The sequence below is a fragment of the Nicotiana tomentosiformis genome, chromosome 6 (genome assembly GCF_000390325.3).
Source record: "Nicotiana tomentosiformis chromosome 6, ASM39032v3, whole genome shotgun sequence".
NCBI lineage: Eukaryota > Viridiplantae > Streptophyta > Magnoliopsida > Solanales > Solanaceae > Nicotiana > Nicotiana tomentosiformis.
This window is the reverse complement of record NC_090817.1, coordinates 99186160-99258248: the sequence shown is the minus strand read 5'-3', so window position 1 is coordinate 99258248 and position 72089 is coordinate 99186160. Positions and strand designations below refer to the sequence as shown.

At 38.2% G+C, this 72089-nt stretch overlaps 2 protein-coding genes across 2 annotated transcripts; one reads left to right on the top strand and one right to left on the bottom strand.

Annotated features, from left to right (window-relative positions):
* Positions 1-28448: 28448 nt before the first annotated feature.
* LOC104096698 (uncharacterized) lies at positions 28449-54013 on the bottom strand. The gene is made up of 8 exons (XM_009603113.4): positions 53524-54013; positions 53268-53363; positions 52644-52727; positions 51224-51384; positions 32946-33063; positions 32378-32513; positions 29604-29782; positions 28449-28975 (listed from the first exon to the last, which is right to left on the bottom strand). The coding sequence occupies exons 1-8, from the start codon at positions 53755-53757 to the stop codon at positions 28736-28738; spliced, it is 1248 nt and encodes a 415-aa protein (XP_009601408.1). The 5' UTR covers positions 53758-54013; the 3' UTR covers positions 28449-28735.
* Positions 54014-54121: 108 nt separating this feature from the next.
* On the top strand, positions 54122-59632 carry LOC104096678 (malate dehydrogenase-like). Its single transcript, XM_009603086.4, has 7 exons — positions 54122-54419; positions 57034-57192; positions 57327-57502; positions 57704-57981; positions 58088-58223; positions 58315-58426; positions 59286-59632. The coding sequence occupies exons 1-7, from the start codon at positions 54377-54379 to the stop codon at positions 59378-59380; spliced, it is 999 nt and encodes a 332-aa protein (XP_009601381.1). The 5' UTR covers positions 54122-54376; the 3' UTR covers positions 59381-59632.
* The last annotated feature ends 12457 nt before the right edge of the window (positions 59633-72089 follow it).

The window sequence follows — 72089 nt, the reverse complement described above, 5'->3', positions numbered from 1 at the left end:
CTCTAGACACTGCAGCAGACTGTATTCTGATTTAGACGCTCATGTACTCTGTGACACCCTGGTTTTGGGATGGATTGTATCGTATTTTGGATATTTATATTTTCAAAAAGGCTTTCCTAAATTATTAAATTGCTTACGTCTTTATGCTTAAAGATTTTTTCTGGGTTGAGATGTTGAGTTGTGGCTTGCCTAGTTCCACGATAGGCGCCATCACGACGGTTAGATTTTGGGTCGTGACATTCATTGAGGGGCTCAGTCATGGTATTCGATTCATCATAGCTCTGGAGTTTGATACGGTTGTTCCATTCTAACAAATGGTAGATATTGCTCACAAATTAGAGGGAATGTGAGATTATGAGGGATAGGTTAGGAGGCTAAGAGGCCTCGTAGGCCAGGAGGACCTACTGGTCCCTATTTTAGAGGCAGGGTACAACATGGTCGAGGTTTTGTGGGTCAGCTAGTTTAGTTTGCACTTCAGGCTTCGCACGGTGTTTCAGATTCCCATGGGTCTCATAGTACCCGCACCAGACAACATCCACAGCCACACTAGCAGAGGGGTTGTTTTGAGTGTGGAGATACCAGCCACATGGTGACAGATTGTCCACACTCCGTACATATGTGTCACATCGGGGTATTCAGGCTATGGGTTCCGCTCTAGTTGCTGCTATCCCTGCACTGCCAGCTAGGGGTATAGGTCAGGCGGTTAGAGGGTGCTTAAGAGGGGGAGGCCCGATCCATTGACATGCTTTTTATAGTAGGGCCGAGACCACTGCACCAGATGATGTTGTTACAGGTATGGTTTTGATTTGTTATAGAGGAACATCATTCTAATTTTGATATGGTTCTGCTTATCAGGGCGAGTCCTCTTATCTTGCTTCACATATGGGTGATTTTCGTGATTTTGTACTCCGCTTATGTGTTTACTCCTGCTGGGGGATTCTATAGTGGTAGCCCGTGTCTATCATATCATTTTGTTCGTTATTGAGAGCTATGAGACTAGAAGCGACTTTCCGTTAATCATTACGGTAGGTAATTTTGATGTGATTTGTGGATGGTTTGGTTACAATTTGTGATTTTGATGCTCTACCTTTATGGGGGCTTCGTTACGTGTTGTGATTTTGTTTTGCGCATTTGAATTAATGGAAGGTTTCGAATGGTATGAGGTGTATTCTACTTGTGATTCAGAGCTGAGGATAGGATCCTCACATTTTCATGTGGGTTGATATGATTGAACCGGGCTATGTGCCACGATGGAGTTATATTAGAATGAGATCCTTATGATTAGTTCATATGTTTTGATTCTCCCTTGTGGAATTGATTCGTAGTATGGTACTGATAGGGAGTTGTGCCTGTCGGGCTTGTATGATAGTTCTCTCATGTGTTTTTCTTTGCATATTCAGTCATATTCGCGTCGCACTTGTTGGGTTTAGGTTGCGTGGTATGTGTCCAGGTGGCGTTGGGTGTGACTTGTTTATTTAAGTGAATAGTTATGAGGTATTCTTGTTTTTTGCGTTGTTATCAGCGCTGTAAAGGTTTGGGACAAGGTTTTAGTTGTTATGAGGTTATTTACCGGTGCTGGATTTGATTATGGACATCTGTGGTGGTCAAAGATGTTATTATGGGCATATGTGTGATGTGTTACGTCGTGTGGTTGTACCTTGTGGATGTAGGCATGAGTTGTTGCAGCTGGTTGAGGCTGATACCGTGTGATGATATGGGAATCAGATCTTTGGGAAATGATTGGATAGTGAAACTTTGGTTCTAAGGCTTACTAGTGTGGGTTGGAGGAGTAATTTTCCATTGAGATGGTGTTGTGAGGCCTATATGGATTGGGGTGATGTGAGATCACCCACAAATATATGTATGGTAAGTTCATTCGGTGATTTGATGATTTTGGAACAGTTCTTGGCACGTTCGAGGACGAATATTTGTTTTAGAGGGGAAGGATGTAACGACCCGACCGTTCGTTTTGAGAATTAGCATTACGTTCTGTGGCGTAAGGTCTCAAGAAGCTTCGTATTGTGTATCATGACTTGCATGTGTGGCCGGGTTCGGTTTTCGGATAATTTAGAATTGATTTGGAAGAATGATTCTTGTTTTAGAAGCTTAAGTGATAAGAGTTGATCGGAGTTTGACTTTGTGTAGATGACTTCAGAATGGTTTTTTGATAGTTCCAATAGCTTCGTATGGTATTTTGGACCTAGGCGTATGTCCGGATTTAGATTTGGAGGTCCGTAGGTTGATTTGATACATTTTGGCGAAAGTTGGAAAATTGAAGGTTTGAAAGATTCAGGAGGTTTGACCGGGAGTTCACTTTGTTGATATCGTGTTCGAATTTCGATTTCGGGAGTGGGTATAGCTCCGTTGAGTCATTTGGGACTTGCATGCAAAATTTGACGTCATTCCAAGTTGATTTGATATGATTCAACGCGAGTTGTAGAAGTTGAAAGTTCATAAGTTCATTAAGTTCGTGTTGAGGTGCAATTTGTAGTTTAAGTTGTTTGATATGATTTTAGGCCTCGAGTAGGTACGCGTTATGTTTTGGGACTTATTGGTATGTTCGGATGGGGTCCTGAGGGGCTCGGGTGAGTTTAGATAGGTTTGGGTTGTGTTGCGCTCGTTTTTTATGTTTCAACGTCGTTTCTTCAAGCATAAATGGTACCACATTAAGAAAATGAGTTCCAATTTCTATTTTTATTGAAGCATTAGATCTGTATCGTAATTACGGAGAAATAGAAAAAATAATCGTCGAATTTGGACATCGTATGAGGAAATTAAGCTCATTTTAGAGTCGGAGAAGAGAGCTGGTGCTGGTGCTTCGCAAATGCGAAGTTGGGTTCGCATCTGCGACCCCGCCGGTGCAAAAAATGGTCCGCAAATGCGGAAATTATAGCTGGCAGACCGCAGGTGCGGAGTTTTGGGCGCATAAGCGAAATTCCCTGTGTATTAAAAAAATCAGATTGTGTTTATTTAGTATTTTGACCATATCTTGTGTTCTATAGCTCAGATTGAGATGATATTCGTGGAGGTTTTCTCGTATTTCATGGGGATTTGAGCAGTTCGGAGGGTGTTTCACACAAGGAGGTTATTGTTGTTATGCCAATTCCCTTAATTATTGCCTCCACTCTAATTGCCTTGATTGTTGTTGTTATTCCAATTGCTTTGATTGTTTACACCACTCCAATTACCTTGATTGTGAGAATTCCAATTTCCTTGATTGTTTTGAGGTCTCCATTGTTATTGGCTTGGGCCTTGGAAGTTGTTTCTTTTCCCTTGTAAGTTGTTTACATATTGGACCTCTTCTTCTTGGTCATTGTAGGAATCCTCTTGCTCAAACCCACTATCTTCTTGCACAAACTTTTTCACTTTTTGTTGCACTTGCGGACCCTTTGTTCTTCATTTGTTCACCATCATGTTTACTCCCTCTATTGCACCGACTTGCCTCGGGTTTTGCACTTGTTGAAGTTGAGTGTCATCACCCAAAATCTCATAAGTCGTGATGGTGCCTATCTCAATCTTAGGCAAGCCGACAATCTCAATAAACCACCATATCTTTTAAATTTGAAAACCTAATAATTAAATTCAACGAATGAAATCTCACAAATACAAATATAAACATTCCCAAAACCCGGTGTCACTGAGTTCATGAGCATCTAATATGAATATAAAGTTTGATTAATAAAACACTGTCTGAAAGTATAGAACAATACAATAACTGGAAGAAAGAGAGTCAAGGTCAGCGGACTCCAGGCAGCTACCTTGATAGTCTCCAACTGATAGCACTCTGAGATTTAACGGTCGCCGTGTCCGAAAGCACCTGGATCTGCACACGAGGTGCAGAGTGTAGTATGAGTATAACCAACTCAATAAGTAACAAGACTAACTACTAGGCTGGAAGTAGTGATGAGCTCTGCAGGTACAGTCCAGTACATAAATAATGGTACAGAAATGTAGACATGATTTCAAGTTTAACAGTTAAACTCAGTACAAGCAAAAAGTAGATCTATACTGCATGATATGAGGAATATGACATCTCAGAGGAAAGACCTCATGTACTACTGTCACAAATCATTCGGTTACTCGGTACTGTTTATGGCCAATCCAGCCCAGGAATATTCCATCCCGTATATATATACACATTGACTGACAGTCAGTCACTCAGTACCGTATAAGGCCAATCCAGCCCTAGGAAATTTATCCCCAAATGCAAATGATACGGACAAGATCCATGTCTAGGGAAATGCATCACAATATAAATAAGTAAGGCCAGTCCATGCCCTGGGAAGTCTATCCCGAATATATAATCATCTACGTTCACTTGGGGTGTGTACAAACTCCAGAGGGGCTCCATCAGCCCAAGCGTGATATAAAGCAGATATGGCATGCTGTAGGTGGGCAGCAACGATCTATATAATGATAAAACCTATAAGGCATGCTGTAGGCGGGCAACCCCGTTCCATCTAATCATGATCTTTAATCGAGTCTCAGCTCAATTTCCTAACATGTGGAGAATGTACGAATAATAACACGATTCTTAAATTTTACAACTTCACAGGATTTATTCAAGTCACAATTTCTATGGTGCATGTCCACACGCTCGTCACCTATCGTGTGCGTCACCTACAAACAATTTATATAATACCATATTTGGGGATTCATACCCTTAGAGCCAAGTTTAGAAGTGTTACTTACCTCGAACAAGACAAATCCAATGCCGAGCAAGCTAAACAATACTCCAAAAAATCCATTCTGTGCGTATCAACTTCTGAACGCCTTCATATCTCCTCAATTCCACGCCAAATGATTCGAAACTAGTGAACCAACGTGCAAATTAATCAAAATATACTCCAATGCTTGCAATTTAACAATTTATAAAAATTCCTAACTCCGCTCGAAAAATCGACAGTGGGGCCCATGTCTTGGAATCCGACAAAACTCACAAAATCCGACAACCCATCCAATTATGAGTTCAACCATACAAATTTCACTCAAATCCGACTCTGAATCGGTATTCAAAACTCAAAAATTCGTTTTATGAAATTATAGAAATTTCCTTTGATTTCTCTTGAAGATTCGATAATCATACACCAAAAATGAAGATTAATTCATTAAATATAATCACAAGGGAGTCAACAACACTTACCCCAAGTTGTGTGGAAAAATTCCTCTCCAAAGTCGCCCAAATCGAGCTCCAAAATCCTAAAATGGATAAAAATGTTGAACCCTCGAATATAAGGCATTCTGTCCAGCGTTTCCGCATTTGCGGACACTAGATCGCATCTGCGACCATCGCTTCTGTGTAACAAGCTCGCATCTGTGAGACAGCCTTGGCTAGCAGTGATCGGTTCTTCGATGTCCAGGACCGCTTCTGCGGTCGCGCTTCTACGCAGGTTCCTTCGCATTTGCGGTTCCTTCCGTTTCTGCGATTAGTGTCACCGCTTCTGCGGTCGCGCTTCTACACGTTAAATTTCGCATTTGCGGCTCCTGCCCAGCAGTGCCCAGTCCACTTCTGCAAAGGGCTGCTTGCTTCTGCGGGCCGCACCTGCGGTTCCTCATGCGCAGGTGCGAAGACACCAGCAACAGAAATATTCCAGCATTTTCTTAAGTCCGAATTTGATCCATTAATCATCCGAAACTCACCCGAGACCCTCGGGACCTCAACCAATTTCACCACCAAGTCCTAAAACATCATACGGACTTAGTCAAAACCTCAATTCACATCAAACAACGCTAAAATCACCAATCACACCCCAATTCAAGCCTAATGAAACTAAGAACTTTCAACTTCTACATTCGATACCGAAACCTATCAATTCAATTCCGATTGACCTCAAATTTTGCACACAAGTCATAAATGACATAACGGAGCTATGAAAATTTTTAGAACTGGATTCCGGACACGCTCCTAAGTCCAAAATCACCATACGGAGCTATTGGAATCTTCAAAACTTTATTCCGGGGTCGTTTACCAATAAGTCGACATCCAATCACTATTTTAACTTAAGTTTTCAACCTTGGAACTAAGTTTTCCAATTCATTCCAAAACCTCACCAGACCCGAACCAATCACCCCGACGAGTCACATAACAACTGTAAAGCATAAATGGAGCAGCAAATAGGGAAACAAGGTTGTAATACTCAAAACAACCGGCTGGGTCGTTACATTCTCCTCCACTTAAACATACGTTCATCCTCGAACGTGCCAAGAGTTGTTTCCAAGCCATCACATCATTATTCCATCTTACCATGCACATACCCTGGGGTGATCCCATGCCACCCTATTCCATATAGGCCTGACAATACCATGTAATTGAAGATCATTACTTCAACCTTAGCCCATAAACCTTGGAATTCAATTTCCAACATTCAAAATTTCTTTTCAAGACCCGAATATCACATCTATACACTATATAAGTCTGAACAAACTATATCAAGCCATAGCCATAACTACAGATATAATCGCATAACATTCTACATAACTCGCATACTCGCAGCACCATTCTCGATCACAGTAACTGCTCAAAACCAACCGGTACTGGTATTAAACCCCATATCAAACAAAACCCCGTTCTAAAACCTTCGTACACTGCTGATAATGAAAGAAACATGCGGAATCTCATAACCCCTTATCATATCAACAAGTCAGGGAGCTTTCTCGCCCCAACCAGAATCATAATCACATTCTAAGTCAACTTTCAATATTATCCTCCTAATATACCGTAAAAAGAAATCTGATAGTACCCATTCTAGGTCCAATGACCATATATTATTAAACACAACTATCCCACTGACATGCCACACCAATACAACTCAAGCCATAACTGCGCATTCTTGTACCCAAAATGGCAGATGTCTTAAAGTAGAGAACCGTATTGCAAGTTCAACAAGCACCACCACAGCTGAAATGCTATAAGCTCATTATATTTAGTAGAACCAAGACACGTGAATTTAATAACAGTAACTAACTCTTCTAGAGCTCACATTAACATCACTCGCATGGATAACTCACGTGCTATAGTATCATTATCTGGACCCACACAGACAACTCACGTGCCAATAATATCAGTATATGGATTCGCACGGACAACTCATATGCCAATAATATAATCCGTCTGGCATGGTCACAAGCCTCCAGTCCAAGCATATCATACCGGAGCAATCAAATAATTACACATGTATATGATAAATGAATTATGATTCTCATGCTACTGGACTGGTACAAATAACATGCCATAGAGTAGGTAGGTGCAAAGTGTGCTATCACTACTCAAATCAGCAAGTTAACCCAGAAATAGTAACTACCAAATTTATTCACGGAATTAGCCTCTTTGTAACCTCAAGTGTAGTCCAGATAGTTCTCGACAAAGGTACGAATACGAGAAACGTTATAACTTTACGCTTAACAGTCAACTCTGGGCATATATTTGCCTAAGCATTCTTCCGAGGATGAATACTTGCCCCGATGCCCGCACATGGCTCAAACCTCCCATATGTACGCACTCATGGCGCGCAACTATCACAAATAATTAATGCAATTAGTGCCTCCACTGAGTTTAAATAAAATACTTACCTCAACCAGGTCGCAACCCTGAAACAATTTGCTTCTAAGAACTCCTAGTCCCCCAAATTCATAGAACACATGAACCACCGTAACTAATCACAACTCGAGCACTCGAATGTCTATCACATCCTTCATGCGCGATCATCCCATAGGAATACTTCCATAATTCTTCTATGCCGCATAACAATAATTGGAATGTCAGCCGTCTATTACCAAGGTAAGTACCGCAATACCGATGAACATCCGTAAGTCAAAACACAATACGCCTTTTGAAATACGCACCCTTCTCAGGGATTACCGATCAGTTATAACATTAATCTAAATATCTGAAATTGACCATTCTATCCAGAATTCGTGACCTTCCATTCAAGAATAAACTGTCACCTTGTACATGTAAATCTTAATCACGCACATTACAACACATCTATCATGTCATCATGTGACAAGCACGAGAATCTCATTATCAACTCTGAGTCACTAGCAAATTATATACCCGGTCAGTTAGAAACCCCCCTCATGCTTTATTCCAGGAGGAAATCACAATACACAATACGTTCCCCACATCGGTAGAAAATATCCAGCTCAAACCATGGTAGAAACCATCAAGAACACTTTGAAATCCATTTGCACATAACCAAGCTATCGAAACTGAATTCCTCTAACTCGACCAAGCCACGCAGGTCACCAAACCTAAGAATATTGCCACCAAAACATCTGTAAAGTCTCACCATATCCTAATTACCCAAAAGAACCGAGCATACTATTACCATACCGGTCTAACCTACTACCCAGTTGTCCTATTTACTTCAAGTTTCTTCTGAATTACCCTCAAGTTGACACTTTTCCTTGTTAGAACACTACGATCCTTACCTAAAGTTCACTACAAGACATCCTAACATATAACCATACCGCCCTAAGGCCCATAAGCCACTGTATTCTTCTTAAGCACCACAAAAGTACCATAACCGAAACCCCCACACTAAAAGACCTTATGTGGACTTAAAATTGTTCCTTTTACCTTTCTTGCACTGAAATGTAGAATCAATAGTCATACAGAATTACCGCAAGTCCCGGCATCATCCAGTGTAAATAACCGTTTCTAGCAATATACAAATTTCGAAAAATTTTCAATTGACACATATACATTTTGAATCCATTAGAACCCTTTCGAAAGTCACCCACTATGCTCAAATCTAAATTGCACCGCCCAAGCGGGCCGAAAGACACAAGCCCCATTAGCACAACAACCCCCAAAGAAGTAACCCCGCCTTAACACCACCAATCAAATTCATACGTCGTGCGCACTACATCCTTCAAAATAACAATTTAATCATTTCATGATTTTTTCTTAAAGTGCAATATAACTCGCATTCAAGAAATTTCCTTACTCAAGTCATCCCCGATCTCAACCTCTGCAAGTCATAACTAATCAACAAGTATGCCTCGGACCAAAACCAATACCGCACATAATCGTGTAATCCAATCGTAGATAACAAACTCCCCCACTTAACTCAAAGCCATATAACAAAACATCTGATAACTCACCATACCCATACTCTACTATTGTCATAATCCCGTAGTCAATTCCACGAAAATTCGTCACAAGCTTAGGTAACACAAACCATAAAATACCTCAAATCATCTACTAAACTCGCCTTCATCCCCGTGACTATCAAGGCAATTTTCTCAACTAATACAAACTCAAATCTCAACACATATACCCCGCTGAGAGAAAAGAAACCCTCCACTCAACATTATAAGGAATACACATACATAGATTACTCCGCAGGAGATAACCCACCTGCTTAGCCTCAAATTGGCATCTTGCTATACCCTTTCGCAACCACAACTACTACGGAATCACTTAATATTTCTGAGTTTGAACTCATCAACACGACATGAAAATCTACTTCGCTCTATAACTAAACAGCATGACAGATCCCTCAACGCACTCACAACTCAAGAACGTACGTCACATCAAAACAGGAATCAAGCACCCAATAGCAAACTCTTGAGTCACAAGTAAATGTTATTTATCTTGTTCAACCCATCTGAACACATCATACTCATCATATAGTCATTCAACCACTCATCGAGCCACAAATTCCACTCATAGGGATACTACCGACTGCATAAGTCCAAACACACAAGTTCTCATAACTAAAACTACAGAGCTTAAGCTGCTCTCTAACCCCAGCCTCAAGTCCTCCAGATTGGCCCATCAACAAAACACAGAATACTCATCTCGAACCTCGTTCATGGAATCACAAGCCGGCGATGCACATACGATACCGATCGCTCACATGCGCATACAAAGGGATTCAAAGAGTTATGTTTCAAGCTGAATCAATGTCGCACGATAGAATACAATAAAGTGAAATTTCCTAAGGGTTCGACAGCCTGTCGAAGATAAGTACAGACGTCTCTGCACAGATCCGCAAGACTCTACTAAACCAGCTCATGACTCGTGAGACCTATGTAACCTAGGCTCTGATACAAACTTGTCACGACCAAAAATCTCACCGGTCGTGATGGTGCCTATCTTAATACTAGGCAAGCCGACAATCTTAATAAACCACCATATCTTTTAAATTTGAAAACATAATAATTAAATTCAATGGAAGAAATCTCACAAATACAAATATAAACACTCCCAAAACCCGGTGTCACTGAGTACATGAGCATTTAATATGAATACAAAGTCTGACTGATAAAACACTGTCTGAAAGTATAGAACAATACAATAACTGGAAGAAAGAGAGTCAAGGTCAGCGGACTCCAGGCAACTACCTTGATAGTCTCCAACTGATAGCACTTTGAGATTTAATGGTCGCCGTGTCCGAAAGCACCTGATCTGCACACGAGGTGCAGAGTGTAGTATGAGTACAACCAACTCAATAAGTAACAAGACTAACCACTGGGCTGGAGGTAGTAATGAGCTCCGCAGGTACAGTCCAGTACATAAATAATGGTACAGAAATATAGACATACTTTAAAGTTTAACAGTTAAACTCAGTACAAGCAAAAGTAGATCAATACTACATGATATGAGGAATATGACATCTCAGATGATAGACCTCATGTACTACTGGTCACAAATCATTCGGTCACTCGGTACTGTTTATGGCCAATCGAGCCTAGGAATATTCCATCCCGTATATATATACACATCGACTGACAGTCTGTCACTCAGTACCGTATAAGACCAATCCAGCCCTGGGTAATTTATCCTCAAATATAAATGATACGGACAAGATCCATGTCTAGGGAAATTCATCACAATATAAATAAGTAAGGCACGTCCATGCCCTGGGAAGTCCATCCCGAATATGTAATCATCTACGCTCACTGGGGGTGTGTGTACAGACTCCGGAGGGGATCCGTCAGCCCAAGCGTGATATAAAGCCGATATGGCCTGCTGCAGGCGAGCAACCCCGATCCATATAATGATAAAGCCTATAAGGCCTGTTGCAGGCGGGCATCCCTATTCCATATAATAATAATATATATAAAGCCGATATGGCCTGCTGCAGTCAGGCAACCCCGATCTCATAAATATCCTCACAATGGATAAACATGACTCGTATGAAATATATATTTTTAAAATAATTAAATTTAATAGCAACACGACCTGGTGGGTCCCAAAATATCGGCACGTAGCCTAATCATGACTTTAATACGAGTCTCAGCTCAATTTCCTAACACGTGGAGAATATACTAATAATAACATGATTCTTAAATTTTACAACTTCACAGGATTTATTCAAGTCACAATTTCTATGGTGCATGTCCACACGCTCGTCACCTATCATGTGCGTCACCTGCAAACAATTTATATAATACCATATTCGGGGATTCATACTCTTAGAGCCAAGTTGGGAAGTGTTACTTACCTCGAACAAGACGAATCCAATGCCGAGTAAGTTAAACAATACTCCGAAAATTCCATTCCATGCGTAGCAACCTCCGAACACCTTTATATCTCCTTAATTGCATGCCAACTGATTCGAAACTATTCAATCAACGTGCAAATTAATCAAAATATACTCCAATGCTTGCAATTTAACAATTTATAAAAACTCCTAACTCTGCTCGAAAAATCGATAGTGGGGCCCACGTCTCGGAATCCGACGAAACTTACAAAATCCGATAGCCCATCCAATTAAGAGTTCAACCATACTAATTTCACTCAAATCTGACTCCGAATCGGTATTCAAAACTCGAAAAATCATTTTATGAAATTATAGAAATTTCCTTTGATTTCTCTTGAAGATTCGATAATCACACACCAAAAATGAAGATTAATTCATGAAATATAATCACAAGGTATTCAAGAACACTTTCCCCAAGTTGTGTGGAAACGTTTCTCTCAAAAGTCGCCCAAACCGAGCTCCAAAATCGTAAAATGGATAAAAATGTTGAACCCTCGAATGTAAGGCATTCTGTCCAACGTTTCCGTATTTGCGGACACTAGGTCACATCTGCGTCCATCGCTTCTGTGTAACAAGCTTGCATCTGCGAGATAGCCTTGGCCAGCAGTGATCTCTTCTTTGATGTCTAGGACCGCTTCTGTGGTCGCGCTTCTGCACAGGTTCCTTCGCATCTGCGGTTCCTTTTGCTTCAGCGATCAGTGTCACCGCTTCTGCGGTCGCGCTTCTGCGTGAAAAATTCCTCATCTACGGCTCCTACCCAGCAGTTCGCAGTCCGCTTCTGCGAAGAGCTGCTTGCTTCTGCGGGCCGCATCTGCGGTTCCTCATGCGCAGGTTCAAAGACACCAACAACAGAAAAATTCTAGCATTTCCTAAAGTCCGAATTTTATCCGTTAATCATCCGAAACTCACCCGAGGCCCTCGGGACCTCAACCAAATGCACCAACAAGTCCTAATGAAACCTCAATTCAGATCAAGCAATGCTAAAATCACGAATCATACCCCAATTCAAGCCTAATGAAACTAAGAACTTTCAACTTTTACATTTAATGTCGAAACCTATCAATTCAATTCCGATTTACCTCAAATTTTGTACACAAGTCATAAATAACATAACGGAGCTATGAAAATTTTCAGAACTGGATTCCGACTCCGATATCAAAAAGTCAATGCCCCTGTCAAACTTCTAAACTTAGATTTCTATTTTAGCCATTTCAAGCCTAATTTAGCTACGGGCTTCCAAATAATTTTTCGTATATGCTCCTAAGTCCAAAATCACCATACGGAGCTATTGGAATCATGAAAACATTATTTCAAGGTTGTTTACACATAAGTCGACATCTGATCACTATTTTAACTTAAGTTTTAAACCTTGGAACTAAGTATTACAATTCATTCCAAAACCTAACCGGACCCGAACTAATCACCCCGGCGAGTCACATAACAACTGTAAAGCATAAATTGAGCAGTAAATGGGGAAACGGGGTTATAATACTCAAAATGACTGGAGGGGTCGTTACATTGAGCCTTTGCCAATTGGTTCATAGTGGTGGTCAATTTGGCTATGGCTTGCCCATGGTTATGCAATTCTTTGTTAAGGTGAATCACATTGGGATCCCCTTGTGGAATATTAGCCCGGGATTGCTATGCCGATGAAGTATCTGCCATCTCATCCAAGATATCACACGCCTCCGCATAAGGCGTGGTCATGAAGTTTCCACCGGCAAGTTGGTTCACTATACATTGGTTGGTTGTATTGATCCCCCGATAGAAAGTTTATTGAATCATGTTCTCCGTCATGTCGTTGATGGGGCACTCTTTTTCCATTGTTCTATATCGTTCCCATATCTCATGTAGTGATTCATTGGGCTCTTGCTTGAATGCTAGAATTTTATCCCGAAGTGTAGCCATGTGCCCGGGAGAGAAGTACTTAGAAATAAATTTCTCCGCTAATTCATCCCAAGTATGAATGGAATGATTTAGCAAATGTTCCAACCAATCTAAAGCTTTCCCCCGTAGAGAGAAGGGAAAAAGCCTAGCCTAAAGGCATCCTCGGAGACATTAGTTAGTTTACTCCCCCAACAAGTATCTTCGAACCCCTTCAAGTGTTTGTATGTATTTTGACCCGGTCCACAGGTGAAGAGCCCTCGTTGCTCGAGCAAAGTGAGCATCACGTTGGTTATTTGAAAGTGTCCCGCCCTAATACAGGGATGGACTATAGCACTTGCATACCCTTCATTCGGCAACACCCAGTGTGGAGCCGCTCTTGGTGGAGGTGGGGGTAGAGCGGGTATATTGTCATGAGGCGCTCGGCCTCGTCTATTTGCTTGAGGTTCATGAGGGACCTCATCCATTTAATTATTATCAATATCTACGTCCCCCAAAGCTATGTTTCCGAGCTCATTGTTTTCCATGATTGCACCTACAATTTCTCAACACGTTAGTAATATTTTAAAAATACACATAAATATATAGTTAACATCATTTTTTAACTCCCGGCAATGGCGCCAAAAATTGATCTCGTTCAATTTCACACCTCAATTTATGGTTATGAAATGGTTGATTGCAATAGTAGTACCCAACAAGAGTCATGGTCGATTTCCACAGGGTATGTATGGGAGTTAGGCGTATATATTATAGTACGTGAGTTTGAACTACTTCAATTTACACTTCCACAAATTGGGATTGATTCTATGTATAATCTAAACTAAGATTGCAAAGTTAAGAAATGAAACTAAGAGAATTGTTTTTTTTCCCCATGTTTTGTAAAACGCCTAGGGCTATGACCATCGCCTAGGTGTTTGCCTAATGGGATATAAACCTTAATGCTTGTTTTATTGATCGGAGTGTATTATAGCTATCAACTCTCAATTACCACTCAATACCTCTCGGTCAGAGAGTGATTTTGCCCAATTTGGCTTTCTAAAGTCCAAATGGGTATTGCACGAAACGGTTGATAAAAGCTCAAGTCGGGTTATTACTATCTCTAGGTTGAACCCTTTAATTGGGATTATCAATCTATCGATTGATCCAATTTCTTGTTATCCAAGTTGTCCTAGACTAAGTCTCTCTTTCTCAAGTAGAGACTAAGTCAAATAGGCATGAACTAATGTTTGCAACCATTAATTCCACAAATTAAAGCATGAACAAGGCTAAATAATAAACATCCAACCATAAACAAACATCAAATTAAACACCCATAAGGTTTACACACTAGGGTTGGGTCACAATCCTAGTAAAAATCTAGCTACTCATGCTTGAAATAGAAGAAATAGAAGAAGAAATGATAAATAGACTCATATTGTGAAATCAAAATGATAAAATCTATGTTAAAATATTCCAAAATATGAAAAACTACTAAAAGAAGTAAAGAGAAACAACTACTTAGATGCTGATGTCAAACATTAACCTAATTTCGTGAAACTCTTCTATTTATATAAAGCTAAAAATTTCGAACAAAAATGCACCTAAGGAGGTTCTGCGCCCATACAATTCCATGTGCGGTCCGCAGATTTCTTCAACTTGTTAGGAACTGGAGGTCTGTGGCCGCATAATTCTGATCTGTGGCCGCGAGGCATTCTTTATGTGGTTCGTAGATTTGTAACTGCGGTCGCAACTTGGTTCTGCGGTCCACACTTTTACTTCTGCGGCCGCAAGGCACTTCTTCTACGGCCGCAAAGCACTTCTTCGGCGGCCGCACAATTCTTGTGCTGTCCGCACTTCTGAGTTACTTGGAACTTGTGAATTTGAGCTGGTTACCTTTCTTTGATTACCCTCTTGGGAACCTGAAGATATTATTTAAAAATAAAAGAAACAAGAAAGAAAAAAAGAAAAGAAAAACAAAACAAAGAAGACAACAAAAAGAAGAAGGAAAAAAAAAAAAGAAAGAAGAGAAAAAGAAAACAAAACAAAAATCCAAACAAGTTCATTGAACTACGTTTGACTTGATTCCAAAAAGATACGTAGGCAGCCTCTCTGTGGGGTTCAGTCACACCAAAATAAAAATCAACATTTCCCCAAAAGTTGAAACTGGGACAGATGGTACAATGGTTCGGCGATGGTTTCGCCTGAAAGGTTCCAAAGTTGTAATTCAATCCAAATCTTTTTTATCCAAATCCTTTTCAAGTTCTTCCAATCAATCAATGAGAATGTTCGAAATCGGAGGATACAGTCACCTGGATTTGATGCAACTAAAATGAGAGAGTCTTATTGGTGAAAACCCTCACGGGCACCATAAGGCGAATGCGAGCACAGAAAATGAAAATGAGAAAGTCTTGTTAGTGAAAACCTGCAAAGGGCACTATAAGCGATGGTGATTAGAGAAATGAGAGAGGTCAGCTGGTGAAAACCCACAAAGGACACTACTGATCAAAAAGAGGACCTTCATAGCCATTGTATTGATAGTCCTCGGTAAGGTTTCTCGATTTCGAGGCAAAAGTCGTGATGAATTTCTGAGAGTCGTACGTTTTACACAGATTAGGCATCCGGTCCAAAAGGCATGTCCAAAAGGCATGTCTTTTCCCCAAAAGGGACACCTCTTATTTAAACTCATTTTCCATTCTATTGTTTGGTTTTCTTCAAATCCCTTTCGGTCTAACTTTGTTCCAAAAACTAAGGCAAAGAAGGGATGTCAAGACTGATTTACAAGGCTCTCGTTTGATACAAGCTAATATGCAAAAAGAGGCACCCAGCCTCGGCAAGGGGCATCAAGTCGACCCCGACTGGCCATGACGGCCGATGCTTCGAAATCAAAAACCCTTGTAAGGAAGAAATCAAATTGAAAGTGCCTACAAGGGTAAAATAAAGTTGAAAAGGTTAAGTGTCATGACCCAAACTAACCCTGTCGTGATGGTGCCTATCGTAGAACTAGGCAAGCCGACTCATTTTCCAAAACAAATCGATATTTTCATTTCAAAGATAATTTCAAGGTTATTTAACATAAAAACCTTCGTAAAAGAGTTCAAATCAAAACAAAAGTGCGGAAAAGAAAAGCCCGACATCGGGGTGTCACTAGTCATGAGCATCTACTATAATTTGTCTGACAATATCGAGACTAACATAGTCTGGAAAATAGCTAAATACAACTAAAGGAAGATAAGAGGGAGAAGAGCAGGGCTGTGATCGCCATGCAGCTACCTTGCTATCCCCGAGAAAATCTACAACCGGAATAGTCAACAACCGATACCGTGTCTAGATACACCTGGATCTGCACACAAGGTGCAGGGAGTAACGTGAGTACGTCAACTCAGTAAGTAACAATAGTAAATAAAGACTAAGAATTAGTGACGAGAAATAATGCAAGTAAAGTTCATACCACAAAAATTCTGTAAAATACAACATGCTTTTAAAAAACCAGGGTTTGAATCAAATCAGCTCTTTTAAATCCAGTTCCAGTAAAATCATTTAAAGACATTTTTCAACAGTTTTCAAACAAAGGCTCAATGCAAAGGTGGTCAAAAATAATAAAATCATAATCAGCCCCTCGGGCAACATCACTCATATCAGCCCCTCGGGCAAACCTCACAATCACTCGTATACAGCCCCTCGGGCAGACCTCACCATCATTCATGCCTCCCAGTCACTGAGCACTCGGCACTCTCACTCAGTAGGTACCTACGCTCACTGGGGGTGTGTATAGACTCTAGAGGGACTCCTTCAGCCCAAGCGCTATATAAAGCCAATCATGGCATAAATCAATGAGGTCCTCGGCCTCTATCAAACATGCTGCGGCATGCAGTCCGATCCCATAAATATCCTCACAAATCAGGTCCTCGGCCCCACTAAGTCATAAACCTCTCTAGCCTCTCGGGCTCTGAGAAAACAAAATATTCAGCCCAAACAACATTTACATGATGCATCAAAATAGAGCAATAAAGACTGAGTTATGCTGTAAATATGTATAAACATGACTGAGTATAGATTTTTAATCAAAAATAATGAGAGGATAGCAAGAAAGGACCTCTAAGGATCCAAACAACACTGGCATAAGGCCTAAACATGGCATCCAACCTGACTTACAGAAATTCTTTCTAAAACACATAAGAATCATATAGTTTCAACAAAATATTCAACTTTACAGTTGATACGGGATGGACCAAGTCACAATCCCCAATGGTGCACGCCCACACGCCCATAGGCCCGTCACCTAGCATGTGCGCCACCTCCAAATAGTAAAATGATACAAAATTCCGGGGTTTCATACCCTCAGGACCAGATTTACAATCGTTACTTACCTCTAACCGATCAAATCCCTACTCCGCGATGCTCTTGCCCCTCGATTCGGCCTCTAAATGCTCCGAATCTATTCGCAATCCGTACAATACCATCAGTTTATGCTAAAGGGATGAATTCCACAAAAGAACTACCAATTTAGACCAAGAACCCGAAATTGGCTCAAATTCGGCCCCCGGGCCCATGTCTCAAAACCCGACAAAAGTTACAAAACTTGAAAGCCCATTCACTCACGAGTTCACACATACAAAATTTATCAAACTCCGACATCATTTGGTCCCTCAAATCCTTAAATTAAACTCTCCAAAATCCCATACCCTAACCCCTCATTTTCACCCTAGTTCCCACTAATTAAATGATTAAACAACGGGAAATCACCATAGATAGGAGTATTAGAGCTCAAGCAACTTACCTCAATCAAAACCCTCTGCATCTCTCTTCAAAATCACTCCAAAAGCTCCAAAAGCCGACTTGAAAATGGTGGAAATGAACCAAAATTCGCGAAGTGATCTTTTTATACTTTCTACCTAGGGCTTTCGCACCTACGACCAAATATGTGCACATGCGGTGCCACATCTGTGCAAGAAACTCCGCACCTGCGGAAAATCATTAATTCCTCCAACTTCACACCTGCGCTCCATATCCGCATCTGCGACCAAGAAGGTGCGTAAAATACCTCGCACCTACGGACGTTGTCTGGCCTCCTCACTTCTGCTTCTGCGGGCACCTATCTGCATCTGCGGACCCGCAGATGCGACCTCCCCTATGCACCTGCGGACCCAGCCTACTTCAACTTCGTCCGCATCTGTGAACTCCCGCGCGCACCTACTACCTAGCAGGTGCGGGAACTTCAGCGCACATGCGCCTTCTGTCCAGCTCCTCCAATCTCGCATCTACGATCTCCCACTCGCTTCTGCTGGCTCGCACCTGCGATGAGACATCCGCAGGTGCGATTATGACAGGTGAGTTCAACTTCAGCAATTCCTTCAATTTCCAAACTTGTTCCGTTAATCACCCGGAATCACCCCGAGGCCCTCGGATCTCAATCAACATACCAACATAACCTAGGACATCATACGAACTTAGTCGAACCTTCGGAACACTCAAAACTACATCAAAACACCAAATTACCCTAAAATTCAAGCCTAAGAACTTCTAAACTTCCAAATTCGACAACCGATACCGAAACCAACCAAACCACGTCCGAATGACCTCAAATTTTACAAACACATCACAAATGACACCACAAACCTACTCCAACTTCCGGAAATCCATTCTGACCCTGATATCAAATTTTTCACTGCCGACCAAAATTGCTAAATTTCTAACTTTAGCCAATTCAAGCCTAATTCTACTACGGACCTCCAAATCACATTCCGGACGCACACCTAAGTCCAAAATTACCTAACGGAGCTAACGAAATCATAAAAATTCAAATTTAAGATCGTTTACACATAGGTCAACATCCGATTGACTTTTCCAACTTAAGCTTGTACTTTAGAGACTAAGTGTCTCAATCCACTCTGAAACCATTCCGGACCCAAACCAACTAACCTGCTCTATCATAACATAGCTGAAAAGCATAAAAGGAACCAGAAATAGGGGAAACGAGGCTATAACTCTCGAAACAACCGGTCGGGTCATTACATTAAGTCCCAAGTGGCTAACCGTTTTTGCAAAGTTTGAAAAACCAAAAGTTCCCAATGCTCTGAAATTGAAGGTTTTGGAAGAAAGTAGTCGAAAGTGAAATGCCACAAAGGCAAAATAAAGTTGAAAAGATTAAGTCCCATGCAATCAACCGTCATGTAAAAGTTTGAAAAGTCAAAGATTCTCTAGGGCCAAAAATGCAAGTGGTATTCAGGAAATAACTACTGGCAGGTTGAAATCATCATCAAAAGAAAATGGTCCAAGATCAGTGACTGAAACACTTAAGGCCGCAAAACAAACCACCAATTCAAACTAACAATTGTTCTTTGTTTGAAAAAAAAAAACAGGAAACAAGTGTAATCCAGAAGCAATCTTGCAAGAAGCAGGTGCAGCCAAAAAGAAACCACGCAGAGACTAAAATATCTCCGCAATAGCAATAACTTCAAAAGGGAAGTCTTCTCCAATTTTGTTCCTCGCATTATCTCTTTAAAAAAAAAAAAAAAAAAGAAGAAGAAAGAAAGTACAAAATCATGGTAGTATAGGGTCTCCAATCCCTAGCTGTGTTTTCCAACATAGGGTCTTCACTCCCTAGTTAACGTTATTTTAGACATAGGGTCTCCACTCCCTAGTTTGTTTTTTCAACATAGGGTCTCCTCTCCCTAGTTGATTTTATTTTAGACATAGGGTCTCCACTCCCTAGTTGAAGTTATTTTAGACATAAGGTCTCCACTCCCTAGTCTCTTTTCCAATATAGGGTCTCTACTCCCTAGTTGATTTTATTTTAGACATAGGGTCTCCACTCCCTAGTCTCTTTTCCAACATAGGGTCTCCACTCCCTAGTTGATGTTTCCAACATAGGATCTCCACTACCTAGTTGATTTTATTTTATACATAGGGTCTCCACTCCCTGGTCTCTTTTCCAACATAGGGTCTTCACTCCCTACTTGATTTTATTTTAGACATAGGGTCTCCACTCCCTAGTCTCCCTAGTTGATTTTATTTTTAGACAAAGGGTCTCCACTCCCTAGTACCTTTTCCAATATAAGGTCTCCACTCCCTAGTTGAAGTTATTTTAGACATAGGGTCTCCACTCCCTAGTCTCTTTTCCAACATAGGGTCTTCACTCCCTAGTTGATTTTATTGTAGACATAGGGTCTCCAGTCCCTAGTCTCTTTTCCAATATAGGGTCTCCTCTCCCTAGCTGAACTCCCTAGTCTCTTTTCCAACATAGGATCTCCACTCCCTAGTTGAAGTTATTTTAGATATAGGGTTTTCACTCCCTAGTCTCTTTTCCAACGTAGGGTCTCCACTCCCTAGTTGAAGTTATTTTAGACCTAGGGTCTTCACTCCCTAGTTGGTGTTATGTTGGACATATGGTCTCCACTCTCTAGTCTCTTTTTTCCAACATAGGGTATCCACTCCCTAGTTGATTTTATCTTAGAAATAGGGTCTCCACTCCCTAGTCTCTTTTCCATCCACTCCCTAGTTGATTTTATTTTACACATAGGGTCTCCACTCCCTAATCTCCTTTTCCAACATAGGGTCTCCACTCCTTAGTTGATTTTATTTTAGACAGAGGGTCTCCACTCCCTAGTCTCTTTTCCAACATAGGGTCTCCACTCCCTAGTTGATGTTATTTTAGACATATGGTCTCCACTCCCTAGTCTCCTTTTCCAGCATAGGGTCTCTACTCCCTAGTTGATTTTATTTTAGACATAGGGTCTCCACTCTCTAGTTGATTTTATTTTAGACATAGGGTCTCCACTTCCTAGTCTCTTTTCCAACATCGGGTCTCCACTCCCTGGTTGATTTTATTTTATACATAGGGTCTCCACTCCCTAGTCTCTTTTCCAACATAAGGTCTCCACTCCCTAGTTGATTTGATCTTAAATGCAGGGTACACCACTCCTTGATATCCTTGCCTATATAAAGTATACCATTCCCTGGCCACATTTTTCCAACATAAGGTACACCAATCCTTAGTTGGGACATCTTTTTGATAATAAAGGAACACTATAAAATAAAATCATCATGATCTTTTAAGGGTACAACATTCTCGACCTTTCATTTGCTTTCAATAAAGAAGTAGTTTAGAATTTTATTACAATAACTCACGAAATTTTCCTAGTGAAAACTGGGGCAGAAATATTTCGTTCGTTTATTTGTTTTGGTGTCTGAGCAGGTCTTACCTCAAGGCAAAGGGTTTGAGATGACCAAAAGAAGAAGTCTCAATCCAAAATAAAGAAAATAAAAGAAGAGAAGTGAATCCAAATGCAGAAGCGGATGAAAAGTATATGGACTGCTCAAGACGACTGATGTTACGAGCTATACATTTTCCGTTTTGATTAGAAGAAGCCGTAGAAGAATGAACTAGCACCTGCAGCTAAATAGCATCAAGGTTCACATCAGAGTCTGCGTGAATAATCAGTCAAGACTCAAGATCAAGTTTTAGAAGACTTATAGATAGGAATCTTGTAACTGATAGCTGATAAGCTTGTTTAGTTTCTTTGATCTTGATGTAATAACAGGACCACAGACCGGAGCCTTGACGGAACCTCACACAACTCTGCAACTCATCATTCCACCATTTTTTTTGAATTACACGCGACCTGATTCCTCTATAACCCGTGATATGTAGGCTACCCAAAACCAGGACTCGGTTGCACCCTATCTTTTATTCATTTTCCGTCTCAATAACGGTTTGGTCAAAATTTAGTCACATGACTCACCTTGTCTTTGCCGGAAAACTCTTCATGTTTCCAAGCAAAGAGGGGCATGCTGTGAGCATCTAATTTTTTACCGTGCTTGAATTTTCACCTCTCATATCACTAATACCTAACTTTACCCCTTTTTCCCAACTCCCTCACGTCACTTTACACTAGCACTACTTTACCCCTTTTCCCCAAGCCCCCTGACGTCATTTTACACTAGCACCCACTCACTTTACCCCCTTTTCCCAAATTCCCTCACATGACTTTACACTAGCACACACTCACTTTCACTCTCCCTCACGTCTCCCTCATAAATCCTCCCCACTTCCCCACATCAGATATAGAGTGCATACACTGCACAAAAGGGACGAAAAACGGACAGCAAAAGAGGAGCTAAGAATTTGCCACTCCCTCTCAAGGATCTTGTTCCCAAAAAAAAAAATAGAGCACAAAACAATGTAGCTCACTCCCATTCTTCCTTGAAAAAAAAGCATGAAACATCCCAACAATTCAACGACAAAAACACTACCCAAAGACCACCTTTCTTCCATTAAAACCACCTCATCTCCCTCCCTAAACCATGGTCCAAAACGTCCTTAAAATAGTCCCAAGTTCTATCCAAAACACACCAAATTTCAGCAATTAAACAGTCCCAAAACGAGCTTCAAATAACCACCAAACTTCACCAGCCTTTAACCCCATAAAAGCTGGCCACTTCCAGCCACAAAGCCCCGAAAATGAGCTGGAAATCCACCCCAACCCAGTCCTCTTCTCAGTCCAAAAATGACTCTGAAACGCCTCAAAACAGCCCCTTAAACTCCATCGAAACTCAGCCCCCAAAGCTTAGCAAAATCCAGCCAAAAAGTAGCAAAAAAACCAGCTGAAAAATAGCTCGAAAACAACTTCAAAACCAGTCCAAGATCAGTTCCGAAACCATCGTTAAAGTGAGGTAATGTTCGAGTTCGTCGGTTCGAGGTTCCGGCGATGTCGCCTTTACAAATCTCCAGCCGTTATTCATGTATTCTGGAAAAGATTCTGACTATGTGCTTGCTTCATTAATACAAAGGTTTATTTTTATATTATCTCGATATTTTCAGTTTTACTTCGTGATTGAAAGGCATGGTTTGAATTCGTTTAAATGATCTGAGTTTGTCGTTTCTGTCCAATATGAGTATTTGATTGTTGATGAGGAACTATTAGTCAAGCAAAGATATAAATTACTAAGTTATATGAAAAGGTCGAGAGGATTAAAAGGCCAATATTTGGTTATTTTTCTTTAATTGTCATTTTATTTTATTACATGTTAAATGGTTTATGTGGATTCCTTGATTGCTATAATTCGTTCTTTTGGTTAAATCAGCAGTTGTTATTAATCGTTTTTGTTGGTCTCCTTCATTAGAGTTAGAAGAAATAATGGGAGAAGAAGATCACAATTTGTTTAAGCAAAATGGGTCGTATTCATATGTAAAGTGTGGTTTGGGTTTGGGTGGATTTTGGGCCAGAAGAATTCTATTAGCCCACCTTTCCATATTGATTCACTTTATTTCTTCTATGATATTATCCATATCTCATGACTTTACAGTAATCTCAAAGTAGTCTAGGAAAATAACTCTCAAACATCGTAGCTTTCTTTAGGCGTGATTAATAATAAATCATCTTGACTATGGGTACGGTTCCAGTGGCATTGTCACGATATGTAAACCCTAATTCGAGTGTCTGTTTCACGCGACTTGACCATAACTTTAAATAATAATAATAAATATATTGCAAATCGCGGGTGCGTTTCACGTAGGCGATTTGCAATGTGTACCAAACGACAAGTGTACGACATCGTAACTTGTTCAAAATAACTCCATAAATACGAAAAGCGGTTAAATATTTAATTAAAAGCGGTCAAAGGTAAAATGCACAATAGGTTTAAAACATGTAATAAATCAGATAATTAGGCCAAGTATTAATTGTTAAGCGACCGTGCTAAAACCACGAAATCCGGGAGTGCCTCACACCTTCTCCCGCGTTAACAGAATTTCTTACCCGGTCTTCTGTGTTCGCGAACCATAAAAATAGAGTCAATTTCTTCGATTTGGGATTTTAAAATAAATCAGTAACTTGGGACACCATCATAATTTTTTCAAGTGGCGACTCTGATTAAATAAATAATCTCATTTCGAATAATGTCAGTTTAATTGAAAAAACTTTCCTATTCCTCGAAAAAAGAAAGTGTGATAGTGATGACCAATTCTCAATTGACACACATCACACACAATGTGCGTGAGAGAGAGTGTGGCGCTTGTTTTCTTCTTTTGATAATTCATTGAATATTAGTAATATATAAATTCTTTTGCTATATAAAAAGAGAGTGACCCTCTTCTTCTTCTTTTTTCTCTAAGTAAATTAATTTCGTTATTTTGGTGGGGGAAAATGGTTCTGGATATATGTTTAAATTTGTGACTATAGGGTCTTATATATAGGTAGTGTGTGGGTTGTTTGGGGTTAAGGGCATCTTTGACTAATGTTGTGACCAGAGGCGGCCCGATGGTAAGGCAACTCAAGCAAAGCCCAAAATTTTCTAATATTAAATAGCTGCATATATTAGTTTGATTACTTTGTCTTTCTTTACAAGTCCATTATCTCATAAAATATTCCATCAAGTAAGATAGCAAAAGGCAATTGCAACCCTTTTTTGTCAAGCTTTTTCAGCATTGCACCAAAAATATTGAAGCAACAAAAGTAATATCAAGTTATCTATAACTGTTTGTTAAACCAGGTTCAATTGTTCCGTACTTTTTTATTACTTTGCATCTAGAATTTGTTATTTTTTGTTATCTTTTGTTTGTAAGTATATGTATCATCTTTTTATTTATTTATTATGAATTTTAATATGTCAACAAGAAAATATGAATCCGCGTATTAAAAATGCCAAAAAAATGGAAGAATTGAAACTTTAATACAATCCCAAAAAGGAGCGCTTGATAAATTTTTAGCGAACAATAAAAATTTTAAATAAAAAATTAGGAAAAATTTTGTGGTAGACGAAAAAATCACTAATATAGTTGAGTTAGACAGACAATGGAATCCAAGAAGAAGAAGAAATTGGCGAGTCACAAATTTTTTAAAAAATCAGGAAATCCTAAAAGAATTGAATAATAATCCTAGAAAGTGGAAACATATATAATCCTAATCAAGAAATCAATTATAAATAAATTATTAATAATTTTATATCTCAAAAACTAGAAAAATAAACTTTAAATAAAATTTTACTAAATGAGTTTTTTAATACCGAAAAACTTAGGGCCCCTCGTTGAAGTTTGACTTTAGGCCCCAAACATCGTTGGGCCGCCCCTGATTGTGACCAATGAATAATTTTTTTTCTTTTTCTAAATCCTCCATATAAAAAACGATTATTTTCAAAGAAGAGAGAATAAACAGGGTAGAATGTAAAAAGTAAACATGGTAAGTGGAAAATCTCAGCGACTCGAAATATATGATATGATAAAGTTTAAAATTCACTGCAAGGTGTCCAATTTATTTCAACAATCAAGGCGCGTTTGTTTTAGTGAACAGAGCCAGGGACTGCGGCTGTATTTATTTGCGGAATGGATGGGGTGATGGTGTCCGTTTTACCCAGTGGGGCCCATTATCTCTTTTATTCAAACTGTATGTAATTAAATTTTTGTTATTTATTTTTAGTTTTTTATTTAAGCTTGAATTAATTTGAAGTGTAAATTAAGTTTTTTAATATAAAGGGATATTCCCGTTCTTGAAACTACTCGGATATGATTTGGATTACATTTTAAAAAAAAATGAATGCATTTTTTTTTTGCAAAAAAAGATGCATATATACTCTTACAAGCAGTGAAAACAAGGTCCAAGATAAATTATTACAAGCGATAATTGGTCTAGTCGATACAGTTCCGTTTATAAGTCTTTGTGAAAAATAAATAAAGCATGCAAAGAAAGAAACTCCAAAAAGATTATCTATAGGTAACTTTTAATAAATATAAAATTTATAATCTAATAAGGTAGGTAATACCTACTAGAACAGATAAAAGATATCTTATAAACTAATTTTTTTTTTTGTACTTCAATGTATGTAAGTTAAAAGTCTTACCATATTGTGTTTGAAAGTTATGAATGCTTGCATGCATTTGTATGCACGGAGCTCTTTAATATCTTGGACGTGGAAATTTGAATATTGCATGTAAGTGGGACATATTTAAGCTATCATCAATCCCACATTTTGATTCACTATGTTGTTTGTGGTCCCGTACTACTCATATATATATATATATATATATATATATATATATATATATATATATATATATATATTGCGCATTGCGCAATTCCTATAAGATTTGCAAGTGGACCACCGTTACATGACATACAACATTAAATTATTATCGGAAGAATAACCCTTGTTGGTCACTTATATAGGCACGATTCTCTTTTTCTCTTTATATTGGTCTCCAAAATACCTGTTATATATAGTAGTGTTATATATAGTAGGTATATTGGAGACCAATGGAGTTGCATTTACTACTTTACAGCTGATTGGGGCAGCCTACAGATGGTGGCAAGCTTATGAGTTGAGCAGGCTAGTTGGCACAGCGCCACTTACATGGCATGAGTTCTCAGATCTCTTCTTAAAGAAGTTTGTCCCACAGACTCGTAGAGAGGAGTCGCGTAAAGATTTTGAGCAGCTACGTCAGGGGGATATGACTGTGACTCAGTATGAGATGAGATTCGAGGATTTGGCACGTCATGTTATATGGTTGGTTCCAACCGAGAGAGAGGATCAGGAGATTCATTGATGGCCTCAACTATAGTTTATGTTACAGTGTGGCTCGAGTGGCCAGGTGGTTGAGATTGCCAAGTGCTTGGAGTCAGTTCGTAAGCTTGAGAGCGAGGAGCGGGAGGGCAAGAGGCCCCATGTTTCAAGTGGTTTTAATGGTACCTCATCTGGGGTCAGTCCCATCACAGCAGAGGTCGTCCTTACAGGCCCGCTTAGATGGCTTGTCCGGTTCATCGTGGTGCATCAGCTAGTCATGGTTCATACAATACTCATCCGGTTCAATCATCTTTTAGTGCACTTCCAGCTCAGAACTCGTACCGTGCTCCATCAATTCAGGGTTTATCAGTACCGGGCTCTTCTAGTGGTTATTCTAGTTCTCGGGGTCTGATGCAGGCCCCACTGTCATTTCTGGCTAGAGGTAGTAAAACTGTGGAGAGTTGGGGCATGTGAGAAAATATTGTCCCCGTCATTACAAAGGTCCAGTGCAGCAGGGAGGCCAGTCTATGACCCCTACATCCGTTGATACGCCACCCGCTCAGCCAGCTCTAGGTGGAGGTCATACGGGTCGAGGTCGCCCCCGAGGGGGAAGTCAGACTGGTGGTGCTCAGGTTTGATGCTATACTTTTCCCGGTAATGCAATATAAAATTGCAAGGCCTTACACATGAAGTGGTCAATCAATTATATATCGGAATCATTTCAACTAGGGATAGGTGTGAGGATATCTGGTTTCCTGATATTATTTGTTTGTTCTTTTTACTTTTAATCCATTTTTGAAATAGATGGCCATTTCATAAATAGTATTTCTTTTTTAGGAAATAATTTGGTAGAACTCTTGTAAGAAAAGGAAGCTCCAAATCACTCATCAAAATACTCCAAAATAAGTACATAAAACAGTTGGTTAATCTTGCATATACATAGTTCCCATTTCTCGAGCATGATCATTTTCAAGGGATAATTGTTTTTCTGTCCTGGACACAGTTTAATCATGAACTTTTGACGCCACTTAACATCTCGCGGGAAGTTTGGCTTGGATTTTTTATGTGATAGTTGATTCTTTTTTCTTCACGGGCAAATGGTCAAATTTGTTCATGAACTATGTGAAATGATTTGTATATATTCTCCATTAAATTACTTGAGATCAATCAAGCCGTTACTATTTAAAAGTGGGTTATATTGATCTTACTGACTAACAATTGATTAGCACGGTTTGCTACCATGTGTTCAAATTTAATGGCAGAAAAAGGGTCCAATTTGTCCTTGTACTATACTAAACGAACTAAATATGCTCTCTGATAATAGTTTGGGTCAATCATGAAATTTTGGTAGATGTGAATTATTAAAACGAAGGCGACAATAGAGTTGCTCTATTAGATGAAATTGAGTAAGATGGTATAAGGACTTATATATCAAATCCTTAACATGAAGTGATGAACAAGAGAATGAGAGGATAATAGAATGGTTGTAAGATATTGACATTTACATTTGATGTCTGCACCAGCTTGAGATCAAGAAAATTTAACTGCCTTTCAAATCAGTGTCAAGTCCTAGTATGATCAATAACGCTGATATCACAATTTGACTAAAAGAATGACACCTTGGCCAAATTATTTAATCTGGTCTTACAACAATTTGGTTACATAGCTTCTCAATGCAAGGTGTTAGTGTTTTTGCTGGAGAGAAGTATGTCATATAGATAAAGAGCATAACAAAGTACACAATAGATTTGCAAAAACAAAAGGCATTTTGCTGTAAATTGACCCTTTTTTCAATACCCCAGCCCTAAAAGGTAAGGGCAACATAGCATTATATATCTAGTTCTGCAATAGGGAAAAGAATTAAGCAATTTTTTGAAAATGGCAGGCTATCTTGAAGCAGGATCTCTGTATCTCTTGAAAATGTCTTCAATATCATCCATTACTTGAGGTGGCAAAGGTCTCTCAGTTGTCAAAAAAGCATCAATATCTTCCTTTAATTGATCCACGGAAGTTGCGCCGATAATTGAACTTGTCATAAATGGCCTGTCTCGCGCAAATCCTAGAGCTAACTCAACTAGAGTTAGACCATGTTTCTTGGCCACTTCTTCATACTTTTTAGTTGCTTCCTGGAAATCAAACATAAAACACACCAAAAATCTAAGTAACTGTTAACTAGCAGCATTGAATAAACTTCTCAAATCGTCTGTCTACAGTCATGGATGGCTTTTGATACTGAAGTTGGTAATGTAATGTACATTGCAACTCTAAAGACAACTAACTTTTTTCTCCTTATTCTTCAACGTTCTTCTACTATATGCTCCTCCAATATACAAAGAAAACACCACCAAGTAAGCCCCTTAACACCAACCCAAACTCCCATAAACGTGGCAACACAAGTTCTCTTTAAGATTCTCATTCCCTCCCAACAAAAAAACACTTGAAACTAAGAATTGATAGTGTGTAAACTAAGAATGCTAGACTGAACGAGAGGAGGGACCGATACTATATAATTGTATTTAATTTCTTTTATTACACATAAATGCACAAAGGAGGGTAGGCTAGTCAAAAGAACAAGGTGCAACAGGGGCTCCCAATAAAGTCAATAGGAAATACTATTTGCTTCATGAGAATAATTTACTGAAAATTCCAAGTTATTCAGATATTCAGCTTTCTTTGAATTCTTTTTCCAACCGATAAAGCTGATCAAACAGTCAATTAACTTTTTCTTTCTTATAAAACTTGAAAAACACGTACCTTGGCAAGGGATTTATTGTATCTTTCCATGTAGCCAGGGAACAGGTTAAGTCTTCCTTTTCTAGCAGCTTCAGAATTATTGTCCAAATACTTCCCCGATAAGGTTCCACCAGCCAGTGGGGAATAAGAAAGTAAGCCAATGTTACAGTTGTTTGGGTGGCATACTTCGACAAGATCAACTACAAAGAACAACCAAAACTCGTTATGCTAATTGGCAAATTAAACATGTTGATGCTTACTGTAAACACAATAATTCTCTTTCTGTATTTGATTGTTTACTAGGTTATTTCATCACTTCTTTTATCAGTATAGGTTATTTTACTCTCTTTTCTTTATCAGTATTAGGTTATTTTATCACTTAAACATAAAGTCCTTTTTATCAGCATAATCCAAGTAGAAGTAGGTCCACAATTGATAACATGCCAATATAATTAAAAAAGAGCTCTTATAAAAAATAGACAATGTCATTTTGGAATGTATAATGTCAAAGTGGTCATTCATAAAAATAAGCTGATATATCTTGAGATAGCCAACAACTTTTAAATGCATTTAAACTACAATGGCAAGCAGAGTTCCCTGTTTCTTAAAGATTAGTAATGCTATTGTTAGGTAGATTGCCTCTACGATGAGTACTGACAGAAGCCAGTAAGGATCTAACAGATTTAACCAGTAAATAATCACATTCCTAGAGACCCTAGCTCACCAATGTTGATGCGAGTATATGATTCGGGTATTTGAATATGTGCAAAAGTGGCTTAAGTCGGACCAGAGAATAAGATATCATGCTAGAGGAGATTTAGATGAGAATCAGTTCGCCAATATTCAGAAAAATCTTTAGAATGCGGTATGTCTATTTCTTTATGAGGTACAGTCAGGTTACTACATGTGATTTTTGCAGCTGCAGCATGGATGATATCAATGTTTTTGTGAATGGGAAAATGTTCAAGATGTCTACTCATACAAGAATATTATAAGGGGAAGCTGTAAAGGGAATAGGGAAAAAATGATTCAAGGTTATTTCATCACTTTTTTTTATCAGTATAGGTTATTATTAGTAGGCAACTCATAACTTTTTTATCAGTAAAGATTAATTTACTAGGTTACTTATAACTTTCGGACTAGTATAGGTAATTTTACTTAAGGTCTTTTTTATCAACGTAATCCAAGTACAAGTGGTCCTAAATTGATAACACACCAATGTGAATTAAAAAGAGCTCTCGTCAAAAGATGGAATAAATTATAATGTTAAATGTGATCGATCCTTAGAATAAGCTCATATATTTTGAGATAGTCAACAACTTTTAAAGGTAGATAAACTACCATAACAAGCAGAGTCGCTGTATCTTAAGGATTAGCTGTGCCATTTTTGTTAGGCAGATTGCCTCTGGAATGAGTATTGGCAGAAGCCATTAAGGATCCAATAAATTAATTCAGTAGATAGTCACATTCCTTAGAGACCCGAGCTTCACTAATGTTGATGCAAGGATATCATTTGGGTATATGCATATGTGCAGAAGTGGCTTTAACCAGATTAGAGAATAAGATATCATTGAAGAGATTAGAGTTTGAGATCAGAATCAGTTCAAAAAGATCCAAATGAATCGCTAAAGGCGGTTTTCTATTTCTTTATGCGGTAAAAGCAAATGACTATGTGATTCGTGCAGCAATAGCACTGATGATAGCCGTGTTTCTGCGAATGGGAACTGTTCGAGATGTCTACTCAGACAAGAGTATCACTAGGGGCAGCTGTAAAGGGAATTGGGGAAAACTGGATTAATAGTCTGTTTAAGAGTTAAGCAATAGGATTCGGTAATGTAAATACTAAAAGAAAGAATTACCAACATATCTATTTTTAAGCGAGCCGCTAAAGAATCTTAACACTTAATAAGAAACCAATTAGCAAAGGCTAGAGCGTCCTAGGATTAAGCACCATGTACTCTTTAATTAATCATCATAGGAGTTCTTCTTTTTCATTTAACACTCTCTCAATCATGTAGCCAAAGATTAACTTAAGTAAAGCCTCCTAACAAAATAATTTACCCCATGAAGCATCTTGAATAACAAAAACGGATGTGCAGCAAAGATGTTTGTTTTCAGACAGGAAGGGCTGTGTTACAGTCCCACATTAGTTCAGGATATGAGTTGTAGTCTTGTTATATAGTCTTTGACAATCCTCAGATCATAAGCTAGCTTTTGGGATTGACTTAGGCCCAGGGTCCCTTTTTTCGATGCTAGCAGAGCCAGACCTATCCCTGATCTTGGTTTACTAAAATGTTGAATCCTTATGTCATAATTTCCACGCTGTAGATGCTCAGCCATGAGTGGGGGAGGGAGGGGGTGTTAGAGTCCCAAATTGGTTAAAGATATAGATTGCAACTTCTTTATATGGATTTGGACCATCCACACCCCATGAGCTAGCTGTTGAAAAGCGGACTCGGGATACATTTTCCTAACAGGCTGAATGATAACAAAAGCTCAAAAATTTGATGCCAGGTTGAAGAATTTGATCTTCCAGCCTCAATTATTGACAATTATTGGAGTACCCTAGCATCTTTGTCAAGCATCTTGGAATTCTTCTCATCTAATGAATGTAGGAACTACTTTTATTATTGAACAAAGCAAAACATATCTTTTAACTTCTAAGAGCTCCCAAAGTATGAACAGTATCATTGACAAAAATGCTGGAACAATCAAAATAACTGCGTAAGCTAAATTTCTGTTGAGAAGAGTTGCATCTAAACTACTTTAGTAGGACATGACAAAAGTTAACTTACCCTCAAAGTGACACCTAACCAGCAGACTGTAGCTATTCTGAATGCTGACAATCTTCGGCAATCCTTCAACTTTTGCAGCATGGACGAACTCCATTACTCCATATGAAGTTTCATTGGAAACACCAATATAGCGGACCTGAATAGTTTGTACCCTTAAATGTTATTTTAAGCTAATTGTATTATAAAGTTAAATCTCCATAAAGCAAATTAATTTTGAAATTTTACGAATTATTTTGCAAAGATGTGCAACCAAGCCATGTGTAAAAGATTAGGCTTGTTTGTATTCACTATAAGCATTGCAAAATGTTTAAACTCAAACCATGTGTAAGAGACCTGGCTTGCCGATTCACTGTGATTTTTTTTTCATCCAAAAAGTTCAGTTTCCTGACAAGCATATGTCCTGAAGTTTCTTCACTTGAAGATGGATTTTATATAATCCTTCAGGAATGAATGAAAGATACCCTCAGCATTTAATTAGTAAATGATAACTATAAAGCATCTTACTTCACTCATTACATTGACAGGTCTGCAGTATTGCAATTGTTAAAGAAAAGCAAGACATACATACCTTTCCTTCATCGATGAGTTCTTGAAAGGCTCTAAGCTGCTCGACGAAAGGCACACTTGGCCTCCATTTTGAAGATTCATAAAAGAATTCACCAAACAATGGTACATATCTATCTGGCCTGAAGAAGGTTTTTACATCAAAATTCCGAAATGAGAACCATCCAATTTTTTTATGCCGACTCGCACACAGCCGTCTTTTTTTCGAATATGCAGCGAACAAACAAATAGATGAAACAGATTAAAACACAAGGTAAGCAACAATTATACAATTATATCAGACCTAAACAAGATAAGAATGAGAACCCACGAATTTATTAAGTGCCTTGCAGTATTAAGGTTACCTGATAAAATCTCTCAACATAAGGATGATTTATCAGTTTGTTGAGAAAGACTTGTAAAATTGATGAAACTTAAACAAGTTATTTATGTCAGTCGCTTCACTATACATTATGAACTAGCTAAAATCAGCAGCTAAATGAACTCAAGCTAGCTTTCTATTGTTGGGAATAAATCCTCCACAGAAACTAATATTCACAGTAATAAATGTAGCATCGAGATACGGTAATCAACGACAATAATAAGAGAAACAAGGACACCGAGATTTTTACGTGGAAAACCCTTCTGAATAAGGGAAAGACCACGACCCGAGAAGAGCAACTGATATCAATATAGCAAGGAATTTTGCACTTTGTAGGCCCGAGTAAAATACTCCAAAAAGTACTAAAACACTCAAAAGAAATAACCTATTTTGTTATTCCCACCTCATTACAAAATTGCTCACACTCTCTATTTTCCTCACAGACTATTTTCTTATATCATATCTGTGATGCCTTTCTTTCTCTCTTTGTTGGTGTGTTTAACAAATGACTCAGGACCTCTCTATTTACAGAGATTCAATACTCCTGCAGATGCCATCAATTGACGCCAAATGAAAGACAGAAACTTCAAACTTTTCAATATGAACAAATCAAAATGTCGGCTGCCAAATCTATAAAAGCTGCGGCCATTAGAATTCTTTGTCAAAAAAAGAAAACATCTTCCTTAAATCATGGACCATGGGATGGATCCATCAAATTTCCCCCTCCAGTCCCATGCACCTGAATGATATCTCTCGTTTCTCATATAGAGCTCATTCCGACAAGTTCTTTGCATAGCTCTAACTTGTCTCTTGGTATTGTCTTGGTCAACATATCTGTAAGATTTTCACTCGTGTGAATCTTTTTGACCTGCAAATATTCGTTCCCCACCTGCTCGCGGATCCTATGATATCTCGCATTGATATGCTTTTTTCTTGCATGGTACATGGAGTTCTTGCTCTAGCCTATTGCACTTTGATGGGTCCATGAGTTAAGGAAGATGTTTTTCTTCCTTTGACAAAGACTTCTAATGTCCGCAACTTTTATAGATTTGGCAGCCGACGTTTTGATTTGTTCACATTGAAAAGTTTGAAGTTTCTATCTTTCATTTGGCATCACTGATGACATCTGCAGGAGTATTGAATCTCTATAAATAGAGAGCTCTTGAGTCATTTGTTAAACACACCAACAAAGAGAGAGAAAGAGTGAGGCATCACAGATATGGTATAAGAAAATAGTCTGTGAGAAAAATAGAGAGTGTGAGCGATATTGTAGTGAGGTAGGAATAACAAAAGAGGGTAATCTTTTTTGAGTGTTGTAGTGCTTTTTGGAGTATTTTATTCGAACCTACAAAGTGTAAAATTTCTTGCTATAGTGACAACAGTTGCTCCTTTCATGCCGTGGTTTTTCCCTTATTTAGAAGAGTTTTCCACGTAAAAATCTCGGTGTCCTTGTTTCTCTTATTATTGTCGTAGATTACCGTATCTCGGTGCTACGTTATTATTTCGTAGTTATTACTGTGAATATTAGTTTGTGGGGGGGTTTATTCCCAACACACAATAGACAACATACTCCTTCTAATGCTAGTCAAGCTCTTGAAGAAACCGTTTAAGCCATATCATCTCCTTGCGAGCTTCAGTAGTTGCAATATACTCCGCTTCAGTTGTAGAGAGTACGACACACTTCTGCAACCTCGATTGCCATGATATAGCTCTCCCTGAAAATGTAAATAAATATCTAGTAGTGGATTTTCTATTATCAATGTCACCTGCCATATCAACGTCTGTATAACCCTTCAAGATTGGATCAGATCCTCCAAAACACAAACATTCTCCTATGGTACCTTTCACGTACCTGAGTATCCACTTGACTGTTTCCCAACATCAACTGCATGTTCTTTTCTGGTGCATATCATTGCATACATCAGGCTTCCGACTGCTGAAGAATAAGGAACTCTAGCTACGCTCTCTTTTTCCTCATTTGTTGTAGGACACATCTTCTTGCTCAACTTCAGATGACTAGCAATAGGTGTGCTGACTGGCTTAGCACTCTTCATGTTGAAGCGTTCCAGTACATGTTCAATGTACTTCTCCTGAGATAGCCACAACTTTCTGCTTGTTCTCTCTCGAACTATCTTCATTCTCATAATTTGTTATGCTGGCCCAAGTCTTTCATATCAAATGACTTGGATAAATCTCCTTCAACTGTGTAATCAGTTCCTTGTCTTCTCCTACAATTAACATGCCATTCACATACAACAACAAAATAATAAAGTCATTGTGAGAAAATCTTTTGAAGTATACACATGGATCAAAATAGGTCTTCATGTAAGTTTGACTTTTCATGAATGGGTCAAACTTTTTGTATCGCTGCCTTGGTATCTGTTTCAACCCATAAAGACTCTTTTTCAACTTGCACGCCATGTGTTTCTTCTCCTTTACTTCAAACTTTCTAGCTGCTCCATATAGATTTCTTTTTTCAAATATCCATGTAGAAATATAGTTTTCACGTCTAACTGCTCCACTTCAAGATCTAGGCTAGCTGCCAACCTTAAGATTGTTCGAATAAAAGTCATTTTGATAACATTTGAGAAAATTTCGTCAAAATCAATACCTTTCTTCTGTTCGAAACCTTTTTGTTAATTTACAGCATGTATATAGTATAGTATTGTCCCACATTGGTAGAGGAGTAGTATGTCCTTGTATAGTATAGCTATAAATAAGGACCTCTTGTGTAGTATTATTAATTCATTCAATATATCAATAACATATTTTCTCCCTTCTCACATGGTATCAGAGCAATTGTGAGAGACTTATCGCTGTGCATAAATTCCAGCGATTCCGGGAAAGAGAAATCAGTATTTTTTAAGGTTTTTTTCTATCTGCTTCATTTCTGTCAGTGTTGAGTAAAATCCAATACTACCACAAGAGTCGTCACTGTCCGGCGACCAAACCCCAGTGAACAACTCCGGCAGAAGCAGCCTCACGCGCCTCCACGCGCCACCAGAAGCTCACGCGCCGGCACGTACGACCACTTCCGGCCATTTTTTGAAAATCTTACTTCAGAACAGTTGGGTCGCCTGGTAATTCCGATCCTACCCCTACTGTTTTCATTTCCTTCCGACAACTTTGAGTTTTTTCCGGTAGCTACAGTACTATTCCGACAGCTACAGTAGATTCCGGCAGCTACAGTATTTCAGTATTCTGTTTCTGTGTTTCCGTACACTGTTTCAGTGGATTACAGTTGATTCTTTCTCCTATTTGGTAATAATTTGCAATAATGTCTTTGGGATTTGATGCTTTTGGGTCTAGAAACATGAGTTCTGGAAACTCTAGTGCTATTATTACCTCGGAACCTTTAATGGGAGGTTCAAACTACTTAGCTTGGGCTTCATCTGTCGAGTTATTGTGTAGAGGTCAAGGTGTTCAAGATCATCTAATCAAACAGTCTAGCGATGGAGATGAAAAGGCAATAGCACTTTGGGCAAAAATCGATGCTCAGTTATGTAGCATCTTGTGGCGATCTATTGATTCCAAGTTGATGCCCTTGTTTCGTCCATTCCAGACATGTTATTTGGTTTGGGCAAAGGCACGCACCTTATACACTAATGACATATCTCGCTTCTATGATGTGATATCACGGATGACAAACTTAAAGAAGCAGGAATTGGATATGTCTACTTACTTGGGTCAAGTACAGGCAGTCATGGAGGAATTTGAGAAGTTGATGCCAGTTTCGGCTAGTGTGGAAAAACAACAAGAGCAGCGACAGAAGATGTTTCTCGTTCTTACCCTCGCTGGACTTCCTAATGATCTTGATTCAGTACGCGACCAGATTTTGGCTAGTCCGTCTGTCCCGACAGTTGATGAATTATTCTCTCGATTACTCCGCCTTGCTGCAGCACCAAGTCCACCAGTGAGCTCATCACAGATACTTGATTCCTCTGTTCTTGCATCCCAGACAATGGATGTTCGGGCATCTCAAACTATGGAGCATAGACGAGGAGGAGGTCGTTTTGGAAGATCTAGACCCAAGTGTTCTTATTGTCACAAACTTGGACACACTCGTGAAATGTGTTATTCCTTACACGGTCGTCCACCCAAAAATGCTTACATTGCTCAGACCGAGACTCCAGGTAACCAAGGATTTTCTTTATCTAAAGAAGAATATAATGAGCTCCTTCAGTATCGAGCAAGTAAGCAGACATCTCCACAAGTAGCCTCAGTTGCTCAGACTGATACTTCTGTTTCTGGTAATTCTTTTGCTTGTGTTTCCCAGTCTAGCACTCTTGGCCCATGGGTCATGGACTCCGGCGCTTCTGATCACATCTCTGGTAATATATCACTTTTGTCAAATATTGTATATTCACAGTCTCTTCCCACTGTTACTTTAGCCAATGGATGTCAAACTAAGGCAAAAGGAGTTGGACAAGCTAATCCCTTGTCTTCTATCACCCTAGATTCCGTTCTTTATGTCCCTGGCTGTCCTTTTAGTCTTGCATCTGTTAGTCGTTTGACTCGTGCCCTCCATTGTGGTATATACTTTATTGACGATTCTTTTATTATGCAGGACCGCAGTACGGGACAGACAATTGGTACAGGACGTGAATCAGAAGGCCTTTACTACCTTAACTCACTCAGTCCTTCCACAACATGTCTAGTTACAGATCCTCCAGATCTAATCCACAGACGTTTAGGACATCCGAGTTTATCCAAACTTCAGAAGATGGTGCCTAGTTTATCTAGTTTGTCTACATTAGATTGTGAGTCGTGTCAACTTGGGAAACATACCCGAGCCTCCTTTTCGCGTAGTGTTGAGAGTCATGCAGAGTCTGTCTTCTCCTTAGTTCATTCTGATATATGGGGTCCTAGTAGAGTCAGTTCATCCTTGGGATTTCGTTACTTTGTCAGTTTCATTGATGATTATTCAAGATGTACTTGGCTTTTCTTAATGAAAGATCGTTCTGAGTTATTTTCTATATTCCAGAGTTTCTGTGCTGAAATCAAAAACCAATTTGGTGTTTCTATTCGCATTTTTCGCAGTTGATAATGCCTTAGAATATTTATCTTCTCAATTTCAGCAATTTATGACTTCTCAGGGAATTATTCATCAGACATCTTGTCCTTATACCCCTCAGCAAAATGGGGTTGCTGAGAGAAAGAATAGGCACCTTATTGAGACTGCTCGCACACTTCTAATTGAATCTCGTGTTCCGTTGCGTTATTGGGGCGATGCAGTTCTCACAGCTTGTTATTTGATTAATCGGATGCCTTCATCTCCCATCAAGAATCAGATTCCGCATTCAGTATTGTTTCCCCAGTCACCCTTATACTCTCTTCCACCTCGTGTTTTTGGGAGCACGTGTTTTGTTCATAACTTAGCCCCTGGGAAAGATAAGTTAGCTCCCCGTGCTCTCAAGTGTGTCTTCCTTGGTTATTCTCGTGTTCAGAAGGGATATCGTTGTTATTCTCCAGATCTTCGTAGGTACCTTATGTCAGCTGACGTCACATTTTTTGAGTCTAAACCTTTCTTTACCTCTGCTGACCACCATGATATATCTAAGGTCTTACCTATACCGACCTTTGAGGAGTTTACTATAGCTCCTCCTCCACCTTCGACCACAGAGTTTTCACCTATACCAACCGTTGATGAGTCTAGTGTTGTTCCCCCTAGTTCCCCGACCACAAGAACACCACTCTAGACTTATCATCGTCGTTTGCGTCCTCCATCAGGCCCAACTGGTTCTCATCCTGCACCTGACCCTGCTCCTGCTGCGGACCCTGCTCCTAGTACACTGATTGCACTTCGGAAAGGTATAAGGACCACACTTAACCCTAATCCTCATTATGTCGGTTTGAGCTATCATCGTCTGTCATCTCCCCATTTTGCTTTTATATCTTTTTTGTCCTCAGTTTCTATCCCTAAGTCTACAGGTGAAGCGTTGTCTCATCCAGGATGGCGCCAGGCTATGAGTGACGAGATGTCTGCTTTACATACAAGTGGTACTTGGGAGCTTGTTCCTCTTCCCTCAGGTAAATCTACTGTTGGTTGTCGTTGGGTTTATGCAGTCAAAGTTGGTCCCGATGGACAGATTGATCGACTTAAGGCCCGTCTTGTTGCCAAAGGATATACTCAGATATTTGGGCTCGATTACAGTGATACCTTCTCTCCCGTGGCTAAAGTGGCTTCAGTCCGCCTTTTTCTATCCATGGCTGCGGTTCGTCATTGGCCCCTCTATCAGCTGGACATTAAAAATACCTTTCTTCACGGTGATCTTGAGGATGAGGTTTATATGGAGCAACCACCTGGTTTTGTTGCTCAAGGGGAGTCTCGTGGCCTTGTATGTCGCTTGCGTCGGTCACTTTATGGTCTAAAGCAGTCTCCTCGAGCCTGGTTTGGTAAGTTCAGCACGGTTATCCAGGAGTTTGGCATGACTCGTAGTGAAGCTGATCACTCTGTGTTTTATCGGCACTCTGCTTCAAGTCTCTGTATTTATCTGGTAGTCTATGTTGATGATATTGTTATTACTGGCAATAATCAGGATGGTATTACCAACCTGAAACAGCATCTCTTCCAGCATTTCCAAACTAAGGATCTAGGCAGATTGAAGTACTTTCTGGGTATTGAGGTTGCCCAGTCTAGCTCAGGTATTGTTATTTCTCAAAGAAAATATGCTTTAGACATTCTTGAGGAGACGGGGATGATATGTTGCAGACCTGTTGACACTCCGATGGATCCGAATTCTAAACTTATGCCAGGACAGGGGGAGCCGCTTAGCGATCCTGCAAGCTATAGGCGGCTGGTTGGAAAATTAAATTATCTCACAGTGACTAGACCCGACATTTCCTATCCTGTGAGTGTGGTAAGTCAGTTTATGAATTCTCCCTGTGATAGTCATTGGGATGCAGTTGTCCGCATTATTCGATATATAAAATCGGCTCCAGGCAAAGGGTTACTCTTTGAGGATCGAGGTCATGAGCAGATCATTGGATACTCAGATGCTGATTGGGCAGGATCACCTTCTGATAGACGTTCTACGTCTGGATATTGTGTTTTAGTAGGAGGAAATTTGGTGTCCTGGAAGAGCAAGAAACAGAATGTAGTTGCTCGGTCTAGTGCAGAAGCAGAATATCGAGCAATGGCTATGGCAACATGTGAGCTAGTCTGGACCAAACAATTGCTCAAGGAGTTGAAATTTGGTGAAATCAGTCGGATGGAACTTGTGTGCGATAATCAAGCTGCCCTTCATATTGCATCAAATCCAGTGTTCCATGAGAGAACTAAACACATTGAGATTGATTGTCACTTCGTCAGAGAAAAGATACTTTCAGGAGAGATTGCTACAAAGTTTGTGAGGTCAAATGATCAACTTGCAGATATATTCACCAAGTCTCTCACTGGTCCTCGTATTAGTTATATATGTAACAAGCTCGGTACATATGATTTGTATGCACCGGCTTGAGGGGGAGTGTTAATTTACAGCATGTATATAGTGTAGTATTGTCCCACATTGGTAGAGGAGTAGTATGTCCTTGTATAGTATAGCTATAAATAAGGACCTCTTGTGTAGTATTATTAATTCATTCAATATATCAATAACATATTTTCTCCCGTGCCTTCTCACACTTTTATCACAAATCGAGCTTTGTATCTTACCAACTTGCCATTTCCATCTTTTATGAGTTTAAAGACTCATTTGCATTTGAGTGGTCTTTTACCTTTGGAAGTTCAACCAGCTTGTACGTACCATTTTCCTGTAGAGATTCCATCTCTTCTTGCATGGCTTTCATCCACTGGTTCTTTTCAGGATAGGACAACACTTCCTTAAGACTTTCTCGCTCTCTTTCATCATTGATTAGGACATACCCTGTGGAAGGGTACCTGTATGACTCTACCCTTGGCCTTTCTGATCTCCTTAGAGGTTAAGGTTGTTCTTCTCCCTGAGTGGGGTACTCCACTTGCTCGGCGTCATCCTCAAGTTGTCCCCCGCTCAATAACCTCATCAAATTGCTCCCCCTTCTTGGCAACCTCGCCGGTTTTACTTTTTGGACTTGTGGGATTATTAGAAGTAGAAGGAATGGTAACACGGTTAGGGATTATACCATTTTTGGCCTTCTCTGACTGATCATCTACAACTCCAACTTCACTTTCTCGGAAGATTACATCTCTACTTCTGATGACCTTCTTCTTCACATGATCCCATAATCTATACTCGAACTCTTCATCTCCATATCCAATAAATATGCATGGAACATATTTATCATCCAACTTTGTTCTCTGCTCCTTTGATACATGTGCAAAAGCTCTACAACCGAATACCTTCATATGTGAGAAGGACACCTCCTTGTTGGTCCAAACTCTCTTTGGGATGTCAAACTCCAATGGAACTGATGGACTCCTATTGATCAGGTAGCAGGTTGTCTGAACTGCTTCACCCCAGAATGAGTTAGCCAGTTTAGCTATTCTGAGCATGCTTCTCACCTTCTCCGCAATGGTGCGGTTCATTCTCTCAGCTACACTATTGTGTTGTGAGGTCCAGGAATTGTTTTTTCATGTCTGATCCCATGGCTCGAACAGTACTCTTCAAATTCCCCTGAAGTGTACTCACCTTCATTGTCAGTTCGGAGACGCTTTAGCTTTCGACCCGTCTCCCTTTTCACTAGAGCAATAAACTTCTGGAAAACTTGAAACACCTAATTTTTGATTTTCAAGATATAAACCCACAATTTTCGTGAAGTATCATCAATAAAAGTAACAAAATATTTGTTACCGTCCATAGATTATATTTCCATTGGATCACAAATATTAAAATGTTCCAAATCAAGTATATTCAATTTTCTTTCAGACGATGTCTGAAATGAGACTCTATGTTGTTTACCAAATAAACAGAAGTGACAAGGTTTTATCGTTGTACCTTTGACAAAAGACATGAGTGATTTCCTGGCAAGAATCTGCAATCCCTTCTCGCTCATATGACCTATTCTTTTGTGCCACAAATCTGCATAAATCTCATCTCGTGCCGTGTTCAATTCACCTCAGCATATTTCTGCATTTTTCCTATATAAGGTGCCACGAGCAACTCCCTTTGCAATCACCAATAATCCCTTGGTGAGTCTCCACTTTTGATTTGCAAAATAATTCTCGTATCCATCTCGGTCCAAAGCTATTCCCGAGATTAAGTTCATCCGCAAATCAGGCACATGTCGCACGTCCTTTAGAACCAATGTGCATCCGACATTTGTCTTGATACAAATGTCACCAATTCCCGCAATCTTTGAGTAACTCGTGTTACCCATTCCCACAGTGCCGAAATCACCTGCTACATATCTGTAAAAGAATTCTTTTACCAGAGTGGCATGGTAAAATGATGTTGTGCCAACTACCCATTCCGACTCTGGACCTGTCAAGTGTATGCATTCCTCTTCCTCATTTATAAATAGAACAATATTATCATTGTTCTGCATCATGGCAGTTGTGCTGTCGTCATTCTTCTGGCTACTGCTTTTACCTTTGCCCTTTCTTAGATTTGGGCAATCTCTATTGAAGTGACCCGGTTGATCGCAATTGTCGCAATTTCTAGCTTTTGATTTGGATCGGTTCTTGGACTTCCCACGATATCCGAATCTACCATATTTGTTTGAACTCATTTGATAACTCCTGCCTCTACCTTCTGTAATGAGAGCTTGTCCTTGATTTCAGGCTTTTTTCTCATCTTCTCATTGAGTAGAAGAGCCGATGTGTCGTACTTCAACTCATTAGTGGTTTTACCGTACAGGATTGTTGTTGCCAAATTATCGTACGAAGATGGCAATGAGTTCAAGAGCAAGATGGCTTTATCCTCTTCCTCGATCTTTACTCCGAGGTTGGCAAGCTGCGTGATTAGTCCATTAAACATATTTAAATGTGACAAAAAATTTGTACCTTCACCCATATGTAGGATGTATAATTGCTTCTTCGGATACAATTTATTTATCAACATTTTGGACATGTATAAGCCTTCCAACCTTGTCCAAATGCCACATGCAGTGTCTTCATCAATGATGTTATTTACCACATCATCTGATAAGTGCAACCTGATTGCACTGGCAACCTTTTCATCCAACTCAGCCCAATCCTCAGCTTTCATGGCATCATGTTTCTTGGCATCACTATCTAATATCTTGTGTAATCCTTGTTGGATGAGAAGATCTCTCATCCTTCTTTGCCATATTGAGAAACCGCTATCTTCGTTGAATTTTACTGCTTCGTATTTTACTCCGGACATTTTATTTTTTCATCGAGTATAGTACTACCGACCGTGAAGAGTATTTCTCTGAACGAGCAGAACCTGTGTTATGTTACCAATTGTTGGGAATAAACCTCCCACAGAAACTAATATTCACAGTAATAACAACGAAATAATAATGTAGCACCGAGATACGATAATCAACGACAATAATAAGAGAAACTAGGACACCGAGATTTTTACGTGGAAAACTCTTCTAAAGAAACGGAAAAACCATGGCCCGAGAGGAGCAACTGATATCAGTACATCAAGAAATTTTACACTTTGTAGGCCTGAGTAAAATACTCCAGAAAGCACTTCAACACTCAAAACAAATTACCCTCTTTTGATATTCCCATATCATTACAATATCGCTCACACTTTATTTTCCTCACAGACTATTTTCTTATACTCTGTTTGTGATGTCTCGCTCTTTCTTTCTCTCTTTGTTGGTGTGTTTAACAAATGACTCAGGAGCTTTCTATTTATAGAGATTCAATACTCTTGCAGATGTCATCAGTGACGCGAAATGAAAGATAGAAACTTCAACTTTTCAATGTGAACAAATCAAATGTCAGCTACCAAATCTATAAAAGTTGCGGACATTAGAAGTCTTTGTCAAAGGAAGAAAAACATCTTCCTTAAATCATGGACCATGAGATGGATCCATCATCTATAACATCCGACTTTTTAGTTTTGCTAGGAACCTATACTTGTCCTCTATTCTGAATCAGAGAACCAACTAGTTAATCAACCATCTTATCAGTAATGTAACACATATGATAGATAAAAATTAGGCCAAATACATAGAGAGCCCCTTAAAGTTAGCTCCAAATTCCATTTTGACACCTCAACTTAAACTATTTTCTATTAAACACTTAATCCCAACATAAACTGTGCTTATTAGGCCATCATCTAACCACCAGTAAACAAAAGTAACAGCGTAAAGTCAAGCGCGATGACGTGGCAAAAAAAACAAATCAAATAACAACACCTGTATTTAACCCAAATAATATATTAACAATAAACCCAATAAAAAATATATACTTTTTTCCTTCTCCACCTTGCCTCTCCCATCGTCTTCTTCTCTAAATAAACCCCTCCCAATCATCACTCTGCCCCTTTCTCTGTCAAATCTCTCTCACCAGTAAACTCTCTCTTTTAATTATTTTCATCTATTATTTGTCTAAGAGAACGACAGTAGCTGAAGTTCCACATCGGTGCCGTTGACCCCTCTGGCTCCTCCGGCAAAAGCCCATCACTGTCATTTGTTTTAAATCCATGATCATACTCCATTAATGGAGTCTTACTGGCTACTTTTCCGGTGGAACCTCCCAAGAACTTTTTTTGTCCTAAAATAAGACATCAACCCTTGAAGAAATTTATCCTCTATTTCAATTCTTTATCCTCTGTTATTTTTATTTTTCCTTTTCAATTTCATCTGGGTATTATTATGTTGGTGTTTTGATTTCTTCTTTAATGAGAAATTTATAAATTACCAGCTTGAAATTGCGAATTTGGGTGTATCTGGTCTGGAATTATTTGAAGAAGCTGTAGAGTTTTGAAAATATGATGTGAAGTTTTGTTTCTAATGGTGGAGAGGTGGTGGAGTTCGAAGTGATTTTCACAGTGATAGTTCGGTCGGAGATGGAGGTGCTTATGCTGTGAAAGTACATGTGGAGGAATTGGCCAAAACGGTGGAGGTGGGAATGAGGTGGTGATGAAGACAGTGGCTATGGAGGTGGCGTGGTGGGGTGATATCTGCAGAGAAGCCAGATAAAGGAGATGGAAGAAAAATTATAGCCTAATCTTCAATTGACTCTCAATATTTTGTATCCACGCTCTCAAAAAGAAGTGTGATATACTCACTTTGCCACCTCAGCATTTTTGTCTAATAGGCACAGTTTATGTTAAGATTAAGTGTTTAATAGGAAACAGACTAAGTTAAGGTGTTAAAATGGAATTTGGAACCAACTTTAAGGGGCCGTCTATATGGATCCATAGAATTAGTCAACCGCATTGAAACAGGCAGGGTTGCTGGTAAAACCTCTCATTAAAGGATCTATTTTCTTGGTTTGTCTAGAAAATAGAAATACAACAACTGCGCTTTAGTCCCAAACAAGTTGGGGTCGGCAATATAATCCTCATTCCTTTCATTTAGCTCAACTCATATCATCAGAAAATACTGAAATTTAAACTAGTCAATTATGTCTATCACTTTAGCACACATCACAAAGTAGCTAATGATCAGCAGTGCAATGAGTTCAGGTAGCTTTCTGTCAGATAGTTAAGCGTAAATATTATTTAGCATAAATGGTGAACGTGATAAAGTCGCATGTCCGGTAAATATAGTTGGGTTCACTCATGAATAGTTGCCTATAAAATAGTTCAGGTTTACACATTAGCTTTCACACATTATCTCAATCTCTTTTCATTGTTTCTCTTATTTCAAACACGGTATGGGAGTTTCAGCGAGTTTTTGTGAACTGATTATTTTAAAATACTTCATTCCCTAGGATCCTTCTGCATGTCTAAAACTATAGCAGTTTCTTCAGCCTGTTCTCGTATTCTTTGGTTACTGCCCTTGATAGCATCCTAGGAAGCTCAACTCTATTCAAGGACAAGGATGAAGCTTTGGAATCTCAAAGATGGCCTTTAACAATATGTCAAGCTAAAGAGTTGCAAAATAAGACCATTAGACTTCAAATGCAAATAAAGAAGCTTTTAATTGTGGAGGACGAGCTCAAGACCAAAGGAGATAAATTATACAAGTTTTACAATTATTTGGGTGCCCCAAATTGAAGTCCAAGAGGAGGAAGATTGAGTCCCGAACTCGGCCCTTGAAATCTAGCAAAAGGGCACCCAGAAGAGCCCAAAATGAGCTTAAAAGAGGTCCAAATGGGAGTGTTTGAAATGGAGCCCAATTGGAGTCCAAACTAATGGCCCAAACTAATAGTTTTAAGGCCCAAATCTGTCCCAAAGGGATTTGGCCGCCCCTACCTAATTTTGTGACTTTTCATATTTCTTAGCAACCACCCTACCTAATTTTGATGAATTTGTTACCCCTTAGCAGCCCCCTACCTAATTGTAATGACTTTTTATGCCTTAATACTCCTATAAATAAGGAGTTCTTCTCATTCATTGAGAGACTTCATTATTGATTAAGTATATCATACTTTGAGAGTTCTTTTGAACCTTTGTTACTTGTGCTTTGAGATTTATCTTTCAACCTTTACTAGTTCATAGTTCAAGGTAGTAAGATTACTTCTCTATTGTGATATCTTTGATTTCTTTGTGGTATTCTTAGAAGGCGATTAATACTAGTTATTAATTGTTGTCTCAAGTTACTCGTAAAGCGGTCAAGATCCGAATCTATTGTTTTGATTTGCTTTTAAGTAAAGGCGTTTGATTTCTTCAATAAATCAAGACGTTGTTGCTTTGATCTTGTCAAGACTATAGAACTTGCGTTCTTGGAAGTTCTTGGAATTCTTTCGTTGAATTTTCCCATATCCTTTATTTTCTGCCCTTTAGTTCTAGTTGTTCAATTCTTTATTGTTATTGCTTCCGCATTTATTTTTCAAATTCTTACTCTAGTTTGGATTCCCGACCTCGTCGTTATCAAGTGGTATCAGAGCGGTTCTATCAAGGTTTCGTTCTTGATAATTCTGGGGATTTCTTGAATACTAAGAGCAAAAAAAAAAACAAGTTAAAAAGAAAAACAAAAAAAAAAGGAAAATCAATTTTTTTTTTAAAAATTGCTTGCTCTCCAGGAACTTTCTTTTGTATCTAATTTGTTTCCAAAAACTATCAAAGAAAACAAGAAGAGGGGATCCCAGATTTCAAAGATAAGACAAAAATTTAATTTTTCTTACTCTTTCTAATCTAAATATATAATCATTTCCTTTTTGTTCGTGTCTTGTTTCAACCGAGCCTAATAGTTCTAGGATTTGGTTCTTCTTTCATTTGTTCCCCAAAAATCTATATTTTACTACTAAGAACTTTATATGAGTTGGGTTTAACCATAAATCTACAAAGTATTTTGTTCAAAGGTTATTTCGAGAAGAAAAAAGGCAAGAGAGGTGAGAGCATTATAGGGAAAAAGCCAAATTTGAGAGATACATATTTCCCTTAATCTATGTCAAGATGTCTCAAACAGGTAGTTACAGTGGAAGGAGGAAAGCTATGACTCAACAACTTGAAAAGTCGAACTTACAGTATACCGAATGGAAGGAAGACAATGGTAAAGTTATTTTTCAAACAAGAGCTAAAGTGATGTCTGCAATTTATGCCCTTAGAATTGACAAAGCATTTGGCTATAACTTAATTAGCACTTATATGGTTGAGAAATTGAACTTGCCTTGTGTTGAACATATTGAACCCTACATGTTGAAAGGGATAAAAGTAGATAAAAGAGTGTTCTTGCCATTCTCTATTGGAAGGTATGAGGATGTGATTTGGTGTGATGTCATTCCGATGAATAGTTTTCATATCTTGTTGGGATGACCATGGTATGTCTTTAGAAGTGCTTCATATAGTATTGAAAAAAATAGATACTCTTTTGAGATTAATGGGAAGAAACTCATTCTTGGGCCTTTGACTCCCTCACAAATTTGTGAAGATGAAAAGATTGTTAAAGAGAATATGAAAAAATATGAGAGAGAAAAGAATGAGAGGAGTAAGGGAGTGCATGTTGACATTCCAAGAGAGGAAAAAGGAGAGGTTGTCTTGAGTGAAAAGAGTGGGATGTCAAGTGAGGTAAAGAGTGATATTGAAAGAAAAGAAAAGAGAGAAGGTAATGAGATGAACAAAGTTTGTGAGGTAGAGAGAGAAAAGCAAGAGGGATTGAGTGAAAGCAAAGAAAAACTCTTTAGTGAGAGAAAAGAGGCTAAGGGTGAAGAAAACGTTAGTCTTGTGATAAAAGCCAAAGAGAGTGTAAGCAAGAAAAAAGTTTCTTTACTTCCTAACCCATTAACTCTTTCTTGTTTTAGTTCTTGTGATTTTGTGCAACCACGTGTTGAAATACCTTTTGAAAGGGGTGGTGAGGCGCAGAAGATGGTAGCAAAAGATCCAATTGGATTCCAACATGAATTTGGCGATATCTATTCTTGTTGGATGGTGGAAGATAAAAGCTTGGTTAAATTCTTTGTTATTGAACCTTTTGACTATTTTCATTCTTATTTACAGTATTATGACATGGAGTTTCCTAAAAGCATTGCTAAGTTGGAGCCATTGCATAAAAGGATACAAGGTGATGATGTTCCATTGGTAAATAAGTCCAAGTATGGTATGTATAATTGGTTTATTTGCATTCTTGGCCTTTCTAGAACACCTAAGGTATTTTTGGAGGTAATAAATTATACTCTTATTTCTTATATTGGCGACTTTATAATTTTTGTGGATGATAATATTTTGATGCACATCAAGTCATTAACTGTAAGATCTAAATTAAAGTGCAAGAGTAATTTGCTTCCTTTTGAAATTGTTTATGACATAAATGATTATGTATTCCAACTTGGTGGAAAGAGGCATGAAATTTCTGAGAAGAGGCTTGTGAATGAGTTAAATATTTCTTCTTCTCTTATTCAAGTGGCTAATGAGTTTTCATATGATAAATTGCTAGAATGTGATTTTTGTTGTGTGATGGGGAGTCATTCTTCAAGTTATGTTCAATGTGAGCTTGTAAAAGTATTTATTACTAGTAAAGATGATATGCATGATTGTTGTAACACTTGTGATCAAATACTCTTTCATGTAGAGGAATCCATGAGATTTTTAATTGTAGATAGTTGGCTATATCATGAAAGTATCTTCTTTGATACATGTGGTAGAGATACTTATATTAAATGGATGTGTGGTCAATCTTTTAGAATTTCTTTGTCATGTATACCTATGGACTACCTTACCGACTAGATCGAATTGCAAGTTCCATTGCATGGCGCATCTACGAGAGGTTTTTATTGTATTGATCTAGGTAAGCATAAATTTTGTTGGGATGATGATATCCATATGCTTTATTTATACATATTAGGATTAATTGGGTTAAATGGACACATGGTCACTATCTTATTTTATTCCTACTAGTTTTTTAGATTAGTGGATGCCATTTACAAGGGCGTGTTTTCTTTTTCTTGCAAGGTCGAAATTCGAGGACGAATTTTCTTCAAGAAGAGGGGAATGATAGCATCCTAGGAAGCTCAACTCTATTCAAGGACAAGGATGAAGCTTTGGAATCTCAAAGATGGCCTTTAACAATATGTCAAGCTAAAGAGTTGCAAAATAAGGCCATTAGACTTCAAGTGCAAATAAAGAAGCTTTTAATTGTGGAGGACGAGCTCAAGACCAAAGGAGATAAATTATACAAGTTTTACAATTATTTGGTGGCCCAAATTGAAGTCCAAGAGGAGGAAGATTGAGTCCCGAACTCGGCCCTTGAAATCTAGCAAAAGGGCACCCAGAAGAGCCCAAAATGAGCTTAAAAGAGGTCCAAATGGGAGTGTTTGAAATGGAGCCCAATTGGAGTCCAAACTAATGGTCCAAACTAGTAGTTTTAAGGCCCAAATCTGTCCCAAAGGGATTTGGCCGTCCCTACCTAATTTTATAACTTTTCATATTTCTTAGCAACCACCCTACCTAATTTTGATGACTTTGTTACCCCTTAGCAGCCCCCTACCTAATTGTAATGACTTTTTATGCCTTAATACTCCTATAAATAAGGAGTTCTTCTCATTCATTGAGAGACTTCATTATTGATTAAGTATATCATACTTTGAGAGTTCTTTTGAACCTTTGTTACTTGTGCTTTGAGATTTATCTTTCAACCTTTACTAGTTCATAGTTCAAGGTAGTAAGATTACTTCTCTATTGTGATATCTTTGATTTCTTTGTGGTATTCTTAGAAGGCGATTAATACTAGTTATTAATTGTTGTCTCAAGTTACTCGTAAAGCGGTCAAGATCCGAATCTATTGTTTTGATTTGTTTTTAAGTAAAGGCGTTTGATTTCTTCAATAAATCAAGACGTTGTTGCTTTGATCTTGTCAAGACTATAGAACTTGCGTTCTTGGAAGTTCTTGGAATTCTTTCGTTGAATTTTTCCATATCCTTTATTTTCTGCCCTTTAGTTCGAGTTGTTCAATTCTTTATTGTTATTGCTTCCGCATTTATTTTTCAAATTCTTACTCTAGTTTGGATTCCCGACCTCGTCGTTATCAGCCCTAGAGTGCTATTGATCTGGCTCTGCTGGATTGCTTTGCACCTACACTTGCTCCAACATGTGGTGCAGTTAAAGTATTAGCTTAGCTGTCAACTATCCTCCTCCTCCCCCCTCCCAACGTGGGAAAACTAAAAACAGAAAAAAGAAAATATAATAGAAGAAGGGTACAGAAAAAGAAAAAGAAAAAATAGAAGGTTACGTTGCTATGATCCCTAAAGCTCAAAGCATAAGTAATATCTGGTCTTCTAGAATCTGAGAACGATGAGAAATCTCACATGGGCAATCAAAGTTCATGTAATAGTGTTTTCACCACCCAGATAATCTGGAACAACCCCACTGATGCAAATAGTGTCATCTAGAAACCGGAGAAGTTTTATAATCTAAGGTATACTACTTACCAAAATACACTTCTAGAATCCTTCAACGATATCATTGATAAGTACTCACCAATGTATTTGGAGTAAATCAATGTAATCAGTATTGAGACGTTTCAAGCTTTTTTCCACACTTTCTCGAATATTAGCAGCATCTACTCGCAAAACATTTGTGTTTTCACGTATGTAACTTGATCTTTCTGAATAACCACAAACTTTTGTAGCCAAAATCACCTGAACAGAAAATACAGCAGTGCATTAGTAGTCTTGAGTTAAAAGGACACCAATATATTATAGCTATAATGGCTCAAAAAAGGCAGGAAAGGTTCCTCTACTTAAAGAACGGTTTTGGTAGTTATTTTACTAAGAATTGTAACATTTGGTATCATGGTCATGCTAATAATTTTAGTTTTTATTGTCCAAGAGAGTTGGAGGAAATTCTAAGTTGACTGCACAAGTGCTCCACCATACCATTCGTAGACTATTGGGAGGACATTGGAAGGTAAAAGATCCAGCATGAACATTACAAACATTTTTGTGGGCATGAAGTTCTTAAAAGCCAAGTCCTTTCTAAGTTGAGACTCGTGCTTGGGCTTAGGTTATTAATTAATAGGGCTGGACTGTGATTTGCTTTTCTTTCTTGCTTGTGTAATGATTTGCCTAATACAAGCATACATGCATAACTCAGCAGCAATCAATTAAACGAGGAGAACTACACAAGCTATACGTATTCAAACTGACTCGAGCGGCAAAAGGCCAAACTTGAATCAGTCCACATGGCAACAATGATTAAGGGTTTATCTTCAGAAGCCTTCCTATCCTAGTGGCCTTCAAAAAATTTCTAGCGTAAAAAGAAAGAAACCGGCAACATGCTCTACATAAATTGAGCAATGACTAAGTGAACCTTTAGTCACCACTCAAAAGAAAATCATCAACATCCTATAAAATAATGAAAAGTAATGAAATACCATAACGTGCACATAATGTTGGACATTGCAAAATCAAGGAAGTAAATTAAAAGTTCTTAAAGATGGTATGAATTACTCTCGGAATGTTAAAGACAATTACAGAACAAAGTGGACATATTTCTTTGAGAAAGGAAGGATATCTAGAAAATGATGAAAGAAGACATGCCTTATACTGTGATGAATCAGGCAATGCAAGACTCAGTACCTCGCTTTAGTTATTTTAGCAGCTTAGCCTTTTGTGATCTCATTGGTTTACAACCTCAAATAATCAGAATCAGTACCCATGGATGCACTTTTCACCAATATTATTTAGTAAGTGAATCAACAGTAAAGTCTTTTTGAGGAATTTGTTGAAAGAGATCAAAGGCAGTTAGAGTTCAGAACAAAAGATCTGAAACAGCAGAAGGATTAGAATACGAGGTAAAAAGAAGAATGTAATAAGGTTCCTACTCGAAACAAGATAAGAATACGATTATAATATGCACCTTTGAAGTAAAGGGTTCCCTTCCACAATAGTATTATTACCTTATCACGGGGTTGAGACTTCATCCAGCTGCTAATATAGAGATCCGTCGTCCCTTGTGTCTCCTTCCTCATAGGGACTGGATACTTTTGAAGACAAAAAACAAGGTTAGAAATAAATATAACAACCAAAGAAATGCAACAAGAAATGAGAGAGGAAGGAAAAGAAAAAAATTACACTACTCAAGAATCTTTTTGCGTAAAATTAAGAGATATGATCTCATTGGTGAATCAATTTCCAAAGAAATAAAGTTTACTTCAAATTAAATCGGCAACAATGCAGAACTTGAGCTTCTAGAAATAATCTATCAAGATAGTGAAAACCAAGAATGGAAACTGTATCATAAATAAAAGCAGTTTTTACAAATTAAAACAAGTAAAAAGCAAAAGTTTTATGCTAAAAGTGAATCTGATCAAGGGAATCTGATCACCAAAGAAAAGCCAGCTCCAACTAAGTCAGAATGCTTCCAAATGATAACCGTCGACGAAGCATCCATTTATTTAAAATGAAGAATTAAAAGATCAAAGGGAGCAAAAGAAAAACCAATAATGCGTGCAACTGAAACTGTAACTAAAGGGAGGCAAAAATAGAACTAACAACGCTTAAGTTTGTGCAATGGAGCTTACAGCTTCAGCAGTATCAATGATATTAATTCCTTGGTCAAATGCATAACTAAGTATTTCATGAGCCTCCTTCTCTGTATTCTGTTCTCCAAATGTCATCTGCATTATTTCATTCAATTTACTTCATAAATATGCAAATGAGTAGAACAAAGGAAAAAAGAGAGGCTAAAATGACCTTTCTTTTTATAAGGGGTTCAGAAAAAGAAATTGAAAACTTGTAAAATTCTCCAATTAACTGATAAAAGAAGTACTAGTTTACAGTGCCAATAGTAATTTCGCTGATATGAAGATCAGAGTCACCGAGTTTTCTGTACTGCATAGCATTCTTCTGAGCAAGTTTTGCAGTAACAATTGTTGCGCTACAAGTCTTCTTCCTTGGTGAAGACAACGGGAATGCTCTCAACTGGCGCGTGAAAGTGCGGCAGGGGAAAATGCGAGTGGTGGTGTTAGAGATAAACGCCGGCATTACAGAGGAAGTGCTGCACAAAGCCATGGGTTCTTACTCTGTGTTTTAGCCTTATCAAAAATTCAGACACTATTTGAAACTCTGTCGGTTTTGTGAAAGATGAAGTTGCTACCTTTAGTCCTTTTAGAAGGGAATAAAAAGGAACGGACCTGGATTTTGTAATTGGGCTATTTTTGGTTAGCAAAATTGGATAAATTTTAATTCCTCCTATTCACTGTAGTTGGGAAATTGTTACTTTTTGCTATTTTGATTTTTGTTGTTGACTTGCTAAAAAGGAACGGACCTGGATTTTGTCGCTAAATTACACAAATAATTTAGTCTTTTTAGAATCTCAGAAATTTGCAAAGATGTAAGCCTATAAACGTGGATCATTCACGTGCAAGAATATCTTAAGTTCATTAGATGCGGCCGTACGTCACCGTTTTGCTCAATTAAAGAAAAAAAGAAGGCAGGCTCTACGCACGGCGTACTTTAGCTGCCACCCCTCACAAAATCTCACAATTCAAGACTATCCTTTTAAATATACCTGAAACGACGCCGTACGTTTGACTGCTCGTTCATCTGCCATTTCAGTCCACTGTCAACTCTCGATATCGTTTACTCGTTCGTCTCTCTTCAATCTCTCGAAAAATTCAAATTTCCTACAATGGCGAAAGATCCAGTTCGTGTTCTTGTTACCGGTGCTGCAGGTACTCTTGTATGTTGTGTATACTTCAAAAAGCTTTTATTTATTTATTTATTATTTAGATCTGCTACTCCATTTTTACATTTGCTTTATTTTCACTACTAGTTAAATTGATATTTTACTTGTCATAATTGGATCATTGATCTACTTCTGTTTTGGATTTTAGCCTGAATTTGTTTACTGCAGTTTATAATCTACTTAATGTTAGTCGATCATGCATCTGGCTTCTTAATAAAAATGAAATAAAGTCTGGAGTATGTTAAATAAAAAAGTAGGTTAATAAAAAGAATGACAGGGCGTCTTAAAGACATAATTGATTATATAAGAGTGTTCTTTTTTAACAACTTAAACTTCTATACGAGGAGATTGATGCAATTCAATAGAAGTATAGTTGGTTCATACTTGCTTGCTCACTCTCGATTTGGTGATTCGTTGTTGAAGAGAACAATCGTACAAAGTTATATACAAATCACTCAGGGGCGGCTCAAGGATATGCGGGGCCTAAGGCCAAAGTTTAATATGGGGCCTAAATTTTTAAAAGATAGTTATAACATATATTTTATTTGAAATATATTCTTCTAACTTTTTGAAATACAAAGTTGTTAATAATCTTTTTTATAATCGATTTTCTCTAATTATCTTTATTCAATTGATAATATAGCCAGCTCATTTAATTTTTCTTGAAATATTGTTGATATTAGATAATATTTTATAGAGCAATAGAAGTATAGAATTATTGGAAGATTAAAAGTATTGTTGAACAGTGGAGCTAATGAAATCTTGTAAAAAGAAAGTGAGTAATGAAATATTGGAGAAAGAAGGTGAGTAAGAATATTAAAGAGAAAGACAGAAAGTAAATAAGGGTTTCTGAAATATAAAGAAATTGGAGAAAAAAAAGATTGATTTGGACATATTAAGAAAGGGAGAATGAATTTTTGTATACATTATCTAATGAAGGAGTAAAAGTGAAACGTTGCGAAAACTATTCATCTATCCATTTTTAAATATGTCAAATTATTACTTTATTTACATATCTAAAGAGCTCTATTTTCTTTTATATTAAAAACTCTAATTTTGTATTAAAAAGTACTAAAATATTATTTTTTAAATACCTATAAACCTATTCTTTTTAAAAAATGGGGCCCCCAAATTTGGGGGCCTAAGGCACACCCCTCATCACGTTAGAGCCGGCACGGTTAATCACTACCCCCTTTTCGTATTCAGTTTTAGTGTAAGATGATGGCTCACTGTGCTTTGTTTTACGTCCTAATTGCTAATAGGTAATTTTGTTCCTTTGCTTTTGTTGGCTGTTATATAGATCTTTATAGTCTGATATGTATCAAAGCAAATATTTTTTATAGTGCCTTAATGAACCATCATTGAGTGATCTACTGCATTTTCGTGTGCCTTATAGAGCACTTTTGAAATATGGTCTACTATAAAATGGGTGAAAACATTTACATCCCCCAAGTTTGCTTTTAAAATCAAACTCATCCTCCAACTTTGAACAATTATTATTCTACTCCTCATATCAAAGGTGACTTCTTAAAATTTACCCTCTATAATTTTTATCTCTTACTTATATTCTTTAACATAATGATAAATTTTCATTTTAATTTATGCTATCGACTTACCTATAGAAAAATTAAAAAAAAATCGAAACCAAAAAAAGGTGAGAAGTAATAGTGAAGCATATAAGTTAATGATGTTCAATAGTGAAATAAATGAGAAAAATAAAAAATTACAATAAATAATTTACTCATATCAATAATTTTCTTAATAGCAATCAAAACTCAATCTATTTACAAAATTGAGAATCAAAAAGAGTAATTTTTTTTATAAATTATACAATGCAGGTAATAAAAAAATAATGGGCGAAAAATAGAGGTAAATTATATAATAAATTTGCAAAAATTATCGATTTACACTTTACATGAGTTTAAATTATAATTTAGAAAAAAATCTAGTAATAACAATCAAAACTCAAAAATTTATTTACACATAGAGAATAACAAAAATAGTGGAACTTAAAATCTCTCTCTCTCTCACACACACACACACCCCTACATACATTATATGCATTTTAATATACATAATATTAAAATAATTAAAATAATAATAATAAAGTAGCAATACATTTTGTAATAAATTCATAATATGATTATTTTATTTATAATATTAGTGAACTTAGATTAAATTATATAATAAGATAAAAATATTTTTAACTTATGAATAAATACCTATATTAAAATATATCTAAATAATATAAAAAAGGTATTACATATATGGGGAGTTGAAATTGTGAAGGGTAAACTAGACATTGCGTAGGATGAAAGGATGAAAATGACAATTGTTCAAAGTTGGAGGATGAGTTTGATTTTTAGAGTAAACTTGGGGGATGTAAATGATTTTCACCCACTATAAAATATGTGCTATAGTTTTGTCTGGGTTCATACAAGTTTCCAATGTGTTAGCGAGGCAATTTCTGATGATGTCTTTTGATCGATGTACGGCTGTTCTTACCTCGAACTTAGATGTTTTTTAGCTGCACCATGTCATTTATTGGAATTTTGCAATGGTTTAAATATTACTAAATTGACGTTGTCATTGTTTTCCAGGACAAATTGGTTATGCCCTTGTTCCCATGATTGCCAGGGGAGTGATGTTGGGTCCCGACCAGCCTGTGATTCTCCACATGCTGGATATTCCACCTGCTGCAGAGGCATTGAGTGGAGTGAAGATGGAATTAGTGGATGCCGCATTTCCTCTTCTTAAGGGTTGGTACCTTTGCTCATTTAGTTTCAATGCTTCAATAATGTCACTATGAAGTGTTTCATTTTCTGACCAGCCATTTGTAAGTTGTTGAAAACAAGCATGGGTTTAAATGATGAGTTTGCTGTGTCTCTGTCAGGTGTTGTTGCAACAACTGATGCTGTTGAAGCATGCAGTGGTGTCAACGTTGCCATCATGGTTGGTGGTTTCCCACGAAAAGAGGGAATGGAAAGAAAAGATGTGATGTCAAAGAACGTTTCTATTTACAAGTCCCAGGCTTCTGCTCTCGAGAAGCATGCAGCTTCTAACTGCAAGGTGAGGTGACTGTTTAGGGAATGAATACAGATTGCACCCTACTCAACGTGTCATATGTATTTTTGTTCAACTTTTAGTTTACTTTTAGTGTTTTTATTTTGCATCCTGAACATGCATGGACCATGTTCAGCATTTTGATGCCCATGATATGCAATCATTTTATTTAATGAATTCTAAGATGTTGCCTTTTGTTTATTTTAGGTGTTGGTTGTTGCTAACCCTGCCAATACAAATGCATTGATCTTGAAAGAGTTTGCTCCATCTATTCCTGAGAAGAATATTACCTGTCTCACAAGGCTGGACCACAACAGGGCCCTTGGTCAAATCTCAGAGAGATTGAGTGTTCAAGTAAGTGACGTTAAAAATGTCATCATTTGGGGCAACCACTCATCAACACAATATCCCGATGTCAACCATGCAACTGTTAGAACACCAGCTGGAGAAAAGTCCGTTCGTGAACTTGTTGCTGATGATGCTTGGTATTCTAAATCTCTGACTGGTTTCTATCATCAAGCAAATGCACTTGGCTTGTTTTTTTTCTTTTTTTTTTCTGTAAAAACTTAGAAGTTATCTGTTCTTTTTTAGGTTGAATGCGGAGTTCATAACTACTGTGCAGCAGAGGGGTGCTGCCATTATCAAGGCTAGGAAGCTTTCTAGTGCCCTCTCTGCTGCTAGTTCTGCTTGTGATCACATACGTGATTGGGTCCTTGGAACTCCAGAGGTAGATCTTCTAACCAGTCACTTATGGTAGATGAATGAAATTCAATTGATTGCAAATTGAAGTAATGTGTATCTCACTCTGAACATTGCAGGGATCATGGGTTTCTATGGGTGTATACTCTGATGGATCATACAATGTACCAGCTGGGCTTATCTATTCATTCCCAGTTACTTGCAAAAATGGAGAATGGTCAATTGTTCAAGGTTAGTAACAGATCTAGTTTCATTCAGACACTGCCATTGGTTTCTCGCTAATTATTTTTATTCACATTTTACATCTGAGCACATGCAAGGTTGTTTACGCCATAATAAGGTTTTCAAAATGAGTATCCCTACCACAGCAACTGTCAAAAGTAAATTGTTAACTTGTGTTATTGGGGAACTAGGATTCAGAATTGGGTACGCCATAATAAGGTTTTCAAAATGAGTATCCCTACCACTGCAATTCGTCAAAAGTAAATTGGTAACTTGTGTTATTGGGGCACTAGGTTTCAAAATTGGGATGAATCCTGCTGCAGTAGCGGGAAAAGCGGGCTTATTTATGTGATTCAAATTGATTGTAAGTTACCATATGTAGCACTTACAAGTGCACTTTGGAGAGGCATCATTTGGGAAAATATTTTGGTATCTGATGATCAGTCATACCCTGAGTATGGGGTGGGTTTCCTTTAACTATGATAAGATAAAGCCACCTTATGCTGACAAAACAGAGAGCCGTTTGGAGATGCACTTAATGTTTTTTCTGAAATTTCTCATTATCCCCTATTAAAGGTTCTACACTACTAAGTCTTATAGATGATCTAAGAATCAATTTAATCTGATAATTGACTTCACTTGTTCTTTTGAATGAAGAGCTTAATTGTTCCTTTTCACTTGATTGTCCATTTCTTTACTTATGTCTGTGATATGCTATAGTTCCATTTAAGGTTGTTTCTCCTCATGGGGGTCTAAGGAATCTTTTAGTTGTTCCGTGTAATAAGGTTACAATCTTGCAGTGGTACTGATATGCATGCATCTGTTGGATGTCCAAGAGGTCTAAGTATCTTCTGTGCTTTTCATCCAGGTCTCTCAATTGATGAGTTCTCAAGAAAGAAGTTGGACTTGACGGCTGAGGAACTCACTGAGGAAAAAGCTTTGGCATACTCTTGTCTTTCCTAAACTTTTTACATTCCGAAAGTAGGTCATATGCCTAGTGGTGGTAGAAGTGGCTTATAGTGCCTAGTGGTTTTGAATAATGCCATTGTTGATCCTTGAGGGAAGTAATGATGGAGATACTTCAGTTGCTTCTAATGCACTTTATTATATGCTGATACTCGAAATTAAACTGTTCTCCCCCAAGAGCAATACCATTTTGTCGGACATATTTTTGGACCTCTTGGTCATTAATGACTTCTCTTCTTATTGGACATATTTTTGGACCTTGGTCATTAATGAGTTCTGTTCATAAACACCCTCAATAATCTCAGCTCTCAATAAAGGTCTGCGTACACCTAACCTTCTCAAACCGCTCTTGTGGGATCATACTGGGTATGTTGTTGACTTGTTGTGCACCTTTGTATTGCCGTTTTATTTTGTTGCATATAACTTCTCTTGTGCCCAAGACTATTGCTGCTTAACAAAGAAAATTAAGATTAGGTTTTGGAAAATCTTATGAGAGTAAAGATTAAGGTCTCTCGAGACCTGATTAATATTGACTGTCATGCAAGATTGCTCGCTCTTTTAGCATAAGGCAGCTCTACAAGTGGAACTAACCACTCATACAATTGAGTGCATTTGTAGGATATCAGCATCAACGCATCTGACTAGTGTGAGACACCCATTCTCCATCATAAACATAGCACTAGAGCTGGTTATTAGGAAAATCAGTTTTTCAGAATATGAAATATTTGAGCCAACGTATCATTTTAGTCACTTGAGAAAACTGAAAACTTATATTCTTTGATTACAGAAATTACATCTTATATCTTGAAGCCCTATAAACGAGGTGCAACAACCCCTACCCTAAAAACGAGGTGCAGTTAAAAGCCATAACCTTTTTATATACTACTATCACTTGTGTCAAGCTCATAACTTGCTCGCTTGACCGAAGGATTTGAGTGGACCAACCAGAGTTGTCTATTCAATATTGGACAAGACATATAGTACCATTCCAGGTCCAATAATAGGCCTAATTGGCCAAATATGTGGTAAGAGCAGTTCATCTAATGATAATTATCTAAGAATTTTGGTTTGAGATTTCATGTTTGGCATGGATATCAACTAATACCAACATATATAAGGGAAAATGACATTATATAGGCGCTCTCAAAATAATAGCCAACAAATATATATTTTATATATACTAGTATCTATGAACGTGTGTTGCACGTTAATAATGACACGTGATAGGTTAAACATTTATTTATATAAAGGAACAATAAAATTTAATTAATGAGAGAAGTTTTATGTATAATAATACAACATTCATCTAAATGTAGAAAAATATTATTACATTAGCATAATACATGAATTTGAAATAAGAACATCATCAAAGCTTACACAAATGATCAATTTTGTCATGTTAGTTAGATAATTATGCATTATGGTTTAAAAGTATTTAATGTGATGGTATCTTAACAAACACTTCTTTGTGGACAATATTTGTGTGTGTGTGTTTCCTCCTAATGCTTTGGTTGCTCTGTCTTAACCGGAACTTTTGTTGTCGATCTTGATATCCCTTTTGAAAGTGCAACATACAATTGTTCGTGCAAGAAAATATATTGCAGTAAATATATCCAATATTTAGGATGTTTGTCCTTGTACTTTATTTATTATATTTGCGAAACGTAAACATACTACAAATTATTTTCACACAAATTTAAAAGGATATTCCTTAGTTTCGGAAGACGAAAGTTGACTTCAGGGATAAGAATATATTTAGAAGCACATTGACCAGTATCATAATTTTTGCATGTATAACGTTATTGTCAAAACTTCTATATATCGTCAGTGTGCTATTACATAATCTATTCGGCGTATCTAAGTTTTTCAGTAGCATGACGGACATATTTTCTTCAAAATCAACCTATATACAATGGCAGATCAATTTTAACTTAGTCTATTATATATACAGTGACACTAACATACGTAACAAATAATAAACTTGACAACAAACATGTATGGTAGAATGCCATTTGGTATTAAAGTATTTAAGTATTCTTCTTGGTAGTAATTATTGTTATCATTTTTCGCTGAGTCAAAAACTGAAAAATATTTTATTTTTTACTATAAAATTTTGCAATCCACCTTTTATTTAGTTGATAACATATTCATTTCTGCTAGCTAAGATATATTTTTAATTCTATCATGGGATTTGTACAAATTGTATTTTAATCTAATGATAGAAATATTTCTCTTATTAAATACATTACTATTACCATTGGGGTTGATAACCAAGTGTTCAGGAAGAACCAAATTATCTTTCATTGGATGCTCTTCTTCGTTTCCGATACGAAGCAAGAAGACACTGAATACTGGATCTGTTCTTACTTTATATTTCTGTCAGTTGAATCTTTTTCATTTGAAGCCAAAAGTATAACTTTGGCAAGCTAGCTTTTACAGTCTATGCTTTTGTCGATTTTGAAACTACTGGTAGTACTTGACAGAAATCATCTCCCAAACCATTAATTTTCCACCAAACAGTTCATTAATATCCAATATATCTGTAGAACTCCGGACAATTGTTTCGATCGTTTGACACTTAGCCATAAGTGCTTCATCCCTTATTATCAATTTTGCTTTTCTTATAAATTTAGCACTATTGCTCTGCTTTGATATATTTGTGATGGTTAATTAAGTTGTTTGATGGAGTATATCAAATCTAAATTGGGTCGCCTCACAATAAAATCGTTGTTGGTATACTATTTGCGATTATTGCTAACAATGTCATGCCTCTTGATATGATATTTGCAAGTAATGCATGACATAAAAATATTATTTTGATTCCGCCGGAGGCATCTACAAAGAATAATTTCCGTTAGACCAGAGTCGAATCTTTATAATATAGTCTTGAAGGCATGTTCTTGTTTATGATTTAGCTTTGATTGTGCTTCCTCAGACACTTATATAGCATTTTGATTCTTATTAATATACTAACCTTTTTACTTTGTATTCTAACGCTCTTTTTATGGAATAAATTTATGTATTCTAAGATTTTTTTTAAACTTGAATAAGAATTTTACTCTTATGATGAATTTTAAAAATAATTGAATTGGATTTTCTTACTAAATAATTATTTAAAATATTTAATTATTTGATTTTAACATAAAAAATAATTTATTCTGTGTTGATTCAGATTTTAATATTAGTTCATCTCTTGTTTTGAATATTTAATTTTAATTATAATTTTATCCACCACAAATTTTATTTTCAAAGAGTAAAAGATTGATATGACATTTCACTTTTAAATCTTTACGTTTGTAGAATCATTAGTGGTATTGACTTACCAACCATTTTTTTCTCTTTCTCACACATTTATATTCTTAAATATTTTTTTAGTTGTTGTTTAATAATTGGGTATTTTTTAATATTACACAAAAAATTAATAAAAAATATTATTTGAGTTAAAAATTAGTTCAAATATAATATAAAAATATATTATCGTGGGGGTATTTTTTTTTTCTCAATTACAACTCTTTATGTAATTCATTTAATATTACTATTATTTTTCTTCGTATTCGACATTATGGAGTGGTAATGTATTCCCAATACGGATGATTCTTATGAAATTAATTTTATTAAATCTTCCTACATATTTTTAATAAGAAAATAGACAAAATTTTATTTATTTTAAGATCTTAAATATTAAAAATTAGCATAGAAGGTAGTGTAGTCCAAAAATAGGTTATTACAGTGATGTCCTTTCCCTGTGAGTTCTTCCGTTTAATATTTTTGGGTTATTTTGGTCTATTAATATTATATTTGTATTTTTACAATAATATATGTTCTCCTTTTTCTAAATGAACTTGGACAATATAATACATTCTCAAATTAAATTAGTAATAGAAATTTTTAAGAAATATATCCTAAAAGTAATAGGATTACATGACTAAAAATATGTCTCTACCCGAAAGGTAATTATATTGAAAGAAACATAACGTGTTCCTAAATGTATTAGGTATACATGCTAACATGTAGTATTATATGTCTATGCCCAAAAGTAATTATACTAATAGGATTCATAAAGGTAATCATATAAGATTCCTAACGTGTAGTATTATGTCCTAAAACTAATAGGATTATAAGGTTAATATCTAAAATTCCGGTTGTGTCCTTTTATTATGAGTTATTATGCATAATATTATATGGTTATTTTTGTAAACCAACATTGTATTTGTATATAAGATACAATATATATAATCCAATGAAATATGTCACGACCCAAAATCCACTAAAGGTCGTGATGGCGCCTAACACCGCCGTCAGGCAAGCCAACGGTGATTGATCAACTTAATTACTCATTTTTAGTATTTTGAAATCATAATTTTCATTAATTAAATAGTATGAAATAAAATTTACAGGGTAAGATGATAATAATTACGTGTACTACCATACTAAACATCTAGAAGAAGCCCCCAAGACCCGGTGTCACAAGTGCATGAGTATCAACTGGGAAATATAATAGAATACAACATCTGTCTGGAATACAAATTAGACAGAAAAATATAAATAACTCTGCGGATCGTAACATGAAATGCAGCTCACGGTAAAGTCCCCGCAATGGACGCGCCTTTGCGCCCAAAAGACCACCAGACATATATGTACCTACACAATAAGTGCAGCAAGTACAGCATGAGTACGTAAATCAACGCGTACCCAGTAAGTATCTAGCCTAACTCCGGAGAAGTAGTGACGAGGGGTCGACATCGACACTTACTAGTAGTCCAATAAATCATGTACAGTAAAAAGTAAACAGATGTGAGGCAGAGTATGTAAACTAAATAAACAAGTATAAATACGTGGTACAATCCTCCTGTCAACAATAAACTCAAGCTCTCAATTAGCAGTTACCTCCTCAACCGGAGCATATATATGTATATATATAATGGACCTCACCAGATAGGTCGCCACAATCCAAACTAGGAAAACTCGTAGATACACTGGTTTCTTTTCAAATATTACGCACGATTCCGTACGAGTATTTTATAGAAATCGAGGCGTACGACCCGATCCGATCATATTGTGTGCACTGCCGAGGGTCGAACAACATGAACCATAGATGTATCTATTATACTACCGAGGCGAACGACCCGCTCCCATGAGAGTGTGGTACAAAATCCTGCTGAGGCGAATGGCATGATCCCATTAGAATAAGAAGCTTTAACGGGTCCTTGAACTCACGAGTAAACGTATGAGTTATAAATTTAAGGGAAACTTTTCGATGAAAACGCATAGCGCGGGAGAAATTCGTAAGAGGAGTACAATTATTCTGCGGCTAATCATGAAGCCCATCAAATCTCTACCATAGCAAGCCTATCACTGTACGCAAGTCTAGTCTCAAGACGTAACGTAAAATAAAGGAATTTAATAGGCAATGGACAACTCAAATAGTATAGTTATAGCATGGCATAAACCTAAGTCTACCCAAACATAATCAGGAATTCTAGCACACGCACGGACACTCGTCACCTCATACGTACGTAGCTCCCACAACATGTAGCACATAAGAATATAACAACTACGGGGTAATTTCTCCCTCACAAGGTTAGACAAGAGACTTAACTCGCTCCAAAGTTTCATAACCGGCTCCAAAGCCTCTCTAGCACCTCAAACTAATGCCCGACGATCCAAAACTAGTCAAATAATATGCAAATCCTTTAATATATACTCTATTACCCATAATTAATTAATTTATAACAATTCTCCACTCCGCTCGAAAAGTCGATAAAGTCAACCCTCGGGTCCACGTGTCCGGATTTTGAAAATATTTGAAGATAGTCATTACCCATAACACCACAAACTCAAATATATAATTTACTCCTAATTCCATTTCCAAATCCGAAGTAAAAATCCAACATTACCAAATTTCTAGATTTCTTCAAAAATCCCATAATTAGTACAATTTTTCATGTTTAAACCCACATGTAGATCATGTATTTAACTTACAACAATAGGAATCACTTACCTCATGAAGGATGACAAAAATGGCACTCCAAAATCGCCCCCAAGGCCGGCTCGAATGAGAGAAAAGAGGTGAAATGAGCCAAAACCCGATTTGGCTAACTTATACATTCTGCCCAGGCGACCTTCGCATCTGCAAAGCCAATGGCCGCTTCTGTGACACCAAATTCGCTTCTGCGCAAAATGCTGGAGGCCACCCCTTCGCACCTGCGGACAAGGTCCCGCTCTTGTGACGTCGCAGGTGCGAAACTCCCCTCGCTCCTGCGCTCCACTCTGCTTCTGCGCTCCAGGAAGCCGCATCTGCGCCATCGCAGATGCGGAAAAAGGTCTCGCACCCGCGGCCACTGCCCAATTCGCCTAGAACCACTTCTACGACCCTCTTGGCCGCTTCTGCGGCTCCGCACCTGCGGCCAAAACCTCGCAGGTGCGGTTACACCAGATGTGCTACTACTAGAAATTTGCATAAGGCCCAATTCTCACTCCGATTTCAATCCGAATCAAACCCGAGGCCCCCGGGACCTTGACCAAATATACCAACGCGTCCCAAAACACATTACAAACTTAGTCGAGGCCTCAAATTAAGCCAAACAGCATCGAAACTATGAATTAAACAATCGAAATCCTTCTTTAAACTTTCAAACTTTTAATCTTCGACGAACGCATCCGAACTATATCAAAACATTCCGGAATGATGCCAAACTTTGCGTGGAAGTCACAAATCACTATACGAACCTATTCCAAGGCTCGGAACTCCAAACGGACATCGATAACATCAAAATCCACTTCAAACCAAACTTATGAAATTCTAGAACTTCCAAAATGCCAACTTCCCATAATATGTGCCGAAATGCTCTCGGACCATCCGATACTCAACTCGAACACACGCCCAAGTACGAAATCATCATACAAACCTATTGGAACCTTCAAATCCCGATTCCAAGGCCGTTTGCTCCAAAGTCACCCTTAGTCAGTTTTTCCAACTTAAAGCTTCCGAATTTAGAATTTTTTTTTCCAAATCAATTCTGAACTTCCCGAGATTCAATTCCGACCACACGCACAAGTCATAAAACATAAAGTGAAGCTACTCAAGGCCTCAAACCACCGGACGACGCGCTAGATCTCAAAACGACCGGTCGGGTCATTACATTCTCCCCCACTTAAACATACGTTCGTCCTCGAACGTGCTAAGAATTACTCCGGAGTTGTCCAAACTCACTGTTCAACACCTTGTGCACCTACCCGTGCCACCACAATCCAGTTGAGCATATTATATTGAGCCAGACTGAAGGTCCTTACTTTATTTAGTCAATAAGCCTTAAAACCAAATTCCAATTTTCGAGTTTCTTTACAAGACCCGATTCTAACATATGAACACCATATCAATCTCCACATGCTGAATCCACACATGATCATGCACCCATGTTGACATCACACAATGCACCTCATAACTCATTTGCCCAAGGCAACCACCTCCAAGCACAACAACTGTAATTTCACTAACCCAGCGCCCGAAGCATACCTCATAACACATATAAGCCCGGTTTCAATCCTCATAATACTACCACGATAGAAGAGATGAGTAGAAACTCATAACCACCTGCCGAATCAATGAATCATGGAGTCTCTCCTCCTGACAGGAACCATTACCTCATTCTGAACTGAATAATGATATTTGCTCTTTAATATGCTTTATAGATCTGATTGCACTGATTTCAGGCCCAATAATCTCGTCTCACCCAATACAAGCTGCCCAGGCAATAAGCCACCTCAAACGTTGCCCAAGATTTCATACGATGCCATCGATGCGCCAACAAGCTACAACTTGAATATGATATATAAGGAAAAAATGAACTCTGGAAAGGAACTTCCCAGCACGCGCAACGAATAAAATGGTCGAACAGACTCTATGAACCCTTCTCAGAGAATGGGAAAAAAATACACAGAAATAAGTATATGTAACCGTACTCAACATCTTACTGTTGCGGCGTGCAACTCGATCCACACATGGTGCCGTTGCAGCGTGCAACCCGATCCAAACATGATACCATTGCGGCGTGTAACCCGATCCAAACAACATACATGTGGCGGCGTGCCACCCGATCCACACATAACAATAAATAAGGGAATATCCATCAAGCCAAAATGCTTATACCTACGAGATATTAAATATCGACCACAGGCACGCCAAGTGAAAAAATACAACCCTGAGGAGACGGATAGCGCCTACGCTTCAAGACCTAAGCACAACTAAGGTCCGATAAATGACTTGCATCTCGAGAGCCATCCTGCTCATATAATACCACAAGCTACATGGGACCTCAACATATGTGCAGATAATCAAGTCGTCTCGCAACCCACATGGCACACTAGAGTATTACATGGAACAACTAACGACGAGAATAACATACAATGTCCGAAGACTCCTCCATAAGCAACGCTATGCTGAATGACCACATCCGGCCTGATGTAGAGCACACATTCACATTAGACACATCAACGGACCTCAAGTTGATTCTGATCATACCATACTGGGCTAATAACCTTTCAAGGATCCACGATAACCTTTTCCATGACACACAAGAACAACCTCCAAATCTGGAACAAACTCACACAGTCCACAACCCAAGATATAGAATGCCTCTCAAGCATATACTCTCACATTTGCGACATTACCAAAATCTCCATACTTGGTTTTAATATTTCATAGTCAAATGACTAACATGCCACACTTATACAATTTCCTCGTGGGGCACGCTCCCACGACCTTCTGCACCAGGTGGAAAAATCTGCGCCTCCATACCACCAATCGTACTAATTCTATAAGGCAAATCACAATCCGCAAATTAATACACAATGCCTCTTCCACAGAACACCATTCTCAGGTGACACTAAAGAAAATGCCAGTTTACTCTAAACTTCTAGATCCTTCCCCCCGCTCCTCTGAGCTCGGGACATTCTCATCAAACTGAACTGTAACCTTGATCCTCAACCTCCAATTTCCATAACTGCAGAAAATACAAACCTCAAGTTGTGGTCTAAATCGCCATAACTCTTCCGGGATCCATTTACACATAACAAGGCCATTTGAATCAAATACCTCCCAAATCAATCAAGTTATGGCGGTTGTTAAGACCGCGCGTACAACCACAAACCACATGTATAACTTCACACGCTGAAGGAACTGATCATTGCCTCAATCATGCTGATTCAAACCATTACCAACTGACCCCACTTCCTTTAATTTTCTCTTGACTAGCCTTAGAAATAATAATAGATCCATTCAAAACATAACGAACTCAATCCGTGCTCATCCTGAGTGACCTAAATCACAAGACCACCTCATCTCAATACACATGAACCATCTCATACCTTCCTCTAGCGCACAATAGCATCTCCAATTGGCACACCCATTATGCAAGACCTTTCGCGAATCCGAAGCTATCTCCCCCTTTCCTCAAATATTGTACTGCAGACCCGATGGTAACATAGAACACTCTAAGCCCATTTCATAATCCACTGCAAAACTCGATCCTTAACCACACCATGGACCTGAAGTCCTTAGGCACTGCACTCTAATTCTTGAACCCACTCGGACCGTTGTTGAGAGTCACTCACTCTGACCTGGTCCCGAATATAGCCAAACTTCAACGCTCTGGTAGCACATGAACACCCTATCAAAGAAGCAATTGGCTGAATTCGTTTCCTTGTACATTACATCCACAAGAAGCATAAACTCTGAATCTTCCCAAAACCTGCACTTCAATCGATAAGACGAAGTATAACACAGATTCATCAAGTTCCTTGCTCGAATTGCTCTTGATATTTTCTTTTCTTAGTCATAAATAGTCCACCAATGCACCGATAACCAGAAACCGCACAAGCAGACAACCACGCGATCCAATCGTAGACGGTGGGCTCCCCCACTTAGCTTTAAGCTACCACCATATAATGTAGAACCCAAAAGGATTCGTCTTTCTCAATTACCATGATCTCGTACCGTTAACCCGCCAAATTTCTCAAAATCGTTTGTTAAGATTTTCCTAAAACATTCCGAATTATCAGCCACCATCGTATATTCGACCTTCTACCGACTAGTAAGTAGAACTCTTCGTCAAAGCTTCACCAAACTCACGCATCTCTTGACCTGCTCACAGGAGATAGCCCACCTGTGAAATTTCATGCCGACATCTTCCAACGACGTTGCACCGGGTACAACTACCACGGGTTCAGTAAATCCTCCTGAGCCCATACTCGTCCACCAGTTGTATAAGTATGTTCCTTCCCTATTGACATCAACTGAAAGTTCGACAATACCTTCCAAACTCAAAGTCATATTGCATCTGAAACGATAATTAAGTTTTCACACCCCTCTTCATTTCAAGCAGACTCCTTTCTGCCATATTCAATCTTCCTCCGTACAGTCACCACAATTCCAAATATAATTCGTGGACCTAGTCACTTCCCACCATGACTCCCAAATCATTCTAAACCTCCTCAAGGAAAGTGGCTTTCCTGCCACAGAATCCATATGCTACTCTGCCACTCCCACTTCGGTTAAACCACCTCCTTTAAGATATTCCTTGACCTCTGCTCTTTATACTTTGACCCGCTAGTAATTCAACCACCACAAGACACCTCCTACTTTTTATTCCTCATTCTTTGTTACCCAAATATTGCATCAAATCAAAATTCATCTTTATAGCACCTGAACTAATAAATTGCTTCCAACTCTAAGCCTCCTTGAAAATCATCTTTCCCGAGTGTAACAACCCGGCCGGTCGTTTTGAGTGTATTAGCCCTGATCCCCTATTTACTATTTTCTCCGTATCTGTTTCTGCTTATGTGACTTGCCGGGAGGTCTTGTTTTTGATTTCGGAGTGTTTTGGGACACTTAGTCCCTAAAATGGAAGCTTAAGTCTTAGGATTTTGACCGTAGTCGGAAGTGTGTGAAGACAACTCTGGAATGGAGTTCTGTCAGTTCCGTTAGCTTTGTTGGGTGATTTTGGACTTATGAGCATTTTCAGACTTTGAATTTGAGGTCTGTAGCTAATTTAGGCTTGAAATGACAAAAGTTAAATTTTGTGAAGTTTAATCGGGGGTTGACTTTTTGGTATTGAGGTCGGATTCCAATTCCGAAAGTTAGAATAGGTCCGTAATATTGAATATGACTTGTGTGCAAAATTTGAGGCCAATCGAACGTGGTTTGGTAGGTTTCAGCGTCGTTTGTGAAATTTGAAAGTTTAGAAGTTCTTTAGGCTTGACTCCGGGTGTAATTGGTGTTTTGATATTGTTTTGAGTGATTCGAAGGCTCGGCTAAGTTCGTATGATATTTTGGCATGTTTTGGTACGTTTTGTTGAGGTCCCAGGAGCCTCGGGTGAGTTTCGGGTGGTTAACGGATCATTTTTGGACTTGGCTTGATAGCTGAGGTTCTGGTTTCAGCAGGTTCTAGTTTCCTTATATGCGATCGCAGGGATTCATTCGTGATTGCGTAAGCTTATTTGGGGAAGAGGTGAGTTTGTTCTGTGCGATCACAGAGTTAGGAACGCGATCGCGTATGTGTGCGAAGATGTGTTTCGCGAACGCGTGGTTGAGGTCGCGTTCACATAGAAGGATTTGAGCAGGAGGGGAGGTGTGGCCAATGCTTTATGCGATCGCGTGAGGCAGGATGCGATCGCGTAGTATGAGAGGCAGTGATCCGCGATTGCGTGGGTGATTCCGTGATCGCGTAGGGTAAAAATGTGGGGCAGCATAGTTGTGCTTCACGATCACGAGGAATGTTCCACGATCGCGATGAAGGATATCTGGGCAGGCAGTATTAATTTCAAAAACGAGGATTTGAACCCATTTTGCATATTTTGAGCTACAGAACACAGAATTGGGCGATTCTTGAAGGGATTTTCATGGAGTTGATTGGGATAAGTGATTCTTACTTGGTTTTGGTTAAATCCCATGATTTCATCTTTAATTTTATTATCTAATTTGTGATTTGGGGTGAGAAATTTGGGAAAAAGAGGAAGAACTCTTGAGTTGGGGTTTTGAGGTTTTGAATGGGATTTTGTTATCGGATTTGAGTAAATTTGGTATGGTTAGACTCGTGAGTGAATGGGCTTTCGAGTTTTATGACTTTTGTCGGATTTCGAGACGTGGGCCCAGGAGCCGGGTTCAGGCCAATTTCAGATGTTTGGCTATAATTTAGTACTTTTCTTGTGGAATTGATCCCTTTAGCCTATATTGATTGTATTGTTCTACTTGTGGATAGATTCGGGACGTTTGGAGACCGATTTGAGAGGCAAAGGCATTTCGGAGTAGAGATTTTCTCGGTTTGAGGTAAGTAACAGCCTTAAATCTGGTTTTGAGGGTATGAAACCCCGAGAATTTATATAATGTGAATATTTGGTGGTGACGCACATGCTAGGTGATGGGCATGCGAGCGTGCACCGTGAGGGATCGTGACTTGGTCCGTCCCGTGAGACTGTAAAGTCGAATAGCCATTGTTATTACTTGTTTTCCTTGTCTTTGAGCAATCAACTGCCTTTCATGTTAGAAACCATACTTAGGCCATATGATATCACTGTTGGGCCCGCAGTGGTCGTATACTTGTTGAATTGACTGCTAATTGTTGTCTCGTACTCAGTCACAGTCTTACTTATGTGTTATATCTCTATTTCCTCTCATTTCCTGTTGATACTTGTTGTATTTTCTGTTTGG

What these genes read in the sequence shown, in the direction of transcription:
- LOC104096698 (XM_009603113.4), bottom strand. Translation starts at nt 53,757, where the DNA reads ATGGCTTTGTGCAGCACTTCCTCTGTAATGCCGGCGTTTATCTCTAAC. An exon ending in GATTTACTCCAAATACATTG is followed by an intron (nt 33,064 to 51,223) that starts GTGAGTACTTAT and finishes AACCTTCTTCAG; the next exon opens with GCCAGATAGATATGTACCAT. An exon ending in GGTTAGGTGTCACTTTGAGG is followed by an intron (nt 29,783 to 32,377) that starts GTAAGTTAACTT and finishes TGTTCTTTGTAG; the next exon opens with TTGATCTTGTCGAAGTATGC.
- LOC104096678 (XM_009603086.4), top strand. Translation starts at nt 54,377, where the DNA reads ATGGCGAAAGATCCAGTTCGTGTTCTTGTTACCGGTGCTGCAG. An exon ending in CGCATTTCCTCTTCTTAAGG is followed by an intron (nt 57,193 to 57,326) that starts GTTGGTACCTTT and finishes TGTCTCTGTCAG; the next exon opens with GTGTTGTTGCAACAACTGAT. An exon ending in GGGTCCTTGGAACTCCAGAG is followed by an intron (nt 58,224 to 58,314) that starts GTAGATCTTCTA and finishes TGAACATTGCAG; the next exon opens with GGATCATGGGTTTCTATGGG.